The sequence below is a fragment of the Trachemys scripta genome, chromosome 6 (assembly GCF_013100865.1).
Source record: "Trachemys scripta elegans isolate TJP31775 chromosome 6, CAS_Tse_1.0, whole genome shotgun sequence".
Taxonomy (NCBI): domain Eukaryota; kingdom Metazoa; phylum Chordata; order Testudines; family Emydidae; genus Trachemys; species Trachemys scripta.
This window is the reverse complement of record NC_048303.1, coordinates 42,823,206-42,895,294: the sequence shown is the minus strand read 5'-3', so window position 1 is coordinate 42,895,294 and position 72,089 is coordinate 42,823,206. Positions and strand designations below refer to the sequence as shown.

General features: G+C 42.4%; 1 protein-coding gene, 1 long non-coding RNA gene and 1 other non-coding gene across 5 annotated transcripts; 1 reads left to right on the top strand and 2 right to left on the bottom strand.

The window, feature by feature from the left end:
* Positions 1–11,930: 11,930 nt before the first annotated feature.
* Positions 11,931–54,167, top strand: AGGF1 (angiogenic factor with G-patch and FHA domains 1). Its single transcript, XM_034774471.1, has 14 exons — positions 11,931–12,341; positions 13,855–13,957; positions 15,463–15,668; positions 19,400–19,546; positions 21,773–21,958; positions 36,527–36,884; positions 40,220–40,331; positions 41,625–41,676; positions 45,425–45,526; positions 46,139–46,304; positions 46,810–46,889; positions 48,302–48,429; positions 50,945–51,044; positions 53,010–54,167. Exons 1-14 carry the CDS (start codon positions 12,159–12,161, stop codon positions 53,208–53,210), a joined length of 2,124 nt encoding a protein of 707 aa, XP_034630362.1. The 5' UTR covers positions 11,931–12,158; the 3' UTR covers positions 53,211–54,167.
* On the bottom strand, positions 23,523–66,954 carry LOC117879351. Of its 3 annotated transcripts, none has more exons than XR_004646242.1 (6): positions 66,871–66,954; positions 64,722–64,822; positions 60,124–60,239; positions 56,250–56,358; positions 29,373–29,455; positions 23,523–28,497 (listed from the first exon to the last, which is right to left on the bottom strand). It is a non-coding gene; the product is annotated as an uncharacterized LOC117879351 (long non-coding RNA). The 3 variants fall into 3 exon arrangements; XR_004646244.1 differs by having other exon boundaries at positions 56,259–56,358; XR_004646243.1 differs by lacking the exon at positions 64,722–64,822.
* Positions 63,343–63,481, bottom strand: LOC117879712. Its single transcript, XR_004646367.1, has one exon. It is a non-coding gene; the product is annotated as a small nucleolar RNA SNORA47 (small nucleolar RNA).
* Positions 66,955–72,089: the final 5,135 nt, after the last annotated feature.

Genomic DNA, 72,089 nt, shown 5'->3' with positions numbered 1-72,089 from the left:
TGGTCTCACCAGTGTCGAATAGAGTGGAATAATCACTTCCCTCAATCTGCTGGCAATGCTCCTACTAATGCAGCCCAATATGCCATTAGCCTTCTTGATAGCAAGGGCACACTATTGACTCATATCCATCTTCTTGTCCACTGTAATCCCCAGGTCCTTTTCTACAGCCTGTAGCAGTGCATGGGATTCTTCCATCCAGGGCCGGCTCTGGCTTTTTTGCCACCCCAGGCAAAAAAGCCGCCGGCCGCCCCGCCCCCCATGGGGGGGGCGAGGGAGGAGGGCAGCCGGAGCCCCGGGGGGAGGGCGGTGAGCCCCGGCGGGGGCTACGCTCTCTCCCCGGCGGCTGGGGGGAGAGCGCCGGGGGGGAGGGCGGCCGGAGCCCTGGGGGGAGGGCGGCGAGCCCCGGCCGGGGCTCCGCTCTCCCCCCGGGCGGCCAGAGCGCAGGGGGCAGGGCGGCAAGAGGGCGGCGAGCCCCAGCCAGGGCTCGCCGCTCTCCCCCCAGCGGCTGGGGGGAGGGCGCCGGGGGGGAGGGCGGCCAGAGCGCCGGGGGGAGGGCGGCGAGCCCGGCCGTGGCCCCGCTCTCCCCGGGGGCCGGAGCGCCGCGCTGCCCCCCTCCAGGTGCCGCCCCAAGCACAAGCTTGGTGGGCTGGTGCCTGGAGCCGGCCCTGCTTCCATCCTAAGTGCAGGATTCTGCATTTGTCCTTGTTGAACCTCATCAGATTTCTTTTGGCCCAATCCTCCAATTGTCTAGCTATAATAGCAAATAAGTATTTCATTAACAACTACCTCTTGTTGGCCTGGAGACACCCTCTTAACACAACAGATCCTATCCTTATAGAAAGCAATGAGGCTGTAGACACCATGTCACACATCACCAGCAAGAGCTCCTTGAGCATTTCTGTTTCACTGGGTCTGGGAGGAAGACAACTATGGGATGAAGAGGGAAAGAGCCTGAGTGTCAGTCATCCAACCAGAGAAAGAGTGAAAGCTATTATCTACAGCCAACATTTACTTAGTTGAGCATATTCTCCAGTTAGATCTTAAATTGCCTTGGGACAGTGACCATAAAGTTCTTCTGTATAAGGTTGAATACACTGTGGTGCAACTTTTATTAAAAGTTTATGCCCGTGCAGGGCACCTTGTTCTGAATTACCTAGTGAGCCAATCACAGTAGAAGAGACTCTAGCTATGCCAGACCATGAAGAAATTCTAGCAATTTATTCATCCTTCCCAGGTGATTACCAAGGCTGGAAGGCTTCAATAAGGCACAACCTATATAATGCAGAAAATGCTTGCACAAACTGCTGGAGGAACCCACAAAACCCCCAAGTGTGGGAGAACATAATTCACTTGTTTACTAAAAAAGGAATTTATACTTCTAGAAAAGTTAGTTTTTTGTAACCTGAACTGAACAGAAAACAGTAGAAACAGTTTGAAATGAATTCTTGTTAAATTGACATTGCTTGAATGACTGTAGAAGTAAAAGACAGATAAGGTGGGTGAAGTATTATCTTTTATTGGACCAACTTCTGTTGGTGGGAGACACAAGCTTTCGAGTTTACACAGAGCTCTTTTTCAGGTCTGGGAAATGTACTCAGAGTGTCACAGCTAAATACAAGATGGAACATTCTGAAGGCTCCCTTATCATATGGAGGATTGTCAGGAACAATAAGCCCTTGCCAAGTGAATACATTAGCTTCATCAACCTGGATATTACGGAAGTTTTTCATTCCACATTTGTGGATTTCTTCAAGCGCCTTCATCAGCCTCCTGCTGGCCACCATGAAGAAAAAATTCAGCCATTCTATCCATGATGCCAAAACAGAACCATGAAAATTTTGTAACAAACCAGTGCCATCTACTGGACACCAATGGAAGCAGCTGAAAAAAGCTGAACCATCATCAAATTTAGAGCACATTTGGCCATCATCTAACAAAATACTAGGGGCACCTCTCCCTCCAACCACATCTATCCCCTGAAGAGGATATTTAAAAAACCCAAGAGGACATGAAAAACTCTAGAAGAGCACACCTCTGCAATTGCATGTCATTGCAACCTGTCCCAGAACTTGGGGAAAAAATGGGTGGGGATGGCTTCAGTCTCCAGAAGCTGCTTCACTTGCCAAGTATCTGGACAAGGGAGACAGAACTATCATTTCAGAAAAAGCAGATAAAAAATGATGAACCTTAAAAGCAATTATGTGAGCAGTACCGTCCTTCACAGCATGCCACAGCACCTGAGTAAAAGAGGAGAAGGGGGAGGTTTTAGATGGTGGAGTTTTTTTCAATATTAAAGTATGCTTTGAAGTTTGGTATGGACTCTTTAGGCTCTAGAAGTCCCACAAAGAAGTTATGGGATTCAGCTAAAGATATAGTGAAAGTGCTCTGCTGTAACTAAAGTCCAGGTTGCAAGTAATGTAGAAAAGGACTGAGAGCAGGCAGTAGGCCCTGTGGACTTCCCTAGGCTGAGGAGAGGCCCTGACCACTGAACTACTGGAGCCCACAACCTTTGTTGGAAAATTCCTTTATGTTGTCATTCCACATTTTATTTTTTTCAAGACAATAAGCAAAGCCCTGAGGCAAGGGCTATAAAATGACTTGGACTGACTGGTTATTTCCCCACACTGGTGAGCCAGCCCACTCGCCTACATGTGGTCAAGAAGATGCCCATGACTGAAGGACTATTCTAATGTTGGCTACCAATGGGTTACTGTTTGACTGGCAGGTAAAAGACTTCAGATGCTATAATGCTGAAAGGGGCTGATTCCTAGAAGGAGCCTGACTGAAGGAACAGGCCTCTATCACAAGTACACGCCCAGGGAGCCCTGACAGGTCCTCCAGGATTGGCATGTTTTGTACCCCAAGTACAGTCACAGAGAGTGCTGCACTCTTAGGCCTTGTCTACAAAGGGAAGCTTTTTGATATATCTTTAGGTTTTTTTACCATGAGCTGCCTTATGTCCAACACCACAAATTGTTTTTTTATTTATCTGGTAACTTATCCCACTTTAAACAATCAGCTTTAGAAGTGATAACTATTTTGGAATGAATTATATAGCTGTAAGGTTTGTGTGGATGCATCATCATTTAAAATTAACTATGCCACTTCAGGCGTCTTCCCACTGCTATCCCACTCACCATTGCTTTCACACTGGATTGGCCTGTCTGACTGCCTGTGTGCCTTCGAAAATTACAGGGTCATCTAGACTGGACATAATCTGTCTGTTTAAAAAATGCTAGCATACACCCATGCTTGGCCATTTGTAATTCAAGGTCATGTCAAGTTCACCTGCCAAGTTCATTATAGCAATCACATCCACACAAATGGTCCCATCCAGAAGTCTTAGATTTCCTTGCTCTTTAGGGAGAGGAGCATGTCCAGTTCCATCTTTCCAAGAGTCACTGGAATGCAAACATTTATGTGTACATATTGCAACAAGTGCTGGAAACTCCCAGGATATAGCCCAGTGTGATGCCAGAGCTAAAGAACTCTGGCAGAATTACAAAAACATTAAAGACAAAAACAAGATCTCCAGTAACACTCCCAGTGCATGTATTTACTATGGGGAGCTAAACCAGATTAATGCCAAAGAGGCCACCATAGAATCCCGGTACAGTAGACGTTTGTTTGCAGCAACACCTTATAAGAGCAACTGCCACTTACGAGCAACATTTCCCCTGGGAACACTTTCCCTTCCATGAATTGTCCACTTCAGAACAGCAACATAGCTGCCACATAAGAGCAACATTTGTGATGTCATGACATCACATCCTCCGCTTACTTGCATCATTTTTTTGTGGCAGAAACAGACAAAATGCCAAGAAGTCTCTCACTGAAAGAAAAAGTACAGATAGTCCAAGACTGTCAAATGCCAGGGGCTACTCAAAACCAACGTGCAGTCAAGTGGGAGTTGCACAGATTGGCTGTATGCAGAATGTGGAAGCAGCAGGATAAGCTTTTGGCTAAATACAAAGACGGACAGTTTAATAGCTGCCGTAAGCGCAGGCGTGAAGGAAAAGTCCCTGATGTCGACCAGGCTCTCTTACCCCTTCAGCTTGCTGCTTTACTTAGATTGAACGATTGAACTTAGATTGAATGGTTTACCAGATGGAAGAAACACTTCAATGTTGCTTACAAAAAAAGAGCCTGGCAAAAAACAGTCGGTGGACAAACCAGCAGCTGAGCAGTGACAGTGTGAAAAACTTCCTCATTCTTGAAAAGTTTCTCCCGTTTGACATCAGCAATGCTGACAAAACAGCACTTTATCTGAAAGGGCTCTGTGATTAGAGGACATGTAGAAAAAAATGAAAAGCTAAAAGGAGGGAAAGCTTCAAAGGGCAGGAAACTGTGCTTGTCTGTGCCAACATGGATGGGTGTGACAAATACCCACTGTCCATGATCGGGAAGTCAAAATGACCCACATGCTTTCTGAAGGATTTCAGTAAACTTCCCCTCAATTTTGTCAGCTCAGCGAATGCCTGGATGATGGGGTGAGATTTTCATCAACTGGCTGAAAAAATGGGATTGTCAGCTTTGCTTGCAGAGTCATAAAATATGACTTTTACCTGGATAACTGCTCTGCACACCTATGGATTGAGGTGTGATTAAAAACATGAAGGGACATTACCGATCAAAAAAATCATAAATTGGATTATTGTAGCTCTTGATGCAGACCCCAATGCAGAAGTTCAGACTATCCTGAAAACTTTAAATTTGCTAGCTTGTGTTCATCTTGTTGCTGAGGCATAGCAAGATGTAAAAGCCAACAACAATTTCCAACTATCTCAGGAAAGACAAATGTGTTGTGCCGGTGGAAAGTGTGCAAGACGAGAATATTGAAGAGTTTGACGAACCCCTAAACGATGTTCCATTTCCAGTCAACATGGAAAAAGAGGACTTAGTAGCTGCTGTGGCTATGAGTGAGGATTTGCTCACATTCGGAGAGCTAACTGTTGAGAAATTATTGAGCGCGGCAGCAAGCATAGGCACCAACTCTGCGGGTGCTCAGGGGCTCAAGCACCCATGGAGAAAAAATAGGGGGTGCTCAGCACCCATGGGGCTGGCCGGAGCTGCTGCTCTAGGGGCCCTGGCCCTGTACCCCCAATCAGCTGTTGAGCAGGGCTGGCACCCCTCAACTGTTGAGCGGTGACACTGCAGTTGTATGAATCTGATATAATTATGACATAATTATGATGCATTTTGTACAAGATGGGGCATGTGAGGTGTCATTGGAAAAGTTATGATTTGCTGAATAGGATTATCCTATTTGTATGCATGCATCGTTTTTGTATCTGAAGTTATGAATATTGACTAGGGATCTGTATTTCAAATGGGCTTACTCTGAAAAACGCCCACAGCCAATCTTTCAGGTACAATAGCGAAGAAGAAAGTCAGATGGGGCTGATGGGCCATCAGCAAAGACAATGGACTGTGGAAGAGCTTAACCTTCCTGTGGGCATTTTGGCCAGCCTATAAGCAATGGCAGCTATAACACTGCAAGGGCATGTGACCAGACCACGTGTCTCTGGACTCCAACTTGGGATGTCAGTCTTTTTCCACAAACTGGCCTGGGAACCAAGTTTTGAAACAAAGAGTTCCTGCCCTGTGCTAAAGCTATATAAGGCAGGGAGTGACATCATCTGTGGTTCTTTACTCCCCACACAAGAAGACTCCTGGAAACACCTGAGAAACAAAGACTGAAGTGGGGGAAGTGCTGGAACCAAGCTAAAGGGATTTCTAGCCTATGTATGAAAGACCTGGGAATTCCAAGCTATAAAGCAAGTGCAACTTGTCCCTTAAGAATCTGCAGCCTGCTCGTATCATCAGCCAGGGTGAGAATTTGCTAATTCATATCCTTTCAAGTATCTTAGACTTTGTTTGTGTTTTTGTTTATTTATTAGGTAATCTGCTTTGATCTGTTTGCTATCACTTTTAATCACTTAGAAATCTATCTTTTGTAGTTAATAAACTTGTTTTTGCTTTATCTAAACCAGTGAGTTGGAGTGAAGTGTGTGGGAAATTGTAGCTCAAGGGGCAAAGGCTGTTGCATATACCTCTCCACATTGGGGGAGGAGGGAGAAGAACTCTATGAGCTTACACTGTACAGTTCCCTGTGCAGTGCAAGATGGTATAATTTTGGGTTTATGCTCCAGAGGGGGTATGTGTCTGGAGAGCTGAGAGTTACCTTGGCTTTAGCCTTTCTACTGTTGGCTTGTGCAGTGGTTAGTCAGAGAGCCTGCATGTAACTGTATCTGGGTGTGTCCCTACCTGTATGAATGCTTGTGGAAGTGTAAGACCGGGAGTGGTCTGCAGCTTGTCACAACAGCACAGTGAGAGAGGGAGCTGGTTGTAGAGATGCATAGCTCCCGAATCGCCAGTCCACAGGCGCGGCAAANCTCCGTGCACGACGCCCCCGCCGCCACAAGGGGCAGTGCGGGGATTGACCTTGTTAATCAGGAAAATATGGATATCACTCTCCCCGGAGAGGTCCTCCTCATGCCGTCCCAGATTCAGGGCCCGCTGCCGGAGAGCATGGTGGGCCTTGTCCTACCCCGCTCGTCCGCCAGCAAGCAGGGCCTGTTTGTGGTGCCTGGGGTGGTGGATTCGGACTATGGTGGAATTATCCATGTTCAACTGTGGAGTCATCTCCCGAAACGGCTGTTTCAGGGAGATGCCTGGGCGCAACTCATACTTGTGCCCTACTCCCTTCCGGCAGGGGGAAGAAACGTTCCCCGAACCGGAGGCTTCGGGTCCACCGACCAGCGCACTATTCACCCACAAGTGGCAGCAGTTGTTAAAGACATTGGAGCACCCCAACCCAAACGCATTTACTGCCTCAACGATCAGCCGTTCGAGGGTGTCATCGACTCTGGGGCAGACATTACCGTCATTGCCGCTGCGCAGTGGCCCGCCCATTGGCCCACAGAGCAGGCTCCGGCAGTTTGGGGTGTGGGCGGGGCACAGGACTCACAACGAAGTGCCCGATGGTTGGAGGTCAGGGCGCCCCAAGGCATCCGCCGCGCCCGTATCCGGCCTATCATTCTCCCCGTCCACCTCAACCTGTGGGGCCGTGATTTATTGACACAGTTTACTGCCACTATCCATATCAATGATTAGGCATACGGCCCTCCCCCTCCGTTGGCTCACTGACGAACCCGTATGGGTTGCGCAGTGGCCGCTTCCTTTAGAAAAGCTGGAGGCCCTCCAGCACTTGGTTAATGACCAGCTGCAGGCAGGACGTTTGGAGGAGTCCACTAGCCCCTTTAATACCCCCGTGTTTGTGATTAAAAAGAAATCTGGCAAGTGGCGCCTCCTGCAGGACCTTCGCGCCATTAACAAAATTATACAGCCTATGGGTCCCCTGCAGTGTGGTACCCCTAATCCCAACCTTATTCCCTGTGATTACCGGTTATTTGTAATAGATTTAAAGGATTGTTTTTTTACCATCCCCTTGCACCCTGAGGACCGGGTGCGCTTTGCCTTAACTGTTCCGGTTTTGAATCACTCCCAGCCCACTCCACGCTATCAGTGGAATGTGCTCCCTCAAGGCATGTTGAATAGCCCCACCTTGTGTCAGCATTTTGTTGCGCAGGCCCTACGGCCCTTCCGCGCAGCACACCCAGATGCCTTAATTTACCACTACATGGATGACATCCTGGTGGCTCACCCCGTCCTCCCTGATGACTGGCTGGACGAACTGCGCCACCAGCTTGCAGCGTGTGGCCTGGTTGTGGCACCGGACAAGATCCAGCGTCAGCCACCCTTTTTGTATCTTGGTCACCGCATGCTTCAGTCATATGCCCGTCCAGTTTATCCCGAGTTGGTATTGCCCAACCCTCTTACGTTTGTACAGCTTCAACAGTTATTGGGGTCCCTTAATTGGATTCGTCCTTTTTGCCCTCTGACTACCTCCATGCTGTCCCCTCTTTTTTCTGGCCTTCGGCAGGGCTGTCTCCCCGGAGATATCATTTCCGTTTCCCAGGAACAGCGCCAAGCGGTCACCCTCATTAACCAGACCCTGGCCCAGGTGTGGGTCGACCGCCGAGAAAGGGAACAGCCCCTTTTTGCCATTTTGCTTCCCACACTCTCACAACCGACAGCTGTCCTCGCCCAGGAGGGGGCGGCAGCGCGTCTTCGTTTAATTGAATGGATTCATTTGACCCACTCCCCTCCGCATACTATTCAGACACTCCCTCAACAGGCCGCAGAGCTGATTTTTAAAGTGCGAGAACGGTCCCGCACCCTCTTGGGTTGGGACCCCGTTGCCATTATTGTCCCCATCCCAGCTAAAGACTGGGAACGCACTGTCTCTTGCAGTGCCACCCTCCAATTGTCTCTTGCTGACTATGTCGGGGAAGTTAAATATCACATTCCCCCTGACCCCCGTCTTTCGTTCCTACAACAACGTTGCCTTCACCTCCGGCCGTCTTTGTCAACCGTCCCCATTAAGGATGCACTTACCCTTTTTACGGACGGCGGCCCAACACGAGGTGCGGTCAGCTGGCAGGTGCAAGGCACTTGGCAAGTCCGCTTTACCCTGCCTCAGCGCTCCCCACAGCGCGCAGAGTTGGCTGCTGTCATCCTGGCCTGCCAATGCTTCCAGAATGACCCTTTTAATTTGATTACTGACAGTCTTTATGTTACTAATGTTCTTAAGTCTCTTCCAGGTTCCTATGTGTCGCCCTCCTGTGATGACAATTTGTTGGCCCTTTTTCTTACCCTGCAACAGCTCCTTTCCTCCCGCTCTAGCCCACTGTTTGTGGCACACATTCGCAGTCACACCACACTACCGGGCCTATTAACAGAAGGCAACACGGTGGCCGACCAGGCGGTCAAATCGGTGGCCTCAATTTTTTCCTCCCCAATCGAAAGCCACGCCTTTTTTCATCAGTCCGCCAAGGCCCTTGCCAAGCAGTTCACTCTCCCATTGCATCAGGCGCAGGCCATTGTTCGCCAGTGTGACCTTTGCGCTTCTCTCTCCAATAGCCCGGAGTTGGGGGTCAACCCTCGTGGAACCTCGGCCAACCAGCTCTGGCAAATGGATGTTACACATTTCCCTCCCTTTGCCCCCTGGCAGTATCTTCACGTGTGTGTAGATACCTTTTCCCATTATGTGTGGGTCACCCCCCAGAAGGGTGAGGCCTCTCGTCATGTTATTAATCACATGATTCGCGCTATGGCAATCATGGGTCACCCGTCCCATCTTAAGACCGACAACGGCCCCGCCTACTGTAGCTCGGCCTTTGCCTCCTTCTGTACCACGTGGGACATTGTCCACACGTTTGGTATCCCGTATAACCCCACAGGCCAGGCCATTGTGGAACGGGCCAATCGTGAGCTCAAACAAGCCCTGGTCCGCCAAAAACAGAAAGGGGGGATTCCCGTAGGCCTTCCTCCCCGCCAGGAATGGCTGGCTGCAGTGCTTTTTACCCTGAATCATTTGAATTTGACTGACAACTACTCTGCAGCAGAATGTCATTTTCGCAGCTACCAGGCCTTGCCCCGCCCCTTTGTTAAATATCGCAAGGCCCCAGACCCTCAGTGGCATGGCCCAGTGCCCCTTATAACGTGGGGACGAGGGCATGCTGCCGTTTCTCTTCCTACAGGTCCGTTGTGGGTCCCGGCGCGTAACGTCCGCCCGTGGCACGGCGATGGCCTGGCACCAGGGACTATCGAACCCCATTCCACAGTTCAACCTACATCTGCAGGATCCCGAGCGTCCTCGCCAGCGCCCCCCGCGGGGGCCCCCGCAGCGCATAACCTGGGGACAGGTTAAAGCCCTTTCACTGCAGGCCGAGCAGCTGCGAGTGCAGCAGCAGCTGGAACCTACCGCAGAAAATTACCTTGTGACATTGTTAGCTTGCCTTAATGCTAATTCACTCCTTATTTTGTGTGTATTGGGAAGTTTCCTGTTGGCCCCTGGCTGCCAAGGCGAACCCCAGATAGAGCAGCGGCTGCAGTTTAACACCTGGGTCCACCTGGCAGAAGTATTAAATCAATCTGATTTCTGCCTGGCCGTTGCCCCGGAAATGCAAGGTCTGTTAAGTACCTGCCTTGTTCCTGTCTGCAAACCGCCCAGCAACATCTGGGGTGTGAGACAGTAAAAGAAATGTGCTGTTTTAAGCTTGCTGATAATAGTTTTGTATGCAATAGCAAATTGATATGCTAAAATGCTATGCTTAAGTCATCCGCCAAGACGTTTTTCTTCCTTGGTAGGATTATATTTAGTTATAGCCACCCTTAGAGTGGATGAAGACCCTTTTATAGTATGGGGTCCTAGTTTTGATGTTTGATGTTTTACTTTGTTGCTTTGTTTAATGTTTACCCAAACTAGTGACATTGTGTATGCTACCCTGCAAGAGTGTTTTGTTTAAACACCGCATTTATAAAATAAAACAGGGGGAGATGTAGAGATGCATAGCTCCCGAATCGCCAGTCCACAGGCGCGGCAAACTGCTCCCATGGCTACGAGGCAGGAGTGACCTTCAATCCAGCGTTTGTGTTTGGGAAACTTATTTGGCTGATTTGATTGTACCCTCGCAGCTGGTGTTCACGCGCTCAAGAGATGGGTTCGTTATCTTATGTGCATGTATACTGCCTGGCTCTTCTATGCGCAAGAATGTAACCACTAAGAAAAGTTGTAAACAAAGTAAGGAGAGAAATAAAAACCCCAGGAAAAGTTTTCCTGGGAGGCTTTTTGCAAGAGGCTTGAAAAGCTCTCTAGCTACCACAGACCTGGCGTTCTGTTTCCTTTCCTGAGTTGTCACCACAGCTGGTGGGTCAGAGGGTTCAGTGGTACCCCACTTCCAGACAGCACCCCAGGGGGAACCCATCACAGGGGTCTCAGGGGAGAGGGGAGAGCAGAGGTGGGAAAAGGTGGAGTGGATGTTTTTGTTTTAAAAGTTATTTCAGAAATATTCTGTTTACAATGTTTGCATGTGTTTAGTATAAATATCTGGTTACTAATAAATTGTGTAGCACTCTTTGAATCTGACTGGAAGTATTATTAATAATACCTTCCATTCAGGGTTTTGAATACACTAGCTCTTGGATTCGACTGTGTGATGCTTTAAGAATCCCTCTAAGACAATGCTCTGACTTACACATCAGCAAGGAATTACACCAGTTTGCAGGAAAGGGGAGTGAAATAGTAGTTTAAAATTTAATCCAGCTCTATCACTCATAGTAGTACATGTACGTCAACTTTTTTGGAAACACCAGTTTCTGTACCATATTCAGATTTCGATTTATAAGATACAAGCAGGATAAAATCTAACCTAAAACAGACCCAATCTCTGTCCGGTTTGACTCAAATTCAGCGCGTGCTCAGAGCAATGACGGCCACAGACTGCTCAGCAGAGTCTTCCAGCTCACTGTGATTAATGGGACTGGGGTCGCTATTCAGCGTTTCTGCAGCTGTCATTACAGACACACTTTCCCCCCCACGCCCCGTCCGCCCAGAGGCAGGCCACTCTCTCAAGCGGGGCTGAAGAGCCCCCGCCCAGAGCAATCAGGCTGCCCAGGATCAGGCTCTCCTACCCGCCGGCTACTTGTCCTGAACCCCTTGTAGCCAGTAACAGAGGGTCCTGTGGCACCTTTAAGACTAACAGAAGTATTGGGAGCATAAGCTTTCGGGGGTAAGAACCTCACTTCTTCAGATGCAAGACTTGTCCTGAACCCCTTGTAGCCAGTTACTCCCCACCCCACCCCGCCTGTGAGGCACCACCGCGTGCTGCCCTCCAACAGCGTCACTAATGCGGAGTCCCTCCCGCCAATGGCGGTGCCCAGTGCACCGAACTCCGAGCACCCCCTGAACGAACACCAAAGAAGGCCGCCATAAACCTCCCTATTTATATACCTAGGCGCACTGCGCAGGCGCATAGCTGAGCCCCAGCACCCTCGGTCGCTTCCTGTTGCCCTGGGATCATTTCCGGGTCACTCGCCGCTGCCCCGCCCCTTGGTGCTAGTGTAGTGCGCTGCGCACTGCCGCAGCCTCTAGTTCCCGCCGGAAACTTTTCTTCAGAAGCGTTATTAGCCGGGCGCCAGGGAGTCCCTGGGGCGGAGCCATGGCGGGAGGCCGCCGCTGCCGCTTTGTCTCCTGGCTCTGGCTGCGCCTCTGTTCCGGCCGCTGAGGGTCCCTGGGAACTAGAGCCCCGGGCATGGCCTCCCCGCCGCTCCCGGAGCCGGGCGCCGAGCTGCGGGCTCTGCAGGGGAAGGTGGAGGTGCTGGAGGCGGAGCTGGGGTCCTGCCGGAGCCAGCTGGAGCAGGTGCAGAGACTGCTGCGCCACACGGAGCGGCTCTACCGGGAGGCCCAGGAGAGCAACGAGGCGCTGCAGACACAGGTACCGACCCCGTCCTACGCCGCTGCGGGTGTGTCCCCTCCCCGAGTCTCCCCCTGTCACCCGGACACGCCCTCCCCTCACCGCTGTGGTTTGCTCCCCTTCCCCCCACCAGACAGCCCCCTTCCCACACTGGCGCTGCCCTTTCCTTAGCAGCCAGACACCTCATCAATTCCTGAGTTTTCAGGGTTTTCTCTCAGAGATCCGGGTCTGCAAGCCCAGCCCCTTGTTCCCTCTGGCTCTTGACAGGCTTTGGGCCCTGTTAGCCCATCATGTTGCTGAGCTGTTTTCCTCAGCTGCAGCACCAGGCAATCATAAGCTCTAAAATTCTTCAGTCCAGGGAAAGTCCCACAGGGATATTTGATCTAATTTAAAAAGAACAGGAGTACTTGTGGCACCTTCAAGACTAACAAATTTATTAGAGCATAATCTTTCGTGGACTACAGCCCACTTCTTCGGATGCATATAGAGTGGAACATATATTGAGGCGATATATATACACACATACAGAGAACATGAACAGGTGGGAGTTGTCTTACCAACTCTGAGAGGCCAATTAAGTAAGAGAAAAAAACTTTTGAAGTGATAATCAAGATAGCCCAGTACAGACAGTTTGATAAGAAGTGTGAGAATACTTACAAGGGGAGATAGAAGTGCCCAGCATTGGAACTTAGTTCCAGCATTTTTGAAACCACCAACTACAAGTATGTTCTATATAGTATTCAGACTTACAAACCTGGTTCCTTAATCAAAAGGGAAGATTACACTAGGGAGAGGCAAGAGAAGGAAAAAGATGGACGACAGCCTGGTAAAGATTTGGGACAGTATGGGTCATAGAGGTTTTATAGCCTTTACACATTTTAAGACACATCACTAACTGTGGTATACTAAGGGCTGGTCCACACTAACCCCCCACTTCGAACTAAGATACGCAACTTCAGCTACGTTATTCACGTAGCTGAAGTCGAACTATCTTAGTTTGAACTTACCGCGGGTCCACACACGGCAGGCAGGCTCCCCCGTCGACTCCGCGTACTCCTCTCACTGAGCAGGAGTACAGGCGTCGACAGCGAGCACTTCCAGGATCGATTTATCGTGTCTAGACAAGACGCGATAAATCGATCCCAGAAGATCGATTGCTTACCGCAGGCCCCGGAGGTAAGTATAGACGTACCGGGAATGATAAACATTATCCTTTAGGGTCCCATGAAAAATGGGTGTTTTAATTTTAAACTTGTATCCTACAAACAATTAGGGGTTAGGTCCCTTCCTTCACATTTCCTTCTTTAATCAGTATAACTTTAATATGACTGGAATGTCATCTTTTGTTATGACACCCACTGGTCTTATATATGGGAGTCTCAAGAAACTAAAATCAGTTATGGTATCTATGGTAGACGTAAATAGTTGTTTTTCTACAATATCTGCAAGAAAATAGAGCAGTATAGTTTTCTGAGATGGATAATTATAATGGCTTTGATTTAATATTTTTTATAATGCATGCTTTTTCTTGCAGGTTGAAGAGCTCAGTAAGGAAGTCCATGATAGGAAGAAAAGAGAAAGAGATACATCTAGTGTAGAAGTGCAGACTGAAGACTATGATTCTTGGCAACAATCAGGTAGCCAGTGGAAATTGCACTAGAAAGAGATCCTTAACACTTTCATTAATTAGTTAAATTAGTTCTCTGACTTAACTAACCCTGTAAATATTGTTCTCCATTTCTTATTCATTTGAAGCTTATTTTATATGCACATGTAGCTCCCCTTGCTCTCCTGCATCAAACACAACTTCTTGTCATTGCCTTTAAGGCCTTTCACAGTTAAGCCCTGCCATTTTCTGTAGAAATCCAACTGCTGACCTCGGCTTTGTACTGCTGGTGATGTAGCTTTGATTGTCCACTTGTCTGCTTCTCCTTCAAGCAATCATGCTGCCCTGTATGCATGCAAAAAAAGTCTTCATCCAGATTTGGAAAGCTACCTGTGAGGAACTGGGAATATGATTCAACAATTTTTGAACTCTGTGTGAGATTATGCACCCCAGGTGTCTGTGTCAGATTGCAAACTCTGTTTTGACTGTGCACCCTTCTGTCCTTCTCCAAGGTCTGTTTGCCTCCATGTTGGGTTGGCATTCAAAAGGCTGGTGACAGAAGAATTACAGTAGAGGGGAGTTGACCATTAAATACACAAAAGTTGTTAATTTGCTAAAAGACTGGTCCCTGCGCTGAAGAACTAGTTTAATGGGGGGAGGTCTCGTTGGTAAGCCACCTGATGGGCCTGTGCTTACGTGAGGAAGCTGGCAAGGGGGCCCCTGAACATGGGGCTGAAGGTTTTAAAAGGGTAGAAACTGGTCTGCTCAAGGGTCCATTTTGTCAAGTCCAGGAAGGAAAAGTCACCCAGCATATAGAAGCCTCATGAGGAAGGAGGGTCCTATCTGCTTTCCAGAGTCTGGATGGCGCAAGGGACTCAGACCACAGCCTAAAAACCCAAGGGGATCCAGAGCAGAGAGGCTTGGTTTCCCTTCAGAGCAGTCCTAGTCAGTGATTGGGAAGGGGCACTTGCTAGGATCCCATCCTCTTATCCTCTCTTAAATATCTCTCTAAAAACAACTTCTGCTGCATTGCATTTAAATCACTACTGTCTGGCGTTGATTAGGCAAATGTTGAGTTGCCCTTTAAGCTTTTACTAAACACAGTTCATTTTATTGTTATTTCATCATTCTAGTCCATTCTGTTTCATCCACTTATTATGTGCTGTCTGATTTCTAGATTGTGAGCTTCCAGGGCAAGGAGCTCAGCTCTTTTTGTTTGGTTTGGTTTTGTTTGGTTTGACTTGTCTGTGCAGTGCCTCGCTCAATGATATGCTGATCTTTAATGGAGGCTCCTAGGCACTAGCATAATAGAAGAATAAATAACAATGACTTGTGCATATGCTTCAGCACTTGCATAAGTACATTTAAGCAAGTTTTCATTTGCTCAGCAAAAGTGGGGTAAACAAAAAATGGTCCATGCTACCTGGAAATTGACTCTGTTGGCCTACCTGTGAAAAGTGACTCACGTGCATTAGGGTCCTCAGGCTAACTTGTGTAAAATGTTACTTTGCTAATTTATGCAATTTTTTTCTACAGATTATTACAATTATCAGAATTATTGTAACAACATTGATGCTCAAGACAACACATCTGAACTATCAGTGCAGCAGAACCATGAGAGTGAAGATCCCAATCCTAATTCTACAGAGCAGTCTCAGGCAGGTGGTGATATTCATTCACACATTGGTAGCACAGAACTTGTTGAATGTGGACAAGGGGATAACTTAATCGAGAATTTACAGGTAATAGAACTGTGTGTTTTGAAATACTTTTGGAGTCCTTAATCTGTCAACATGTCTATGATTTTGAAAGTCTTGCTTCAGTTCCGATATTACTATATGAGATAGCTGTTTCAGTGATCCAGTACTGAAGATTGTTTACAAACTTTTCTCCTTTGTGCAATAAAACTAGGGTCCCAGTTCTTTGATCAGGTCCACCAGTGTGGATCTGGGTGCAGGATCGGGGCTAGGTTGTAAAGGTGTATGCACATTTTAAAGCAAGAAAATTTAAGATACATAGAATTTAGATTAGGAGCTATAATTGCAGCATGTTTTTACACAGGGAACATCCTTCTAATCTGCATTATGTGGAACCATAAATACACAACAGCATTTATAATTTGGTTTTGTTTTTTTAAAAAGCAGTCACATAACTTTGCATCCTCTAGGGATAGTAGTCCACTGATTTGTCCATCTCTGTAAAGCTGGAACCAAATGGGATTTTTTTTCTTTTAAGGAGCAATTTAAAGGAAGTGTGCATGTGTGTGTGCATGTGGTGGCGTGGGCCTGGCCTGGCATGGCCTGGAAGTATGAAAAGTAGCCCAGCCAGAAGTGTTTGCAAAACGTGTGCAGGTAGGTTGGAGGTGCAGCTGGAGAGGTATGCAGAAGTGGACAAGGAAATTGAGATTGCAGCCAGAGGTACTGCATTGGAGGTGAGTGTGGGAAGAAGCTCCAGATGTGTGGTGAAAGAGAAAGTGTAGCAACCTGAAAGGGAAAAAAGGGATGCTTTTAGATGAGTTGAAGATAAATGGAATTAATGGATCAAAACAATGGTAAGGCTCTGACAATGAGTAGGAACTGCAAAGGAGAAGGCTTTTGTACCATTAGTTGTGAAATTGTGGGAAAAGCCTGGGAGAGAGGGTCAATACCAGAAGACTGGGGGGGGGGGGGGGGGGGGAGTAGCAGAGGAGAGAGAAACATATAAGGTCTGAGGTATCTTATCTAAAGCCATGTCTACACTTACAAGCATGCAGCGACACAACTGTACCAATACAGCTGTGCCACTGTAAGATCGTTTGTGTAGCCGCATTATGCCAACGGGAGAGAGCTCTGCTGTCGACATAATAAAACCAGCTCAATGAGCAGCGGTAGCTATGTCGGTGGGAAACATAGCTTATGCTGGCAAAACTTGTGTAACTCAGTGTGTGGTCTAGTATCAGAGGGGTAGCCGTGTTAGTCTGAATCTGTAAAAAGCAACAGAGGGTCCTGTGGCACCTTTGAGACTAACAGAAGTATTGGGAGCATAAGCTTTCGTGGGTAAGAACCTCACTTCTTCAGATGCAAGTAATGGAAATCTCTAGAGGCAGGTATATATCAGTGTGGAGATAACGAGGTTAGTTCAATCAGGGAGGGTGAGTTGCTCTGCTAGCAGTTGAGGTGTGAACACCAAGGGAGGAGAAACTGTTTCTGTAGTTGGATAGCCATTCACAGTCTTTGTTTAATCCTGATCTGATGGTGTCAAATTTGCAAATGAACTGGAGCTCAGCAGTTTCTCTTTGGAGTCTGGTCCTGAAGTTTTTTTGCTGTAAGATGGCAACCTTTACATCTGCTATTGTGTGGCCAGGGAGGTTGAAGTGTTCTCCTACAGGTTTTTGTATATTGCCATTCCTGATATCTGACTTGTGTCCATTTATCCTCTTGCGTAGTGACTGTCCAGTTTGGCCAATGTACATAGCAGAGGGGCATTGCTGGCATATGATGGCATATATAACATTAGTGGACGTGCAGGTGAATGAGCCGGTGATGTTGTAGCTGATCTGGTTAGGTCCAGTGCTGGTGTTGCTGGTGTAGATATGTGGGCAGAGTTGGCATCGAGGTTTGTTGCATGGGTTGGTTCCTGAGTTAGAGTTGTTATGGTGCGGTGCGTGGTTGCTGGTGAGGATATGCTTAAGGTTGGCAGGTTGTCTGTGGGCGAGGACTGGCCTGCCTCCCAAGGTCTGTGAAAGTGAGGGATCATTGTCCAGGATGGGTTGTAGATCACTGATGATGCGTTGGAGAGGTTTAAGCTGAGGACTGTAGGTGATGGCCAGTGGAGTTCTGTTGGTTTCTCTTCTGGGCCTGTCTTGTAGCAGGAGGCTTCTGGGTACACGTCTGGCTCTGTTGATTTGTTTCTTTATTTCCTTGTGTGGGTATCGTAGTTTTGAGAATGCTTGGTGAAGATCTTGTAGGTGTTGGTCTCTGTCTGAGGGGTTGGAGCAGATGCGATTGTACCTCAGTGCTTGGCTGTAGACGATGGATCGTGTGGTGTGACCGGGGTGGAAGCTGGAGGCATGAAGGTAGGCGTAGCGGTCGGTGGGTTTTCGGTATAGGGTGGTGTTAATGTGGCCATCGCTTATTTGTACGGTGGTGTCCAGGAAGTGGACCTCCCGTGTAGAGTTTAAAGTTTTGCCGACATAAGTGCTAGTGTAGACATGGCCAAAGAATTGATGCTGTGCTTCTCACTATAGTATCTGGAGTAGGCTGCAACTAGTATACACAGTTTAAAACCAAAGCAGTTAGTTTTTAAATGGATCCTGAAATGAATGGGGAGCAGGGGGGAGTTTGAGAACAGGTGTGTGATGTGGCTATACTTCTTTTGTATGCTTGAGAAGGCAGACAGTAGCATCATGTGCATGCTGGAAACTGGAGAGCTAGAATTTGGAAAGGTTCTAGAGAAAGGAGCTTCATCAGTCAATGGGAGAGGGGATGAAAACATGAATAGGGGATCTCAGCAGAGGTGGACTCAAGCCAGTGACATTGATATTTGTTATAGAGTTTATGGTCACTTTCTATTAAGGGTACATTTATAAATAGTTAATAAATGATCTATGAATGTTTTAATAAGTGATAGATACTAGTACAACAGAAGGTATTCTAGATGGTTATATGCAACCCAATAACATGGATATCAATCTCCAACACATACTACTCGTGTCTATAACATACTTAATAAATTAGTAATAGATGTTATAACCTTTTATAAACTAATAAATGTACCCTTCATATAGTGTATGGCTGGATTTATAAATTACTCAGATAGCATGGTGATGAGCACATAAATGCATAGGTAGGCCTATATGGGCATAGTTGCAGTGCTCATAAGTATTATGTCGATTACAGTATTGGATTGAAAGTACTTACGCTTAAATCTTTTATCAACAGAATAGATATAACATGGGCATTGGCAGTGCCAGCTCTCCCACTTCCCTATGCTGTCAGTTTGCCTTACCCCCCTATGTAGGTGGACAATATATAGGGATAAGAAAGGAGTTCACTCTATGCCTGTCAGTCCTCCACCTCTCAAAGTATCTCCGTTGTGGTGCTGGTTTTGCAATCTAGTACTTAAACACTGAACTGAGAACCAAAATTTATTTTATAAAGGTCACTGTGGAGCCAACAGATGGTAATTTTTCTTCACTATTGTCAGTGACCTAAGTCACTTTTGTATTGATTAATGAAAAATGAAAGGCTTTGGGTGAAGTCCTGGCCCCATTGACGTTAGTGGAAGTATTGCCATTGATGTCAGTGCAGACAGCATTTCAGCCTCTTTTCTCCACTAACAATCCCCTGAGCCATCCATATCCCTAAGGCACTAGATTTTGATCAGCATTTTAAAGAAATATCCATTTTAATAAAATGAAGTGTGTTACAATGGAAGAATAAAAGTTGACCTTTCCTGTAGCAGGCAACTTACTTTTTTTATTATCTGATCTTAGGAACCAGAAGATACTTCGTTAGCAGAAGGTACATTAGCAGAAAGCTTGAGAGCTGCTGCAGAAGCTGCTGTATCACAGACTGGGTTTATTTATGATGAGAATACTGGATTGTATTATGACCATAGCACTGGATTCTACTATAATTCGGTAGGTTTCTTTTTCAAAATCATTGATGTTTTGCATATATGGATCTGTACCATTTGCCTGATATAACAAAAGTTGGAGTAATAAAGATTAATGGAATCAACAGAGAACTAAGACCCAAGCTGATTTTATAATTTAAAGTAAATATTGATAGAGTGTGCTATCCCCATGTCAACTTGATAATTATTTATAAAGTTGCCAGTGATTTCAGGTAGAAATAAGCACTAGTTTCAGAAATGTACTTTCTATAAAGATTGTTTTCATGCAAATATCCTGAGAAATAATTTGAAAACAAAAGGAAAACTTCATATCCAAGCACGTTTTTTCTAAACAGAGTGACAAAACTGGAGTAACACTATTGTTTTCAGTGGTTTAACTCTAGACTGAAACCAGTGCAACAGAGGTCAGACACTGCTGAATGTTTGTTTTTCATGGGACATCAAGCTGTTTAATTGGTTCAGTCTGAGGGAAAAAAATCACAAAAATGTGTCCCTTGATGTGAACAATATAAATCATGTTTACGGTGTTTTAAGGAATTCTTAATAGCGTTTTCCATAATTTTTGCATTATTAAGTTGATGGTGTTCCGGTTTCTGTGAACCAATTGAAATTCACTGTAGTTCAAAGATCAGTGCAAACACTTACTCTCAAATTGTCAGGTTCCTCACACATTCAATTGCAGTGTTTTGTGCAGTCATCCAATTCACATATGCTGTTTAAAAGTGCAGTTGCTGAATGATAAATGTCAGTGTGAATAGCAAATATAGGCCTTTATCTAGTTCCTTGCAGACCCTGTGTACTGTTAACATTTTTGTACTATTAACAAAGATGTCTCTTATTAAGGAGAAAATTATTTTTGCAGCAAATCATTTTACAATAGCAAAGCTTCTGTTGGAGTCTTTATTTTACAAATTAGACTTAGAAACTTGAGTTTAAAAATAAGTCAAATTTTGAACAAAACAGATTGTAGTAGCCTGCCCTGAGTGATTGAGATTTCTCTGCTACCAAAAGCATATTCAGAGAAAGTGTTGGAAACCATTCCATTTAGCTGGATGCTCTTATGCTTAATAGAAAATAATTTTGGGAGTAAATAAAAAAGAATATTAAGACTGTCTACACTACAAATTACTTAAGTATAACTTGCATCACTCAGGGGTGTGAATAATCCACACCCCTGAGCGACATAAATTATACTGACCTAAGTGTGGAGGCAGGAGTTATTAAGCCGACAGAGAGCTTAGAGCGTCTTCACCAGAAACGCTGGAGCGGCGCAGCTGTGCCACTGTAAATAATGTAGTGTAGACATAGCACAAGACCTCAGGCAAAGTGGATCAAAATACTTGGAGTTATGCAGCTTCAGCAATATAGATGAGTCTTCATTTACAAATGTGGATGTCTTTTTCTTTTGTAAGGCGTCTATTTTGCTATGAATGCAAGAGCATAAATGTTAATCTTAATGGAAGTTCTATACTGAAGGAAGACTAGACTCTTGAATTTGCAACACTGCATGGGCAAACTCAGTCATATGCTTTGAAAATGTATGTAATGCTCATGAAAAGTGCTATACTGACAGCACTAGAAAGTGAAGGACAGCTACAGAACAGACATTGGTTTTACAAGCTTTCCAACACACTCACCATTTTGGCTCAACCCTGCACCATCGCCTGTTTTACTCTCTTTTTTTAGGGATGCTTATTCCTAATGTTTTATTTTCAGTATTGTTAATGTGTTGTTGATGCTCCAGTCCTGCAAACATTTGAAGCTAGTTGGGCTACTCACAGAAGTAACGTTAAGCCTGTGTATAAATGTTTGCAGGATTGGGATCATAGGATCCAGCCTCATTTTGCATCACAGTTACTTGGAGGGATAGCTCAGTGGTTTGAGCATTGGCCTGCTAAACCCAGGGTTGTGAGTTCAGTCCTTTGGTGGGCCACTTTAGGGATCTGGGGCAAAATCAGTACTTGGTCCTGCTAGTGAAGGCAGGGGGCTGGAGGACTCGATGACCTTTCAAGGTCCCTTCCAGTTCTATGAGATAGGTATAGGTATATCTCCAAATTAGTGTTTGTATTTTCTTGTCTAATGACTGTTGCTATGGTAATATGTAATAGTATTTAGCACATTGTTACATTTACGTGAACTTCACGCACAGTTCTTTATTAATTTGCTGTTTCGCTAGGCAGTACATAAATCAGATTAAAGGATGCATTGTGTTTTATTTTTCCTTTTAAAGGAAAATCAACTTTATTATGATCCAACCACTGGAATTTATTACTATTGTGATGTTGAAAGTGGCCGATATCAGTTTCATTCACGAGTGGATCTGCAGTCTTACCAGACTTCAACCACTCAGACTAAGGATAAAAAAGGGAAAAAGAAAAGAAAAGATCCAGAGTGGATTACTGCAAATGAATATAAGGTAATTTATTTCAGATTTGCAAATATTTATCAAATGCAAAAATTATTTTTCTGTGATGCAACTTGTGATTAACAAATGTGTGTGCATTTTGTGAACCGAAGGAATGATATGTATCCAAAATGTGACCAATGCATCTCTAAAAGTTAAGAATTAATACTAGAAAGTGTTAAAATAATTTTCTGATTGAAGGGGCTAAAGGGGGGGCCTTAAGTCAGCATGTCTTTGTTTTTCTCAGTTTGAACTGTAATTGCAGCACAAAGTATATACAACACTTTAAACTCACACAAGTCATAACTCTGCAGTAGATAAGTACAACAAGGTAAATTGAGGAAGGGAGTAGCAGATTTAGTTTGAATATAATTGCTTTTATATCAGAACACTAATGTTACCTTAATGTGTTTGTTTTTAAATTCCTTTTTTGTGTATAAAAATATAGGAAAACTTTAAGAAAAATCAATGTGAATATCTTTATCCCACAAGCCCATTCCATTGACATCTTCTTGAATCTATAGTCATTTGGATCCAATATGATATTCATAGAATTATTTTAATTAATATTCTTTCCCACCCTTCTATTCAGATACCATTTGTTCAGGCCATCTTTTTGTCATCTACTGTGTCAACTGAACTATTGTGATACACACCTTAATATGTAAATGGACACTGAAATCAATGTGTATTTTAAGAAAAGTTTAGCGCCTCTTTTACTACATTTTGTCTCCCAAATGCTAAAACAGTTTACTGTGTACTACATTATAAGTAGACATTTCGATCTTGTACTTAGACATACTATCATCTTCAAGTGGTACAAGTTGTGGTACAAGTTCTGTTGCCATTGAGGCTTATAGCAGAATTAAAGAAACATCTTCCTAATGTATATCAATATTTGCTATATCAAATGATTGTTGCAGAGGAACACCATTTGAATTGTAAATCAAGTTTTTTTTTCTACTACTAATTTAATTATACATGTCAGTCAGTGAGAGAGGTTTGGGCTTGTTTGGTATTGGAACTTGGATCAGTGCGAGGTTCAGTGTTTGAAAGGCAGAGTTGTGGGCCATCTACTTGGAGCTGTTTCTATACTTTGTCTTCCTTCAATGCTTTAAGTCTGGAAAACCCAACTTTGCCTGGGTATGATGAAGCAAAAGGTAGAAAGAGTAGAGAGCTCTGGGAATTTCTATGTAATTGAAAGCCAGAAGTTTGAGAGAGAGAAAAAGTTCCAAAATTGTCCTCCTGTCTGCTGTGGCATTTCAGCTCAATTTGCTATACTTCTACCTCCCCTGAAAGATGGCTTTAACCTACAGAAATGAGCAGATCATGAGTCCAGGCAAATGAGCTGCAGTCGTCTTGGAAGTAGTAGTAACTGAATAGTGCTTTCAGTCCCATCACATGTTCAACAACGGCAACTTGTAGCTCATCATAATTAGGCTTGAAAGGATTAGATTTTTATCAGTAAATGTCAGTTTTACCATATATACACACATGCCAATGAAAAATATTTCCATCATTAATAATTGAAATTTACAGATAGGCAAAGTAAGAAAATTGCTGCTTGAAAACTTATTAGAGTTTGGTTTAAGGCTATTTACTTTGTATATTTTGACATGATGCTGACAACTCATGTTTTAATGGTTATAAAGCTTGAATATCAACATCTGTCATTAAATACTGTTTGGACTCCCCATAATTTTCCACAAGTGTGAACATTTAAATAGCTAAAAGTAAAAGCTTAAAATAAACAGATATTAGCCATTGAATTATAAAAAAAAATAAAAATAAGTTCTGCCAAGCATAATTGCCACCTCACAATCCTAGAGGAAATCTGAAAATGTGGGAAATGTTGTAGTTTCCACTTGCAAATCAAGAGGCCCACATGTCCTGATTCTGAATAGAATTTGTTAATTTGTCTGATAGGAGGATTTATTCTTCATTTGCATAGATGCATTTAGTGAATTCAGATGGTTGAAAACTTTAACCAAGTAAGCAAACAGTGCCAGCCAAAGGTAGTCACGAAGGTGGGTAACTAGATCAGACTTTGCATCAGTTAAGATGATTTTAACCTCTTCACATAACTCAAAAAGGCGAAGTACTCTTTCTCTTGATAACTACCTTTGGTTTGGAGTAGTAAGTGGTGATTATTGTCATGCTGTCTGGAGTGGCTCACAACCATGAGTGCCAACCTTGGGGCAGACTCAAAAAGCAGGGCAGAAACCCGAAACTGGTTATATGCTCTATAATTAGATTTCACCAACCCAATAACAAGATGAACTCAATTTGCTCAATATAACAGTCTTACTATGGAGTCACAGACAGTTCCTTGGGCATTCCAGTCTATCTGGCCACCCATGCAAGCTGGGCTCTGTGATAGGTGGTCACTTTACACCAAAAAGTGCAACAATATTCAGGTTACTCCCAGTCCCAAAGGACCAGTCACTTATCCCAGGTCATTTGTACTCAGATCTCAAACCAAATACCACACCTGTAGCCAATCCTGTAATAAATTAACTAAAGATTTATAAACTAAGGAAAGAAATTTAGTTATTTACAAGGTTAAAACAGGAAACACATGCACACACAAATTAGTTACAGTCTTAGATTTAAAAAGGTAATATAAACTCCTATAGTAAGCATATCTATATGTCCTTTAGGGCTGACCCATGCTAAACTCTGTGGGGATCTTTTGTTTATGTTTAGGAGTCTTTTCACCTCAAAGTCCAGACACCACAAAAATCCAGTTTCTCCTTGTCAGAGATTTTTATCCGCTTCACTCCACAATCCAAGCTGATGGGATAAGTTCATGTGTAGGTCTCCCCTTCATGGAGGGAGTAAGGAATGCAATCAACAAGTCTTTGTCCTTTGATGCTACACAGTGCCTCATTTGCCTTCAGTGGACCGTCTTGTGTCCAGGACAAGCACTTTACCTTAATTAATGCTGCTTTTCCTGTTTGGTGAGTTACACAATTAGAGGTTTACAATGCAAATACTCAGTATAACTTTATATCATGGGATACAGATATTATAAGTAGGATTAATACATTAAACATCCTACAAACATTCCGTAAAGTCTAAACACGAATTACATTCATATAACACTAATAGCTATTTTAACTATACTAATCCACAGGTAAGCCAGACTGATTTCCACCTATGCATTTGTCAGTGTACACTGGGGCACTGTGCCTTTGGCATGAGTTGGCATCTAGTCTGCCAACATCACAATGATTAGATCCTATTTCCTGACAGAACTGAAAATAAATGTGCATTAAGTGGCCGTGCTTTTATAAAATTGATTATCCTACACGGCTTACTGCATAACTGACTTCAAGGCTAAGGCATTTTCTTAGCAGCCGAAGCTTCTCTGTTTGTAATGCAGTGTGTCCATTTGGCACTGGTGGCTACTTACTGAATGAATGTGAGTGATAAAACTACTAAGCTTTTCCCATCATGGATCAAGCACTGCAAATCCCAAGTCATCAAATAATATTATCTAGCACAGTGGCTCTCAACCTTTCCAGACTACTGTACTCCTTTCAAGAGTCTGAATTGTCTTGCAGACACCCAAGTTACACCTCATTTAAAAATTACTTGCTTACAAAATCAGACATAAAAATACAAAAGTGTCACAGCACATTTTTACTGAAAAATTGCCTTCTCATTTTTACCATATGATTATAAAATAAATCAATTGGAATATAAATATTGTATTTACATTTGCGTATAGTATAGAGAGCAATACATACAAATGATGGTATGAAATGTTAGATTGAACTGACTTGGCTAGTGCTTTTTATGTAGCCTGTTGTAAAACTAGGCAAATACCAAGATGAGTTGATGTACCCCCTGGAAGACCTCTGCGTACCCCCAGGGGTACATGTACCCCTGGTTGAAAACCACTGATCTAGCATTTCAGATTTGTTGCTCGGTGTATGTTGAAAGGGGTTGACAAAAAAATTCTTCAGAAGTGACTCAGTGCACAAAACTGACATAGACAAGCAGTTGTACAGCTCTAGCAATATCTGTTGTCTTGAGTCAATACAATGCAATCCAACTTATCTGAATATATTTCAGCACTTGATGGTTCACACCACTGAGTTCTGAAATTCTGCAACTCACTGTGTTGTTTGAAAGTGGAATGGCACCATCCTGCAGAGCTGAGCTTTCCCCAGACATAATGGAACAAATCTTTGCAACTGGCAAAATCAGTGTGTCTGTCTGTGGTGTGAGGCTTCGTATGACACAGCATAAGATGGTTTAAGATGCTTTGCAGGCAGTGTAGCATGCTTGCTTCTTATAGTGCTTTTTGGCTGCTTTAATGCTTTGAGTCTTCCTTTGAAAAAGTCAGGTGGCTACCCTCTAGTCCATGATGTCTCATCTCAATTTGCAAGGCTTCAAGCTGCCATTAGCCAGTACATCACCACAGACAATGCTTTGTGGATGAGGTTCATTTGCAGTGCCAATAAATGTAAATCCCATTTCCAAGTAACTTTCTTCATATTTCCAAACTTTTTGTTTATTCGAAGATGAAGCACTAGTACAATCACCATCTCTTTTCATGCCACAAAAACTGATCCATTTTATGTACTGTACAAGGCAGCTATTTCTAATGATTAAGCACTAGAAGAACTGCAAAACTGGATGTTCCAAATGCCTGAAGGAGAGGAAGGGTATAAGCCTCAGGTCTCTGGCCCCCAACTACTTACAATACCAGGTGGCAACCCCAGAAAATAGGTTCCATTGTCTGTTTGCAGTTACTTCCCTGAGCTAAATCCAAAGATAGAGTACTTAACACCATCCACAAGACACTCAGGCCTAAAGTTATAAAAATGGCCTCCAGTTCTGTGGGTGCTGTTATTTACACCTGTAGTAGCATGCACTTAGTAATGATCTGATTGCACCTGTAGGTTACTTAGCCAGGCATCTTAAGGGCACAGACTTCAGGTTCCTGGGTCTACTCCTCCAGTTACCTACATCATGTGGTGGCAACACCAGGGTTCAGCACAGTGCCTCCCCTTTCTCAACCTTAGGTCTGGCAATGCACTGGGCCTCTGGGCTTGGAGAGCTGCAGAGGTGCCCACATTGGTAATCCCTGGAATTGTGGGGGGAAGGGTGGACGTAGCTTCTTGTACAATAACGGGCTCTTAATAGTAACTCCAGCCACTCCCTGCTCCACTTCAGCCTCTGGGAAGTAGCAGCATTAAGGCTATAGGCTGTGGAGGGAAATACCTATCATGGCTAGTGCTCTGGACAGGGATTCTGGGAGGAGGGGGGTTGAGGAAAGGGCTCCGGACCTACCCCCATGGAAGCCATACACCCTTAACCTGTAGGCTCAGTGCTTTGAGCTCTCCTGAGGGGTTGGAACCTTTAATGGCATTACAACCACATGCACTAGATTGCATTGCCATTCACTCAAGTTTGGCCTGGCTGCCCTTCCGTACTCCACCTGGTAGCAGTGATCCAAAGGCATGTCATGCTCAGTAGTTACATAGAAACATTTCAGTTGTTTGGGAGAATTGTTATTAAAATAGAAACATTTTGTATCAGAAAGCAGGGGAAAGCTACCTTGGGGGGGGGGGGGGGGGGGAAGTGGAGTGGCAGAATTTTATTCAGTTAATGATGGATCGGATAATTTTTCATGGCAAACTTAGAGTTAATTCGTTTGGAACAGGCGCTTAAAATGGTGTTGCTTTGTTATAAGGGTCAGATCCGTATTGCCTAAAATATAGTGTAAAAAATAATGGCCCTAAAGTGTTTTACTTTGTCAGTAAGTACATCTACAATTAAATTCTGCATCATTATCTAGAATGTACCATACATTTCTACCAGAAACAGCTGTTTATTATTTACATTCTCTCCTTTCTTTGTGAGAAAAATTTTTTGTCACAAATAACTTGGAGGGTACTCTAGCTGAAGCAACTAAGGTATTTGCCTTGCTCTTCCTCAGACTCCCTCCAGTTTTCTGTTTGAGAGACAAGGTGGAGAAGGATAAGACTACATTTTTTAGGCATCCTGCGGTTTTGAGACCTGTCCAAAGTATGCACAAATTTACTGAATACAGTTGTGCTCCATCTTTATTAGAAGACCATCTCCATTAAGGAGCCCATTTTTGTCAGATCCCTTTGGTAGCTTCTTAATACAGGTTTCACAATATGATTAATCTCTAGTTTTCTTTCAGTGTAGGTGAAGATGCCTCTAGTTGACCCCCTTCACAGTGGAAGTAGTTCCATACCTAGAACAGTTGCCATGAGTAGAGTAGATTCCCACTCTGGAATATCAGAGGCAGCAGGCCATCCCAGTCTGAAAGCATGCATTGGGCAGTTAGCACCGTTGAAGAGCACAGTGAACTCTTAGGCTTGTGGGGGGGAAGCTAGCGAAGGGGGCATTTAAAAGTAGTTGCATTTTGTACAAAATGTCCAAATCAGTAGGAATGTGAAAGCATAACTCTACTGATGCCACTTCTCCCCCAGTATATTACAGATGCAGAGCTTAATTCCGCTAATGACAATCTGCAAGATTGAAAAGTCAGAACGGTGAACGCTTGTCTGTTGGCAAAAAAAAGAGTAGACCACTTAAAGTTAGTTCTGAGTGATAAGATGTTTCACATATCTAACAATATTTACAAGAATGAAGCACCATACAAGTTGTTAAGGGAACCCTCTACTTTAGCTAGCAAAAGCATATCAACACATCTTGGTGCTTTTCCACATTGCCCTTGTCTTCTTCCACTTCTGCTATGTAATCATATTCCATATGGCCTCTTGGATTGAATTAATTTGATTTTTAGTAAGATATTTTATATATGAAATCTTGTTAGCAAATTAAATCTTGTATGGAGATTGGATGATATAGTCAAAAGGCAAGAGGGTAAACATCCACAATTTATGATGTGGTCTATGCTAGATGCTTTTTAACTATGTACCTTGATCAAGCAGGCAAATCAGTTTACAACTTGATTGGGCAACAAGATATGCATTAACATGAAAAAAATCCAAAGTAAATAAGATAGGCAGTGCACTATTTTCTTAAATGTAATTGTTGTATCTTTGAGCACAATAATTAAAAAGAAATGGTGTTTCCAAAGTTAACAGCAATTACTTTTTGCTGTCTTGTAAATACAAGCAAATGGCAAAACATAAATAGAAAATGAAGTGTAAAAATAGTCTGTTATAGTCACAATTTATATTGAAAATAGTCACTGAAAGGCTTTTTGAGCATTTTTATATAACTAGATAAATTTTTATTATTGTGGTGTTCTTAAGCATCTTATCTAGTTGAGTTGCAATACTTCCATTTTCAGTGATCATCTTATTATATAAAGAAATATATTGAGTAATAAGAAAATTACCAGCTTATGTAGAAATTATGACAACACTTGTTATATAAATACTAAGGAAGATTTTCCTGTTGTAAAACTTACCTTATTAACTACAGCTGCTGCTGTCCGAAGTCATTAGTTCATGTTGATAAGGTAATGTTTCTTGGCAACATTGTATGTCTAGTCTGTTTTTGAGGCACAAGATAGTCAATTTATAGTAATTATTTTAGCATTTTAAAGATGTCTTTTTAATCTGAAAATGAACCAGGTTTGTTTGTAATGAGTAATGTTTTATGGTTCCAGTGTTGTATCTTATGCAGATAGCTTTGCTACTAAATCTTGCTTGAACCATTATCTTTGCCGGATACCTTACTTTAAATACTGTTTGAAAAAGTCATATCTCTTGTCCTGCACTCCAACTTTATGTATCAGTATACACAAATTTAGATCTACTCCCCATTCCTGTCACTCTAGAGATCAGAGAATATATATTGCATAGTCAAGGGATGCTGATTCATGTCTCTTCGTCTTATAAAGCATTCTTCTAAGAGAAAAGCAATTTAAATTTTCCCAGCTTTATACTGTAATCAGTCCTATCGCTTGATATCAGGAATCCTAAACAGTCCATTATAATTTCATTATGACAAAATATAAAGCATCCCCCAGGGTAGGTAATAGAAACTTAGAGGCTGCCTACAAATATTCATTGGACTAGTAATGTTGTTTTGAAAATGAAATTATTATTTCTGGTTATTTCACAGTGAGTTACCAATTACTTTAAAGTGCAGATTTATTCTGAAAAGTGACTGAAAAAAGCAACTTCTTACTCAGTAGACCAGGTCCATGTTTGCATTCATAGTCCTAGTTAGCCAGTAACCTAAAGAGATACGTTTTTATTACATTTTCTTTAAATTTCTCTCTTCCAGAGCCTATGTAGTTGAGAGAATGAGCTGGATTTTATTTTGGTTTGCACATCATTAACAGAATTGGTAACTTAAATTCTGAATGCAGAATCTTTATTTCTGGTGATACATACGTCAGATGGAACCTAGCTTGACTTGCAGACTCCAGGTTGAGTTTGCAGAGTTAGCAGATTTTAAAAAAATAAAGGAAGAGAAGGAATTTTTAATTGTACTGTTTAAAACTCCTGTACAAACAAATTAGATCTCAAAGGTTAATTGACAAACAATAAACGTGGAGCCCCATCCATCCTTTATAACAGTAACTTTTCAGAGTAGAAGTGCACTTTAGTTACTAGCTTATTAAATATAAACAAAATTGTTGATATAAATATTTTTGTATAAGTATTAAAAGAGAGAGTTCCAAATACAGAAAGTAAGGAAATTCAGAGTTGAGACAGTATAGGTTGAGTTATTCTAGGTATACGGTGACATACAGTACTAATACAGTAGGTTTTTTCCACAAAAGTAATCAATGAATTTTTACCAGTTTATTCCACTTAAACCATTTTTCTTCAGAGTTCAGTAGTTAATCTAAGAAAGGCAGTACATTGAGGAGTTTCTCTCATTTATTCTTCTCAACCACATTTCTTTTAATATTTGTTTTTGCAGCCACAGTGATGATACATTTATTGACTATAGTCTCAAAAAATCTAAACAGATATCCGTTTATTTTCAGCAACTCAGGACATTTTCCTAACACCATAGTAATGAGCAATATATTCCCAACATTTGAAATGATCCTTAAAGAGACATATAAGTGTAGGCACACAAAAGGTTAACTGTCATTTTAAAAAAAAAAAAATCCCACACTTTTTTTACATATTTTGGAGAAATAGAATTACATAATAGAAAGCCATAGAAGGCATCTACTAAAATATTGCACTTTTATTGCAAAAATATTAAAATATTTTTTTCCATCTTTAATATCATCTATAAAACAACGCTGTTAATTTTTGTATAAATAATGGAAATAAATGTATGCTAGTTCCTTTTAGATATACTTTTATAGGGATATTCATTCTTTTAGATCTCCACAGTCACTTATTAGACATTTTTTCTTTGCAGGCATGAAACTGAGAATTTTGCCCAAGAAATTTGTTTTTAATAGATAATCCTAATGTCTGTCTCTGATAGGACACAGAATCAGATAAACTTATGTTTTCCTTGATCAATAAGGGCTTGGTGCAATACATATTGAAGTCAATTGAAGTTTTTCTGTTAACTTCAGTGGGCATTGGATCAGGTTTCTATTTCTTCTGGCTGTGAGGGGCTGAAAAAGAATAATATTGGGGGAGGATCCTCTTGATACATGGAAAAAACGTTTAAAAGTAAGTGAATTTGGGAGAATAAAAAACAGAACCTTTAAAAACCAAACAAGGATTGAATAAATGATAAACATAGGCCTCTGATACTGTAACTAGAGCCGTGGGTTCCACACAGGTGCAAAGATGATGTCTCTGTGTGGCTCTATTTGCCAGATTGGGGCCTGAGAGACTACACAAAATTACTAATTTGAGGCCTGTTGGCTGCATCCAGTTTCTTAGGTAATTTGCTCATAAAAAACACATTAGTAGCTTTTATTTGATTGTCTGTGTCCAACATTTTTATCTTGATGCCATGCTGACTGTACAGTTCACTTCTCTAACAGAATTCAATAGGCTATCTCAAAACTAGACGCATCTTAGCGATCTCTCCAGGAGACAGCGTTTAATAGCAAGTATTTCCCATAGAACTCTTGAAACATGGTATTTTTTACAGTGTGCAGTTTACTATTTGCTGCTATTCATCCTGTCTTTAGGTACATCAGTTGACAGAAACCATGGCTAATCTGAAGATTTCTTCTTTTGAATTGGCAGCTTCTGGTGAAGGTAGAGTTGAGACACCAAACACGTTAGTCTGTGGATGTTTACCTTTAACCTTGATAGATTAAAAAAATTCTTAGTAGCTGGGTAGTTGCTGTTTAAATGTTTTTTTACCTGGAGGAAATAGGATTAAATTTATTGCACCTATTTGCCATAAATCAAATCCAGTTTTTAAATTATTTTCTAATTGAACTGAAATGTACAAATCCAGACATCTGCAGAAAACTTTGACAAGCCTTCTGTCTAAATTATAGTTGCCAAAAGAAATATTAAGCATCCTGTTACATCAATATATGGTGTCTTGACTAACCAAGAATCACCTTTGATGTTCTTACAGTAACAATCACATTTGTGCTGCTTGCTCTGTAAAGGTGCCTGCCAAAAGGACTGGGGTGGGGGTTTTGCCGCGCCCCCCCCCCTTTTTTTAACTTATGAATATTGAAGAGGGTCTGACTTTTTTTTTTTCCCCCCTTTACATTGGAAACTCGGGTTCTGGGTTGCTGAAAGACTGGAATAACTGGAGAGTTAGTGGAATGGTGGCATTAAACAAGTGGAAGCTTAGCTATATGATTCTCCATGCCCTGTCACCGGGCTGGGAATGAGCGTCTTATAAATCCTCCAGTAGAAAAATCAGAAGTCTGTCATTTATATTTCTCTGAATCTTAATGAATTGACATTTTGTCTCAGCTTTTTCAAAAAAAAGTACTGGTTCCTTCCTCTTAGCAGTGGTTATATTGAATGAAGTCTGATTATTAATCTAGTAGATGTGTTGATGCACATTTACAGAGATGTTCTGTTCTGCATTAATACTACAACTGATATATTATGAAAAGTCTTCTTCTGCACTGTTACTCTTTTGTACGTCGCTGCTTTTGCATTTTTTTCAGATGCCATATTTCCGTTAAGATGCCCTTGTGCTTTAAGAATGAATTGAAGAGTGTCTACAGGTTTAACATTACAGAGCACCAGGGCATGACTGAAGGAACAAAATGTGTTCCTTTTAAGAATGGAAAGGTGGAAGCTGCCACCCGTAAATAAATAAATAAAGCCCAGATCTTTACAGAAATGTTGGATTAACCAACAAAACCATAAATATCTCATGCATCCTTGATTCCTAACTTTATTTGTTGCTGTACCCAAAGCATGCCAGGAGCTTTATGAACAAGTATAAAGTCATGGGCCTTCCCCAAAGAACTCAGTCTGAGTGTCTGATCCTGCAAAGGGATTTACAAGCATGGATCCTTATGCCCACAGAGTTCCATTGTCTTCAATGCTTTGCTTCAGTAGTAGTCTACACATGCATAAGGAGCCAAGCTTGTAGCTCACTTTGCAGGATCAGGACTAAGTCTGTGGTTGTGAGGGCTTAGCATCATGCAGGATCAGGTCTCAAATAAGAACTTTCCAAGAGGGGTATTCAGTATATATCATGAATAACATTGCGTTTGTTTTTGTACATTTGAAACAACCAGTCAATAAATTCCTGACCCTGCTGCCATGAACTTCAGTAAGAGCAGAATTGGGCCAATAAATGGTAAATTAAAAATGTAACACTAAATTCTTTTTTGTTGGTTTAAAGGTGATCTGCAAATATCTACACTTAAATAAACAGGCTTTCTATTAAGTACTGAATGCCCCCACTTAAACAGCTGGATTGGGATGTTTCAGTACATTTCTGAAGCTGACTTTGCTTTTTTCTTTTACATGGCGTAATGTGCTGAAAGCCATCTATATTGATTTGGGGCAGTGAGTTCGCATGTAATACTACATTTTCCTCAGGAGGAGGGGGAGATTGCTTTTAGAAAATAATTTGTTTATGTATATTCACTTGCTTTTTTAAATTGAGTAGTCTGTTACTGCTGAAATCAGAATGTTGTATAAGTTTTTTATGTTTATATGGGCATTGATGCTTTAAAAAAAATATTGTTTAGGATGTATGTGTCATGCTTTTTCTGAACGTTTGAACTGCATACAAGAATTTAAAATGTGTATTGCAGTTTTCATCCAAGAGTATCTAATCTTACTGGCCAGGTTTTGAGCCAGGCAACTATCTATTTTCTAATATACAACATCTGAAGGGATGTTAAAACTTCACATATTTGCATAAATACTAAAGTTATGATCTAATTGACCAAAGAAGCTTCTAACATAATTCTCTTTCAGGCACTTGTGACCTGTGTAACCTCTTCACCAACCAGGTTGCCACATTGCTAATTACAATTTTAAATAAATGACAATGGCTCTGACCCTAATGACCCTCTCATCCAGTGCCTCCCTGGCTATTGGAGCCAGCCATGGCCACTTGAAGCCCAAGCATCCCCAGGGATGGCTGCATGGAAGAGATACAATCTGAGCTGTATAATCTTTTGTGCCTTGTTTATGTGGGGCTGGAGCAGGAATGATTTGCATCCATTCTTACCTTCTCCACCCAAGGAGGCAGAGACGGTGTTGCTGAGGCAATCAAGTGACTCCCTCTTTGGGCTGGTCTACACTATACAGGTTAACATAAGGCAGCTTATGTCGACCTAATTATGTCAGTGCCTACACTACAGCCTTCCTCCAACCGATGTAAGTGCCCTACTACACCGACATAGTAACTCCACTTCCACAAGTGGTGTAAGGCTTATGTTGGTGTAGTTAGGGTGACACAATGTCTGTGTAGGCACTGTGCTCCTTACATTGGCTGTCTTGTCAATTTCACAGCAAGAGTCAAGAAATTGACAAGAAAGCAGGCAGCTAGAGCCCAGCTGTCCTCTGCTCCCCTGGAGAAATGGGCGGCTTCGGACCCCGCTCTCTTCCAGGAGATGGGCAGCCTTGTCAATTTCACAGCTTGGTGAGCCCTGGGTGGTGCAGAGGCGAGAAGGCCCGGGTGGCTTCACCTGGGGAGCGCGGGGTGGGTGTGTGAGAGAACGCTCACTACCGACCCAGGGAGGGTAGCGTGGACATGCATTGCGGTGGCTGTAGGTCGACTTAGGTTTGTAATGTAGACGTACCCTTTGACGCAGAAGAGGGAAGATTTGTGCTCTGAGACACATATCCCCTCCCTTCCTATGCAGTTCTAAGTGATGAAGTGTGGTGGTCCTTTGGTTGGAACAGTCTACGGTTCTTCTAGAATTGCTATTTAATGTGCATTGAGCGGAAAAGCTCTTTGAAAATGTTTTCAAGTTCCAAAACAGCTAAATGTGTATGTAGACTTAAATGTTCTTTGCTGCCTAGTGGGTTAAGGCCAAGGCTGGGAGGCAGGAATTCTTGTGTTCTAATGACAGTTCTGCCATTGACCAGCCTTGTGGCCTTGAGCAAGTTCCTTTACCTTTCTATTCCTGTTTCCACATTTATAAAATGAAAATACTTAACTTCTTTCACAGAGTTTACATTAAGATTAATTCATGTTTATATAAAATAATCTTTTAAAAAAATACTTGAAAGGCACTTTTCCATTGTTTACCTGCTCTGTTTCAAGAGTATTGGATTTATTGCAAAACATCTATTCTGAGTTCAGGGTTCCAAATAAGTAAATAATTCGGGATCTTAAATGTTTTTCATTTACTTGACAAAGCTTTTCTGTTCACTTAAAAGTGTCAGGGTTGGTAGATTCAGAATTATGACTAAACCTTTTCCAGAGTATTTAAGAAAAACTGATGTAATTCTTTGTGTTGATTTAATATTTTGTCTTGAGAAATTTTTGATGGTCTTGTGAAGGAAAATCAAATGAATGCCATAAGCCAAACACTGATGGACAAACATGCAATAAAGCCGCGTGTGTATGTGTAATAGAGAAAAGTCTTTCAATAAGGAAATAGATTTTCAGTATGAATCTTCTGTGGCATTATAATGGGAACTTGAAATATTAAACTACCTCTGCAGTGCCTTGTAATGAAAGGCTTTGTTAAAGATGCAAGTTTGAAAGAAGAAAGAAAGGAAGGTCGATCAGCGAACATAGCAGGGAGTTCCAGACATAGGGAGCAGTGTGAAAAAAGAGAAGACAGAAATAGAGGAAGAGATGAAGAACAATTGAGGAAGCTTGGAAGGAGCATAGGAATTGAGTGAGGGGGAAAGAGAAATTAGGAGAGATGAAAGCAGAGCAGACGTATTTGGGAAGGATTTACACAGGTTTTTGAGAGTGAGAACAAGGATCCTGAAGCTTGTTGTGAAGAAAGAGACTGTCAGTGAAGGGATTAGAAGAAGAGAGTGATAGTTACAATATCAGGAATTGAAGATAGCCATAACCTCTTGGAGACACTTGAAATGGGTGAAAGGTGTCATCCGGAACCCCTCTCTTGCATGCACACACAAGTTTCTTGATTTAATAATCTCTTGACACTAGTTATAACATCTAGTGAAGGATTTAAATCTGTGTTATTTATAGATTAAAAGAATTCAGTCCCTAAAGACAATGTTTAATTCCTCAAGTTTGGTTTCTATAAATCCTCTCCAGGATTTGGACAAAGAAGAGCAGAAATCACCCAGAAGTCTGAATTGCCTTTCCACCACTAATGAGCAAATAAGTTCTACTGAAGAGGAGGAGTCTCCAAATGCAAGAAAGAAGGCTAAAGTGGACATTGATGTAAGAAACAGACTAACAGCCAAAGAATCAATTATTACAGATGGTATAAATTCACACCTTAACAGAAAAATACAAGATACTGCTGCATTTATGGATGACAGTAAAATAATAGAGACAGAGAGTGAGCCAGAAGAAGGTGAAATTACTGACTCTGAATGTGAGGAGTATAGTACTGAAGATGAAGTAACAAGTGAAGAGAGTGTAAATTCAGAAGACTCTGAAAATGAAGGTGAATTATTATGGCTTTTATATACAGTATTTTCTGTATTTTTTTCAGAAGTCAGTAAATAAATAAGAGCAAACTATAAGAAAATGAGTGACTCATAAAAATAAAACTGAAAAGGGATGACTTGAGGTAGTTTAATTTTAAAAACTGCAGTCGTCAGTGAAATATAAAAGCTTATGCCAATATTTATTGTGTTCTTTCCACTCTTTCTTTCCACTATTGTTAGGACTAAAAACAAATATGAATTTTGTTCTTGTAAAAGCTGTCATATGAGTATATCTTTGTTATTTTGTGATGTTAACATGATACTCTTTCTCTGCTTACATAGACTGAATATCGTTTGTATAGAGAAAATTGTAACAGGAGCTTTTAGACAGGGACGCAATGCCGTAATACATACACACTAGAGTGTAACCTATATATACTAAAATTAAGATCACAGTCCTATGCTTATAGTAATTTATGGGATCAATTCTCCAATTAGTGCATAGAATTTCAGTTATTGATAAACGTTCTCCAGATAAATACCATAGAATCCACTGAGGGTGAAGCTCATCTATGCTGCAGAGGACGAGCACAATCCCTCCAGATCACTTTAAGTCCTACTTTAGACATGTTCGAGTGGCTGTGGATGGAGTAGGTGTACAGGGAGGCCTCTATGCCCTTTTAAAGGGCATATGTCTACACCAGTGGTTCCCAAACTGGGGTTCGCGAAATGTTACAGGGGGTTCTTGAAGAAAAAAAAATTCCCTAATGGTGGACAGAGCTGTCCCTAGGGACTCCGGGCAGCACAGGGCCAGCAGCCTGTGGACTTCCAAGCGCTAAGCAGATAAAGTAAGCATGTCAATCAGACTGAGGAGATTTAAACTTCAAGACTCCTTATAAGAAATAGAAAGAGAGGTGGATATTTTTTGCTGTTTTTAAAACGAAATAGGCAGCTAGTATTGTTTTTAAAATTATTATGAAGAACAAGTTTAAGCTTTGTTGTAATGTGCGTTGTTTGCCTGGACTGCTCAAGACCTGAATGCTTGTATAAGAGGAACTCTTTGAGTTGGCTTCTTAAATACCTTCATGCTGTTTCACATCTGATACTCCTTGATGAAACATAGGAGCCTTGTTTTATAACAGGCTTATTCAAAGTGATACAAGCTACGAAAGTGAGATCTTGGAAAAGTGTTGCCATTTTCATAATGTAAAAAAAATACTGTAATGATAAATAATAAAAAACAATTTTATATTTCCAAGATCACTGCTTTTATAATTTATACGCAGGTAAAGGAGAAAATCCCTGGAAATATTCATTTTTAGGAGGGTGTTCATGAGACGACATTTTAGTGAAAGGGGTTCACAGGTTGTTAAAGTTTGGGAACCACTGGTCTACACTATGAGCTAGATGAGTGATTCCCAGCTTGCATACTCATACATGCATTAGCTCTCATCAGAGCTAGTAAGCTAAAAATAGTACAAATGTAATTGCAGAGGCATGGGCAGCAGCAGCAGTATGGGTTAACCACCCCAAGTACATACCCAAAGAGTTCAGGTGGATTTGTGCCCAGGGCTGCTAGCCCTGACTGCTCCTGCCCATGCTACTGTGGCTGCACTACTGTTTTTAGTGTGCTAGTTCAGATGAGAGAGAGAGTGTGTGTGTGTGTGTGACCTGAGAATCACATCCCGAGCTCATAGTAGTTATTGCCAAAATGTCTTCATTGTTGGCTCTGGATAGGATAGAGGTTGGCAGAAGGACTGTACTGTGGAAGAGGTCACAAGATCTACCTTTATGTAGATCCTCTGACCCATAAACGTTACCGAAAAGTGCATGGAGGGGCTGCAGTTGTTTTTCCAACCCACAGATTTGAGTAGTAGCTGCAAGGGCCCTGTGCTGCAACCCCATGACCTGGTTACAGTTATGAAATTTTATCTGTAACATCCCCTTTCTTCACTCACATAGAGCCAGGTTTTTCAGGCTTTATGTAGATAAAGTGAACTCCACCCTAACTGGTTTAGAACTCTAGTAGTAGTATTTAATCATGAATCCCATGTAACTGGTATGATATATTACAGTTGCATTTAAGATCATTGACTTCAGAGGTAAGTTTTGGGTTTCAGTAAACGTCCGAATTACATGCATGGTAATCTCTGACCATCAGGAGCTTTTGGTATAAATAAAGGCATCCTTAGAACATACTAGTCTGAAAAGTGGTTGCAAAAATAGCATCTTGGTAATTCGGTGGTTCTTACCTTGTAACACCTTGATTAATTTTTCTCCTTTTACTCATTAGAAAAATGCTTTTCTAACATCAACTCTGCAAACTCAATTTAGGATCTGAAAGTCAAGCTGTGTTCTTTCTGGCTTGTGCATCAACACCAGAGTAATAAAGAAACTGCAGGCTGATTTGTCTTTGCATCTGTGCAACCCAGTACACCTTTACCCTGATATCACGCTGTCCTCGGGAGCCAAAAAAAAGTACTGCGTTATAGGTGAAACCGCATTATATCGAACTTGCTTTGATCCGCCGGAGTGTGCAGGCTCCCCCCCGAGCCCGGGGCACTGATTTACCGTGTTATATCCTAATTCATTTTATATTGGGTCGCGTTATATCGGGGTAGAGGTGTATTTTCAAATTGTGCCCTTAATTACACCTGCTCAACTTCATTAAAGGCAATGCTGTTGCACATGTATATCTGAAGACACTTAATTTACCCAAGCAATTGGAATTCAGTGAACAATTCTCTTCATGCACAAGAAGGAACAGAATACTACTCATTCTCTCAACTGCGATAGCTCTATAGTGCTAAAAAGTACTCAAAACTAAACTTTAGTTACTAAAGTAATCAGATATAACTCTGAATACCAATAAGGAGCACATTTGTTGACTAAGATTATATTTTAGATAGTTCCTTTTCAGAGTAGAACTACATTTTAAACACAATATTAATTTGTTTATCTCTAATCAACTATCCCTAATGACCCATAAATAAACAGCATGTCAATAACTTCTACAAAGCTACTTTTTATGCTGGTTGAAGTAAATATGCACTTCAATACATACAAGTAATCCAAGTAGCCCATTCCAACACATTGAGAAAAAACATTTCTGACCATTTGGACTGGAAATGGACAAATAAGCCTTTTGAAGAATAGCTTAATCAAAGTTGTTCTTTCAGAACTGCTTGTATATTTCATTTGTTAAGATTGACGCAGGATTGTGCCAGACAACACCAATTAATTGCAGTTGAGGTGTGGCTAAATCCTTTCCAAGCATCTGAAAAGTTAAAGGACTGTGATATCATAGTTGTGGGTTTTGCTTTTTACTAATACTTATTTTTTATAAATATAGATGAAGAGAGAATTTGGCCTCCATGTATCAGAGTAATTGTAATTAGATCACCAGTACTGCAGACTGGATCACTTTATATCATCACAGCTGTGAAAGCTGCTACAATTGGAAGGTAAAATTGACTGGAATCTGTGCAGTCCTGGCTCATGTCTGACATTGAAAATTTGTGTGAGTCACTAGGTTTGTGTTAATCTTCTTTTACATTAGCAATTCTGAAGTTTTGGTATAGTAGTAACTAGTAGATTGCAAATGAGTGCAGTGTGATTGGCTGCAGTGATTTCAGTGAAAGCTATTATCACCTCCCAAAAGGTGATAATGACTTTGAGGCCACTAAGTGCCTCTTTCACAAGTAAAAATATATAATTCTGAAATTCAGAGTGAAGCATATCAGATATTTATGATAGAACCCTGGTCTCACATATTCACATTCCAGTAAAGTTGACTCAACTCTTCATCTCTGAAATTCATAAATTGAGTTTGAGTTTATTTTGCCATGGGTGTCTTTTGGATGAGATCTTCAAAAAGTCCTGTCTGCTCCTTGTGGATATCAGAGTTCTCTTGGATGTATTTATGCAAGAGTAGTGATTATGTAAGAGCAGTGGTATTTGCCAAAATGTCTCCTCCCTTTCAGCTGTGTAGTATGCTGCATGCTGTTGGCATTTCAATGGTGGGATATGTGTATAGGATTTGATTCCACAGGCTCAGTAAATGGACATTGTAGTATACAACTTTGTGGAGATTGTAATAGATGGAAATTCCCCCAACTCTCAACCTGCATTGTGAGGTCCTTTACTATCTGTACAGCCACGCATCCGTTACTACAGCAGGCTCCTAGATTGTGATGACTGTCCACTACACAGGAATTTTGGCCAAGGGATCCATGTCGTTTATAGTTCCACTAGTCATATCCCGTGTGATGCTAAAAATGCATACCTGTGCCCTAAACACTACAGTAGAGACCCACTGAAGAGCACAAAGGATGCAGGATTTCCCTATGTGGTCTCTCCATAACCAAAACCATTTTCTTACAGGCCTTGTCTGCTTGTGTGGAATCAGCCTTTTTTCCCTGATAAGTTTAAAGATTCAGCTTAATATGTACATTGTCTGCTGCATGGGTTAGTATTTATAGATGTAACAAGGCACATAACATAATTCTCCACATCATATATTGCATCACAATAGCTTTGTCTGTAAAGTTTCTTAATAGTTCAGAAAGGAAACTTGATATTGCAATTTGTACGAAGTGTGCTTTGTCACTGATTATATTAAAAAACTTTTTCTTTAAGAAATTATAACACAACCAAATTAGTGTGAAGTATCTTAAATCTCTCTGGTACCATGATGTAAGTTACATAATTATGTAAGACAGAAATCAAGTTAACTAACTATTTACCTGTTTTTACAGGGAGAAAGATATGCAACATACCCTCCAGATTCCTGAAGTTGGAGTCAGTAAGGTAATTCTTAAATTCTTGTTTTTGTATTCTGATAGCTCAAGAAATTTAAAAGTACACTGTCATAAATATAGGCCAAAATTTTAGTGTGTGTTTGAGTCTTGCAAGAGTCTTGCTATTAAAAAGTTTTTTTTTTTAATGAACTTGTCCTTAAGTAGAGGAATGTTTTTAGTAATTTCCTTGCAGTTTTGGAAACAGTGCAGCACTGTCCCAATGGAAAGGAAACAAAATAAAACTGACGAAAACCAGCAATTTAATTTCAGTGTCCAAGTGCAGTGACATGAAAAACTTAAAAATTCACAATATAATTTTTTTTTAATTCTTTGCGTTTAAATAGCTTGTGATAGTAACACAGGAAGCAATTTATTAAATACAATTTTAATCTTGAGTTTCCCAGTTATTCAAAATGTTTAAAACCTATTACAGCGGTGGGTATGGAATATTCTGGAAAACTAATTAGGACTCTTTGCTGGTCATATCAATATTAAAATCCCCAGAGATGAGTTGAGATCACTAGTTGTTTTGTGTGTTCATCTGATTTATCTTCTAGGTAATTATGATGTAAAATGAGCTCTCGAGGGGAGAGGAAATTTAGTAGCATTCTCTTCTTTGATACAGGGCAATGGAAAAATATTTTTTCCAATTAAGAGATTACCAGAGGCTCATATGACTATATTTTGTTATATATTTATTTTTATTTCACTAACTACTTCAGTAAAAAAGTACAGACCTTAAATTTAGCAGTCTTCATCAAGAAAAGCAGTACGAAGTGAGCACATTTAGGATATATAAACACCCTTTACACCTGTAAACTATTGTAAATAGGCTTCAGACAGAACCAGATAACTAGGGCCCTACCAAATTCACAGCCATGAAAAATGCGTCACAGACTGTGAAATCTGGTCTTTTGTGTGTGTGTTTACCCTATTCTATACAGATTTCATGGGGCAGTCCAGCATTTCTCAAACTGGGGGACCTGACTGAAAAGGAAGTTGCAGGGGAATCAAAAGATTATTTTAGAGAAGTCACGATATTGCCACCCTCACTTCTCCGCTGCCTTCAGAGCTGGGCAGCCAGTGAGCGTTGGCTGTTGGCCAGGCGCCAACCTCTGAAGGCAGCACCCTTCTTCCCCTCCTCCCCTCCCCAGCAGCAGGGCAGAAGTGAGGGTGCCAATACCATGCCACCCTTACCTCTGCCCTGCTGCCTTCAGAGCTGGGTGGCTGGAGAGTGGTGGCTGCTGCTGCAGGCAGAAGTAAGGGTGGCAATATCATACTATGCCATCCTTACTTCTGTGTTGCTGTTGGCATTGGCACTGCCTTCGGAGCTGAGCTCCCAGCCAGCAGCTGCTGCTCTCAAGCTGCCCAGCTCTGAAGGCAGTGCCGCCGCCACCAGCAGCAGTGCAGAAGTAAGAGTAGCAGTACTGCAACCCCCTACAATAACCTTGTGATCCCCCCACAACTCCTTTTTGGGTCAGGACCCAAATTACAGGACCTACAATTACAACACCATGAAATTTCAGATTCAAATAGCTGAAATAATTTACATTTAAGATTTTTAAAATCCTGTGACAGTGACATTTACTGAAATGGACCATGAATTTGGTAGGGCCCTACAGATAAGCTATTTAAACAAACCAGTTATCCTTTGCTTCTAGTACCTGAAACACAGCTTACTGAATCTGTTCCCTGACCATCACTCCAGTTAATCAACCATACCATTTATCAGGATGCCAATTAAGTGGTTTCTACTGAAAACCGTGAAATTCCTTTTTCTCCTATTAGTATCATAGGGCTGGAAGGCACCTCCTGGGTCATCGAGTCCAATCCCTTACCTATTGCAGGCAATCTCATCATATAATCCTGTTCATAATTATATCAAGCTCCATCTTAAAACTAGTTAGATTGTTTGCCCCCATTACTCCTATTAGAAGGCAGTTCCAGAACCTCATTCCTCTGATGGTTAAATGATTGGTGACCATTAATGAACTTTTGGGAAGGTATTGTTTGAATCAAGAGTATATAGCAACTCAATACAGAAATGCCATCCCTTCCTATTTTTTGTAATCCTAATTTTTTCATGTAATTATAAAATTACTAAATAAGTTTAAATCTACAAATTTTGCAAGCTGAATTATGCACACTTTATTTATATATAGAAAAGTGTAGGTCTGTCACTCATCGCCACTTGGGTTTGACCAACACAGTAAAAAGCGCCACAGGGTAGCATTCTTCACCACCACCCAGTGGCATATATGCAGACACTGCAGTCAGGGTCTGATAGGAGGCATGCCACAGTGATTTAGAATCGTTTGGGGCACTGGTGGATTCATGGACCAAGCCACAGGTTGCATGTTGCACTCTAGCTGCCCTATGTGGACCTAGAGAGTGCCAGCAGGCTCCACATTGGGCAACTGCAGTGCAAAACACAGCTTGTGGCTTGAGCAGTGAATCCTGCAGCCCAAACTCCACTGACAATCATCACAGCTTGCATCCTATCAGATCCTACCTGCATATTCTGCTGGGGAGAGAAGGAGGTGGTGGTAGAGGAGGAGAGAGGGAACATTACAGAGGAGGAGGATCATCTGGGAAGGAGCTCCAGGCCCAGGACTGGCCAAGGTAATTAAGGGCTTTAGGTGATATTGGAGGGCAGCTTTCCTAGGGCCAATCCTACCATTCTCCCTGTTTGGGATTGTGGGGTCGGGGCACAACAAGAGAGGTCCCAGGGCCCCCTCTTGGCCATAGACTGGGAGGGGACAGGGGAGAGGGATCCTGGTTTCAGAGGGGAGGGGGCAAAGGTGGTGGTTTCTGCAGGGAGGGGAGGAGGAGGATAGAAGAAGAGAGGCCCCAGTTACTCTAACGTGGACAGAATTGCATCTGAAATTCACTGCAAGTGTTCAAATGCTACCCAAGGCCCTCTACCTGTATTTGGCTTTGGTACTTGCTGCTGGTCCAAACAACCTCCCTAATTTTTTTTCATAAACATCCCTAAAATTCTCAGAACAAGGTTGTCATTTCTGTCAAGAGCTGTCATTTCTCTGTAACACCGTAATTTGTTTTTTAACTCCCCTCCTAGTGTGAATAACCAAATTCACCAATTTGTGGGCAGTTGAGTTGTTTTAAAACAACTCATCATGCAAGAATCTCAAACTGCTTTAATATTGCAACACCCATGAGGTCAGGGCTTATTCTCATTTTACATGAAGAAACTAAGGCAGGGAGAAGTTATGTGACTTTCCAATGGAACCATAGAAAGTTAGTGGCAGTAAGCTGTTTTCTTCCACCTGCAACACTTGGCAGCATTTTGTTGCTGTCTGAATTGCTTTCACGTTCACATCTTTTTTAAAAAAAGATTAAAATAAGATCATCAAAAAGCTCCAAGGTTAGCACCTTTAAAATAAACTTAAGTTGAATTGTGGTTTATCCTATTCATAGAATCTAGAGACAGAAAAGATCTATGAGGTCATCTTCGTCAATCTCTCTGCCATTATAGGATTGTTCCCTATTGTAAATCTGTACAGCCCAATCAACAAATACAGTTGTACTGATAATATGGAATTTAGCATGCTAGAAATACTAGGTTTTGTTCATGTACTCCTCAATTTGGTCAAGTCAGAAAGCCTGCAACAGTGTGACTTAACTTACAATACCAGATGTATGTTAACAGACCACTAAAATACATCCTGGAATATTAAGATAATATGTAAACTAAATGATATGCAGTGAAAACATTTTATTTCATTATATTTTTCTAGTTTCATGCAGAAGTATATTTTGACCATGAATTGCAAAATTATGTTCTTGTGGATCAAGGCAGTCAGAATGGAACTGTTGTTAACGGAAATCAGATTCTACAGGTGAGCATTGCAACTTACTGTGATTAGGAAACTAGGTACATATATTGCATTATAGAAAAGCAGATCAGTCACATGGTCATTTTAAATGAAATTCTGACTTATAAATCACCACTGATGATTTTGCTGAGTGGTTTTTCTTCCATGCATTGATCATTTCTTTGCTTCTACTCAGTTTTTAGGTGTACCTATGATAAATTTTCATATTTATTTTGGATTAGGAATTATGAGAATCTGTTCCAGTAAAAAATGTAGTTAGATTACCGAGATACCAATTTAAATATACTGAATAACTCCCATATAAACAGCAACAGAGGGTCCTGTGGCACCTTTGAGACTAACAGAAGTACTGGGAGCATAAGCTTTCGTGGGTAAGAACCTCACTTCTTCCTTCTTCAGAGGAAGAAGTGAGGTTCTTACCCATGAAAGCTTATGCTCCCAGTACTTCTGTTAGTCTCAAAGGTGCCACAGGACCCTCTGTTGCTTTTTACAGATTCAGACTAACACGACTACCCCTCTGATACTTGACTTCCCATATAAACAATATTCATGGGATACATGTAATGGTGCATTTTATCAGTTATTCTAATAAATGGTGTAATTTTATTTCTATAGCCTAAAACAAAATGTGACCCATATGTTCTGGAACATGGGGATGAAGTAAAGATCGGAGAAACTGTATTATCCTTCCACATACATCCTGGCAGTGACACCTGTGATGGATGTGAACCAGGACAGGTCAGAGCACATCTTCGCCTTGATAAGAAAAAGGAATTTTCTGGTAAGTGATGATATTGTTGGATATGGTATTGACAGTAGCTTTTACATTACAAAATTAATTGAGTGTAAAATAGTAACCCTTTTCCCTGAACCAGGTAGTTCTATTTCAAATAGTTATAAAAAAGAAAACGGTCTGCTGTCAACTGGGTATATTTCTGTACTATATGGCGTGTGCTGTATTTTCCTCTCAATACATATACATAAATATGTTAAAAGATTTGGGTTATTTAGTAGCATTGTGTTCTTGAAGTTAACTTGTAACAGAAATACAACATTCTGATCATATTGCTGCTACTATCAATTTTTGTTTAGGATCTAGGAACACACAAAACAGAAAGGAAACTGAAATCTATTATATCCAGTAATTATACTCAGTTGTATTGATCATTTTAGCAATTGTAAAACAGTAGTTAGAACAAAATTTTCTATAATATTAATTCTGTCTATACTTCAAAACAGTATTACTTAATTATCCAATTAAAACTGGTCTTGTGGTCTCCTTTTAGGTCCAGCACTGAGCAAAGAAGAGAGAGAATTAGTTAGAAGAAAAGCATTAAAAAAAATACGGGTAAAATATGGTTTACAGGTAAGTTCACAATAAGTGTTTATGAAGTGCTCGAAATCTGTGGAGTTTATATTTATTCTGTGATTCCTAGTTTAAGCCATAGATTTTAATAGGGAAAGTTTTCAAATATGCAACTTATTTAAAGTATTCTCGTTTAATGAGAAATTCTAGTCTTACACACGCTAATTATAGCTGCCATTTTACAAATATCTTTCAAAGAGGAAGAGAAGTAGGTAGGGGGAGATGGAAGTTCTCTCATAAAGGCTCAGGGAAAAAATGACCAGTTGTAGTGATTTGAGAATAAAGCCAGATGGCTATTCCTTTGAAGATAAGAGATCTTGTGATTTTCTTACTACAAGCTGGGAAAGGGGCAGTGCAGTTCAGCACAAACTAGAGGTGGAAGGAGAGAGCCTGAGGAATAAGAAGGGAGAAAAAGGAAAAGCAATGGAGAAGAAATTGGGAGGAGAGACAGGATTTAAGGAAAAAAAATTACTCTTATTTCCACCATCCCATAAAGAAATACTCGGAGTGTTCTGAAGCTTAGTTGAAGATTCTTTGAGTCTCACTTAAGCAGTTTATTGTAAAAGTTGCCATATGTTTTTCATTTGTTTTATTTTTTCCATGCTATAGTACAAATTTTTTCGGGGGAGGGGGGCATAATACTGTTTCAATCAATAGTGTAGCATATGTATCCATACATATCTATATACTTTAAAATGTGGTGCATATATTGTTCACACGTTGTGAATATGTAGTGTGTGTGTGTGTATATGCACATACTATATTTGTGTTCATGTATTTACATACACTGGTTGTATTATGTGTATATGCATATGTGTCCAATTTTAAGGATATTTTAGAACCTAACCTTAACATGGAGTCATGACCAGCCCCTCTGTAGTGCACATTCATGTGGGAAATAGGATGTCTTCAGGGTCCCTTTACTTTGGCAGCTAATCAAACGTCACCAGCACAGAATCTGTACAAGTACAGAATCTCTCGTTCATTCTGTAGTAATTGACATTAATGGGCAGCAAGATTCCTGGGACACTACTTAGAGATATAAAATTGCAATACATGAAATTCCCAATGGTTTGTCAATATGGTTTTGTGCTTAATATGAGGAAATTGACTCTTTGTCAGGAGATCACATGCATTTAATTACGCCAGTAACGTGGTACTGTAGAGAGATTATATGGTTTTAATTAGACTGGCATAAAACTGATGTACTTGCTAATAACACATTATCATGTGGTAGTGACATGGAACTACTGAAGGAGAATTTTATAGTATTTGGTCATGAGGTTTTGAATTAATAAAATATGGTGAAGCTATTCTAGTTGTTTGGGAAAAAGAAAAACATATTTACAAAAAAGAGCATTTAAAGCCTGTCACTAATCTCTTTCCACAATGGAATTTTTGTGTTTGTAAAGAATACAGACTATGAAGACAACAAAGCAGTAAAAAATCCAAATTACAAAGATAGAGCAGGAAAACGCAGGGAGACCATTGGAAGTGAGGGGACATTTCAAAGGGACGATACTCCAGCTTCAGTTCATGTGTAAGTGTGTAAAATCTTATTCTGTGTTCTGCTAATGCATAGCAAACCTTTTGTGCACGTTTATAGGTGGTGATAAAGTGAATTTATAATGACAGGTTTCAGAGTAACAGCCGTGTTAGTCTGTATCCGCAAAAAGAAGAACAGGAGTACTTGTGGCACCTTAGAGATTTGTTAGTCTCTAAGGTGCCACAAGTACTCCTGTTCTTTTTGTGAATTTATAATGGTAACCTGATTTGATATCATTTGGGCTAATGTACAGTGTGAGAGCGCTCAAGTTACTGCACTGACTCCCAAATTCACATTAGGCCACCATTAACCCACACACACAAACTTTAATCTAGCATTAAGTTTGCTCAAGTGCATTTCTTATCAACACAATAAATTAAAGTCAAGGAAATAACCAGTTACGTTAGTATCCACAGCAACCTCAGTTCCTATGCCTTACAACTAGGGCCCTACCAAAATCATGGTCTGTTTTGGGCAATTTCACGGTCATAGGATTTTAAAAATAATTTCATGATTTCTGCTATTTAAATCTGAAATTTCATGGTGTTATAAATGTAGGGATCCTGACCCAAAAAGGAGTTGGGATCGCAAGGTTATTGTAAAGGGGGTTGCGGTCCTGCCACCCTTACATCTGCGCTGCTGCTGGCAGCTGCACTGCTTTCAAAGCTGGAGGGGGTGACTGGTGGCCAGGAACCCAGCTCTGAAGGCAGAGCCGCCACCAGCAGCAGCGTAGAAGTAAGGATGGCATGGTATGATATTGTCATCCTTACTTCTGCGCTGTGCTGTCGGGGCGCTGCCTTCACAGCTGGGCACCCAGCCAACAGCCGCTGCTCTCCAGCTGCCCAGCTCTGAAGGCAGCGCAGAAGTAAGGGTAGCAATACCGTAACCTCCCTAAAATAACCTTGAGATACACCCCCTACCCCTGCAACTCCCTTTTGGGTCAGAACCTCCAATTTGAGAAATACTGGTCTCCCCTGTGAGAGCCGTATAGAATAGGGTAAAAGCACACACAAAACAGATTTCATGGGGGAAGACCAGATTTCATGGCCATGAATTTGGTAGGGCTCTACTTATAACCCATTGTAACATCCACATTTACTCAGATTCTTCACCTCCAACATACAGTCACGCACAATGCATACAACCATTTGTTCTAAATCAGAGGTTCTCAACCTTTTTCTTTGAGCCCCCCCTCCCCAACATGCTATAAAAACTCAATGGCCAACCTCTGCCATAACTGGTTTTCTGTATATAAAAGACAGGACCGATGATCAGGGGTAGCAAGTAGGGCAATTGCCTGGGGCTCCATGCCACAGGGCCCCCCCACAAAGCTACATTAGTCAGGCTTCAACTTCAGCCCCGGGTGGCAGGGCTCAGGTTCCTGGGTATCAGCCCCATGCGGTGAGGCTATGGCTTTCTGCCCTGGGCCCCAGCGAGTCTAATGCTGGCCCTGCTTGGAGACCCTCTGAAACCTGCTCAAGGCCCCCTAGGGGATCCCAGACTCCTGATTTGAGAACCACTGTTCTAAATCACATTGTTTCACATGCTTAACTATGACAAGTCATAATCTCACCAAGATTATCATTAAGAGTGGGTTTTAGAGGAATTGAATGTATGCATTCGTGGGGGGCTGTATGTTGGAAATTAAAAGAAGTTTGTTCTGGCAAATAAGCCTTTAAGAATTATGAATTTTGGGTAGTAAGGCAGGTGAATTGACATTGCTCTAGATATTAATGTAGCCTTACCTGATATCCCTGATTTTAATTATGATTGCACTGGTAGAATATACACTTGAGCCAACCCTAATTCTGAGGCAACAAAGGTGTTTTTGTTTGTTAGTAGACATTTCCTATTTAAAGAGGAGATTAATGATAAACTTGGGGCATAGGGAAGACAAGGATAGTAAAAGTTGTCAAATGGGAGAACTTGCAGATAGGGCACTTGGGATTGGTGGGCAGAGGAGGGTTTTGCTGGTGGTTTGGGATGGGGAAACAAGGGGCTCAGGACATATAGGGTTTGTAGTGATATTGGGTGTCAAGCTGCCAGGGACTCAGACCGTACAGTGAGGCTCTGTGGAGGCAATTTATTTGGAGAACAAGAATTACTACTGATAACTTTTTTACAGTTCTGTTCATGGAAAATATAGCTAGCCAAGATTGGAACAGTCCCTTCACTTAAAATGGCAATTTTCGCAAAGGTGACCAACTCGATTTCACAAAGCTAGTGTATACTAAAAAAGTCACTTCATTTCTTGAAACAGATTTTATCAATCCCAACAAAAATTCAATAAAGTTTAACTTTTGCATTGTGTTCAGCATAGTCTGGAGGCAGACATGAACATGTTCAGCCCCCTCATGCTTGCATGTTAGGTAATGGCAAGTGCAATTGCCTAGTTTTCAGGAGCAGCAGTTGTGCACGCATTTGAAAAATAGACCCCAAATACTAGGAATAGAGTTAAAATTCTGTTTTGTCTTCCTCATATTTTAGCTAACTTTCCTTTCCTTTAAAGTGAAATCAGTGATAGCAACAAGGGTCGCAAAATGCTGGAGAAGATGGGATGGAAAAAAGGAGAAGGGCTAGGCAAGGATGGTGGTGGAATGAAGAATCCGGTAGGTTTCTGTGACTTTTGCTTTACAGGTTACACAGAAATATAAAAATGCATTTGCACTGTAAATGCTAGTTTCACTGTAAATCATGAGGAACTTACAGGATTTTGAAGTACTGGATGTGGAGCACTTCAGCAGGGCAGTTACTCACTTTTAAATTATTAATCTAGTATTTAGAAATTATATATCAATAGTTGTGGTGTTTCATTGGAAAATGTTAGTGGTGTATACATTGTTAGGGAATTGAGGTTGGGGCTGGGGTACAGATTATGTCTAGATAGCTAATCAGTAGTTCAGTTATCTTAATGCTTCACACAAAGCCTAGAGGAAGACAGAACTAATTTCCCTTTTGTTCTCCCTTTTATAGGGAGCATACAAATATTTTAAAAGACAGACTTTGGGTAAGACCCTCTGCTGTGCCCCACAGTGGTGTAGCACAGAACTTGCAACCAACGGAGGAGTAGAAAAGGGCTAAGGGTACATCTACACTACAGCGGGGAGTCGATTTAAGATACGCAAATTCAGCTACGTGAATAGCGTAGCTGAATTCGACATATTGCAGCCGACTTACCCCGTTGTGAGGACGGCGGCAAAATCGACTTCTGCCGCTTTTTGTCGGCGGCGCTTACTACCACCTCCACTGGTGGAGTTAGAGCGCCGATTTGGGGATCGATTGTCGCGTCCCAATGGGACGCGATAAATCGATCCCCGAGAGGTCGATTTCTACCCGCCGATTCAGGCGGGTAGTATAGACCAGACCTAAGGTGGCTTTAAGCCACTTTGTACCCTTCCAGGTTTGGCCTGCCATGGAAGCCAGTGTGGCCTCCTCGCCACACCTCCCACCAAAAAAGTGTAACCTAGAGAGCTGTGGGAGTTCTGTTTAAGTTCCGGTTGCCTAAGGGCAACCGAGCTGTCCAGAATCTCCGCAGTGCTGTGTTGCAGCACCTCCCCCATGCACCCCTTCTGCACCCACCAGCACAGCCGCTGTGTCAGTTTGTGAAGATGAAAGGATCCTTGTGGGGCAGCAGAATGCAGATGGGGGAATAGAATACGGGGTTTGGATTTTAGAGTGGTAGGTGCTATATTATGGAGTGAGAATCTGGCACTTGCATGGAAAAGGTAGAGGGTGGACTGTGCCTCACAGATTTAAAAATTACACTAGTTGCATACATGCTAAAACATCCTCTTACGTTTGTTTAGATTGTTCAGTATCTAAAAAGTTCAGGGTTTGGGTTTTTTGTTTTTTCCCTGCAGATCACCTCTAAAATGAACTGGATGAGTAGCAGGCTTTTATCAACATGAAATCAGTGTTCATGATTTGGGTATTTTACTGTTAGTCAAACATAGCAGATTACTTAATGTTGCAGAGCTTGATAGGTGTCCAGTAATCACAGGGGAAAGCTGGTACGGTGTACTGGCAAGAGCCGGTACTGTGCCGGACTGGACTGGACTGGCTTCTCTGACGGGGATTTAAAGGGCCCAGGGTTCCAGCCGCGGCAGGGAGCCCTGGGCCCTTTAAATCACCGCCGGCACTCCGGCAGTCAGGCTCGGGTGGGGATTTAAAGGGCCTGGTGCTCCTGCAACTGCAGGAAGCCCTGGGCCCTTTAAATCGCCACCGGAGCCCTGATGCCGCTACCCCAGGGCAGTGGTGGCAGGGCTCCGGCGGTGATTTAAAGGGCCCGGGGCTCCCCACAGCAGCCGGAGCACCAGGCCCTTTAAATCACCCCCGAGCTCCCAGCCGCCTCTGCAGCTGGTAGCTCCGGGGTGATTTAAAGTCCCTGGGGCTCCCAGCCACAGCTGGAGCCCCAGGGCTTTTAAATCTTGAAAGACCCCGCCTCTTCTGGTTGAGGCCACACCCCTGCTCAGGACTCCAGTGTACCGGTATGTCCTTTGTTACTTTCACCTTTGACAGTAATGTTGAAGTATTTGAAATATGGAATCCATAACACTTTTCAATGTGTTTGACAGATCCAGCTTCAGATACACAAGATGCATGCAGGCTTGGGTACAAGTAGACCAGCTTCAGTTGAAGATGTTCAGATCATCAAAAGCAAGAACAAAAAGAACTGGGATAAAGCAAGAGAGAGGTTTGCTGAAAGCTTCCAGGAAGCTAAAATGCAGAAAGATGCACCCAAAGTTATGCCTTGGGTTAGAGGGACTGCAGAATGAAAATACTCAGGCCCAGAGCAGGATAATTCATGTATATAAAAAGCGGCTGAGAGTTTATTTTTTGCTAAATTAAAAGTTGGGTGATAAGTAATATACAGCTGTGAAGAATCTCAAGATTTAGAGCTGTATATTAAGATTAACTATAGTCTTATTTGGTTTACACTAGTGTTCACACTTTTTTTTTTAAACACACTTAAATAAGTAGTGAAAATCAGACTGATGCAGGTTTTGTTTAGAAGGATGTTAAAATGGAAGTACTTGAAGGTGATGCTCATTAAGGGAAGGAATTTTCTTTAAATATTTATTTTTTAATACAATAGCCCACTGCAATTAAAACTATTTTGATTTGCTTTTAAACTTTTTCCAAACTTACGAAGATTTTTTTAATGTTCTAACAAGCAAAAAACCCACAAAACAATGCAAGAGGTTTTTAAATGTTGCCTTTTCCTCTCTTGTGAGCATTTGGTCCGAATTGCTGTGAAACTTAGCAAGAGGCACATTACAACTAAATTCATACAATTCAGTACTGATCACATGCATCTCAATTTACTCTTCATATATGAAATTAAATTCCTGATATTTTTAACAATCCATGTCTACTTTGTATTTCTAAATACTGTGTTCCATGAAATAAATGACCACTGTTAGTAAAAGAATAATATTCAGAGGACAGTTTGTAGTAAAGTCTTATTTTCTTCTGTGAAGAATTTGTGTGGTGAATCTAACATACCATTTAGAAGGGGTATGCTCAGAAACCCGCTATCTAGGAGTATTAAAATATTTATTAGCCTCTTCAGGCTGGCTGTTCTGATACACCCATTGCTGGCAATGGAGTTTATGCCGGGGGGGAGGGGAAAATCAGACTTTCCGTGCATAAGGATTGCAAATCTGAAACTGAAAACTTGATATTTATTGAATGTTCTTAAACACAATAAATGAAATATTGTCAAATTTAAATTGTGTGATTCTTGACATTAACTTATGAGTATATTGGATGTGGGGGTTCTCTTTAAAATTAGGACACTTTCCTAATCTCTCTTCAGGTTAAAATATCCTCATATTGCTGTCACAGTAAAGGAGACCAGTAAGCAGACATAACATCCACCTAGTTTACCACGGCTAAACTGTCCAACAGCAAGCAGACTGCTGAAGCTAGAACAGCTGCTAGTCATTCTTCTTAACATTTCTTATCAGAGTCACCAGAGTGTAATAAGAAACAATGCTTTGATTACTATTTAATGTTGTAGTTTAAAGCCTTTGTTTAATAATCTGAAAGCAGCTACTGAAAAATGCCTTGCCCAGAAGTAGTATTTTAAAGAGTTGTGTACAAGTGCTTAGAATGGCTATAGCAACACTGTTCAATTCTGTATTAAACTATCTTCGAAGAAATCAAAATATTAACATTAGTCTTTGTACACAATATTATTATATAAATGTACAGGTAAATTGAAGACATCACAATTACCAATATAGTTTAGTGCTAACATTTTCCTGTAAGACTATATTCCATAACAAATTAAGAGTCATTTCTGAAGGTGTAGCTCTAGAAGTGACACTTGTATTCCAAGGCATTCTGAAGCTTTTGTTACAGTTAAGGGGGAAGCTTAGCCCAAGTACCTTTTAAAAAACAAAAACAAAAAAAAAAAAACTGGAAAAGTGCAACAAGATACTTTGTAAAAAAAAATGAGATTTTGATCTTACATGAGGAAAGTACTTTCCTTGCAAATATAAATGTATGCTTGCTCATGCATATGCAATAAGAATCTGGTGAATCTGCACCACCACCACTAAGGAATTAGACACTTTCTCTGCTGCTAGCAAATATTTACTTTTCAGATTAGTGGTTCAAGCATATAATCATGTTAAATGAGTTATGTTCACAAACAGGTATGCTTGTCCACTACACAGGCCCCTTGAAAATTTTTCCTTTGGTATCTGATCCTACAGTTGTCCTCTGTCAAAGCTGAGATGAACACAGCACTGCCTTTTATTTGCCTGTTTCTGCTACCCTTAGGCCTTCTGGCATTAGCTAACATTTTCTCTCACCCCTGCCCACAGAGGATGGGGAGGAAGGCAGCATATGTGAAGCCTCATAGCTTAGTAAAGGGAAGGGAACTATAGTGGGTGGAATGGACAATTGAAAGACAATGCAACATTCTTGCAAATCAAGAGTCTTGATAGAAGTATGTGATTTAATAGCAAGTTCTGGTTACCATTGCAAAGACTAGTCAGATTTACTGTGAAATGACAGTAGTGTAACTTAAGTATTCAGTTACAATAGAAGCGTTTGTTTTCCCTCTTGGATTGTCTTTCCAAAAGTTTGTTAGAACCTGAATCTTAAGTATTAATTACTACAGTTTTAAGAACTGCTGCACTACCAATATTTTGTAGATACTTAATAGGTATCCCACAGTTTGCTTTGAATGTACAAGTCAAATTCTTCAGAGGGTTCAAATTGACTAAAAGCTATTTGAGTTAAATGTAATTTTACAGAGTAATAGCTTTCTCTCCACTCCCCCTCTGGGTGAAGAGTTGTGTGTAAAGATACACAACATTAGATATGTTTTCATTGTCGTAACTGTCCGTTTTTTCTATAAATGATTGTCAGTTTAAAGTACTGAATGAATTCTCACAGAAAAATAGTCATACGTGGGTGAGTATTTTTCATTAAGCGATCATCACACTGCATGCAACCTTTGTCCTCAAAGGAAACTTGCACAACACCTTCAGAAGACAAGCTTTGGAACTTAATAATTCTGCTAGATATTACCATGGACTAATCCAACACACTGGCTTTATGGCTCATTACGACAATCTGTAACATCCTAGAGCCTGCTAACCCTTAATTGCCTACTCCATGTTAAGTTGTCTCCTACAGCAGGCGTGCTTTTCCTTCCTCCCCTGCCCCATCTGCTTAATAGTCCCAACTTGTATTTAGCTCAGACACTGATTACCTTCCCCAGACCTGAAGAAGAGCACTGTTAAGCTCAAAAGCTTATCCCTCCCACCACCAGAAGCGGGTCCAATAAAAGCTATTACCTGACCCACCTTGTCTCCATCACTTTAAAGATAGTTTTCAAAAATGTCAGTTGTTTATAAAAGTCAATGTAGGTTTGACAGATTCCAGAGTCTGAGTTTTCATAAGAACCTGTTGGAGGAAAAACAGTATTACTCTAACAAGCCATCACTTTCATATTTGGAGAGGAGCAATAGCAGATAGGCTCTGTTTAAATAACCACCTTTGGCTATTTCTAAGTGGGTCTTGACCAGGGGTAGATGTATGTGTGGAGGTTCACAGTGGGGTACAGTACATCTAGATATTTACCTAATTTTACAACAGGCTACATAAAAAGCATTAGTGAAGTCAGTAAACTAAAATTTCATATAGAAATGACTTGTTTATATTGCTCAGTATGAGGGCTGTTGATTAATCACCGTTAACTCACATGATTAACTCAAGATTAATCATGATGAAAAAAATTAGTCTTGATCAGTTTAATTGCAGTTAAACAATAGAATACCAATTGAAATATATTCAATATTTTTGTATGTTTCTACATTTTCAAATATTGGATTTCAAAGTATACAATGCTTTATTTTTTTAAATATTGCACTGTAAAAATGACATCGTATTTTTCAATTTACCTCATACATACTATAGTGCAATCTCAATCATGAAAGTGCAACTTACAAATGCAGATTTTTTGTTACATATCTGCACTCAAAAACAACAATGTAAAACTTTAGAGCCTACAAGTCCACTCAGTCCTACTTCTTGTTCAGCCAATCCCTCAGACAAACAAGTTTGTTTACATTTGCAGGAGATAATGCTGCCCACTTCTTGTTTACAGGGTCACCTGAAAGTGAGAACAGGCATTCTCATGGCACAGTTGTAGCCAGCATCACAAGATGTTTATGTGCCAGATGCACTAAAGATTGATGTGTCCCTTTATGCTTCAAACACCGTTCCAGAAGACATGCGTCCATGCTGACGACAGGTTCTGCTCAATAACAATCCAAAGCAGTGCAGACCAATGCATGTTCATTTTCAACATCTGAGTCAGATGCCACCAGCAGAAGGTTGATTTTCTTTTTTGGTGGTTCAGTTCTGTAGTTTCCGCATCGGAGTGTTGCTCTTTTAAGACTTCTGAAAGCATGCTCCACACCTCATCCCTCTCAGATTTTGGGTCAAGTGGTGTAGCTATTTTTATAAATCTCACGCTGTTCCCTTTTTTTTTTTTTGGTTTGTCAAATCTGGAGTGAAAATGTTTTTAAAACAAACGTGCTGGGTCATCATCCGAGACTCCTATAACATGAAATATATGGCAGAATGTGGGTAAACTGAGCAGGAGACATACAATTCTCCCCCAAGGAGTTCAATCACAAATTTAATAAATGCATTATTTTTTCTAACGAGAGTCATCAGCATGGAAGCATGTCCTCTGGAATGGTGGCCGAAGCATGAAGGGGCATATGAATGTTTAGCATATCTGGCATGTAAATACATTGCAATGCTAACACCTGTACTCACTTTCAGGTGACATTGTAAATAAGTTGAGCCCGCCTCAATCCCCACACCAGGGGCACCGATCAAGGGACTCAAGGCGTACCTCGCTGGTGGAATGGCGCAGACCCTCTGAGGCATGTGCCACCCAGCAAGAACTTGGGGACCGACCTTGACGGTCTCCAAGGGCATGGTAGTGATCCCGGGACCAATCAAACACCAGAGATTACCGATTGCTGGGCCATCATCACCCGTCTCCAAGAAGGAGATCGCCCTACTCAGGATGATCCTCCCAGTCCTGTTTGACATCCTGGTACCAGTCGAGTCGCTTGAGGCGTGGATTGCCAGGTATCAGACGCAGATCTGCTGAACTCTGTCCGTCCCCAAGAGCCCAACCAAGACAATCTCGCTCAGACAGGTCGGCTTCAGGATGCAACGACCAGCACTGGTCAGACAAGAGCCACCGCTCACCCTGATCCTGGTCGCCCGGTACCGACCACTCTGTTGGTAGCTCCGGCTCAGAGTGAGGTTCCCTGACTGCCGGACAAGCCCCAGTACCGGCGGTGCCAACTACATTATCAGCACCGAAACCTGCCCCATGGCCCCAAGCGCAGTGGCCAGCGCCATGGTACCCATGGAACCCCTGGGGGTTCACCCAACCTTCCCAGGCTGCCTGATCGGTGTGAGAAGCCTCGGAGAGGCCAGCGGCCTCAGTATCCCGTCCCCCTCTGGTGCTCGAGGCTTCAGGGGGTCAGACCTTGCAGGTCCAGGAAGACCCAGGGGAGCAAGCTGCTAGACCACCAATGGACATGGAGGTTCCCGCAGCATTGGCATCAGCCTTGTCTGGTGCCGATGAGGATATCACGGGGCCCCCTCACTTGGTTCCTCAGGATGACACCAGAGCACACCAGGAACTTTTGAAGAGGTTTGCTTCTAACCTGGTGCCTCAGGCAGAGGAATTGGAAGAGCCCTGGGACTCTGTTTGATGTTCTATGTTCTTCGGCTCCCACCAGGGTGGTCCTACCCCTTCATGAAGAGGTCTCCAAAATCACTAATGCCCTGTGCCAGACCCCCTCTCTAAAAAGGGCCAAACATAAGTACTTCATGCCAACCAAAGGGCGTGAGTACCTATACTCCCTCCCAGCCCCCAATTCTCTTGTGGTTGAGGTGGTGAACCACAAGAGGAGGCAGAGACAACCCAGGGCCACCCCCACAAATAAAGACTCAAGGAAGCTGGATCTTTTTGGGCAAAAGGTATTTTCACCTTCCAGCCTTCAGCTGAGAGTAACCAACCACCAAGCCCTCCTTGGCCAATATGACTTCAATATGCAGCAAGCCCTGGCCAAGTTCAAAGGGTCGCTCCCTGAGGCTTCCAAGAAGGAATTCCGAGCGATCCTTTTTGAGGGCACGACTGCTGCCCGCACCATGGCTTCCGCTATCTCCATGCAGCGAGTCTCTTGGCTGCTCCTCTCTGGGTTGTCCACCGAGGCCCAGAAGTCATTGCAGGACCTGCCCTTCAGTGGCGGGGCCTTATTTGTGGAGCAAACAGACAGCAAGTTGCATGGCCTCATGGACTCTCGCAGCAGCCTGAAAACCCTGGGTCTCTACGTCCCAGCCCTGGCGCGTAAGCAGTTCAAACCACAGCAGCATCAGGGCCAGGGGAGCCAGCCTCAGCAGGACCAACCCCATAAATGAGCCACGGGCTACAAGCGCCGCCCAAACCACCCACCTCCATCCTCTGCCCAGTCGAGCTTGACCCTTAATAAGCAGAGGGCCAAACGGTCATTTTGAGGGTGGGCCCAAGGGTGACCTACCAGACTATTCCCCGGATCCATCTTTCCCAGTGTTCTCCAACCACCTTTCCCCTTTCCTCCCAGCTTGGACCACTGTAACTTCAGACTGCTGGGTCCTCACCACAGTTGAACAGGGTTAGACCCTCCAGTTCCTTTCTACCCCTCTTCCCACCCACCTTCCCTGTCCCTCTTCAGGGACCCCTCTCACAAGAGTCTCCTTGCATAGGAGGTAAAAGGGTTACTACAGCTGGGTGCAGTGGAAGAAGTTCCTCTCGAGTACAGGAACAAGGGGTTCTATTCCTGGTACTTTTTAATCCCAAAAACCAAGGGCTGTCTACAGCCCATCCTGGACCTGCGAGACCTCAACAAGTATCTACAGAAGCTAAACTTCCACATGGTCTCTCTGGCTTCTATCACCACCTCCCTGGATCCGGGAGATTGGTATGCCGCCCTCGACTTGAAGGATGCATACTTCTACATAGCGGTCTTTCAAGGACACAGACGCTTCCTCTGGTTTATGATGGGGCCCCATCACTACCAGTTTATGGTCCACTCATTCGGCCTGGCAACAGCACCAAGATTGTTTATCAAATGCATGTTGGTGGTAGTGGCTTACCTCAGGGTATCCAGTTCTACCTGTACCTCAACGACTGGCTCATCAAGGGCAGTTCCAGGTCTTAAGTCCGAAGGGATGTTGCAGTGCTTCAAGCCATGTGCCGCTCTCTGGGCCTACTGGTGAACAACAAAATGTCGACATTAGTGCCAGTGCAGAGGACAGAGTTCATCGGAACGGTCCTTGACTCTACCTATGCTAGAGCGTTCCTGCCGCTGGAAAGGTTCCACACGATAGCAAACCTCGTCATGGAAGTCTCCATGTTCCCTCTCACTACAGCCAGGATCTGTCTGCGCCTGCTGGGCCACATGCACTTACACTGTCCGCCATGGCAGGCTCCAGATACAGCCCCTGCAACAATGGCTGGCGACTGTCTATTCCCAGTCCTGAGACCCCCTGGAGAAGATTGTTACCATTCCCCAGGCGATACTTACTTCGCTGATGGTGGACTGACCGCAGGACGGTCCTGGAAGGGGTTCCATTAGACAACCCTCCTCACTCCATCGCGTTGGTGTTGGACACCTCAGACCTCGGCTGGGGGGCACATCTCAGCAACCTCCAGGCACAGTGGATGTGGTCCCTAGAGGAGGTACAGTTACACATAAACCTCAAAGAGCTCCGAGCAGTCCAGATGGCATGCGGAGTCTTCTTGCCCCACCTGTCGGGCAAGGTGGTATGAGTCCTGATGAACAACACAGCCTCAATGTTCTACATCAACAGGCAAGGGGAAGCATCAGCCATAAAATCCACCTGGAAGCTTGTCACCTTCCCGGCGTCAGGAATACACTGGCAGACCAGCTCAGCAGAGACTTCTCCTCTCTCCCCGAGTGGACACTCTATCCAGAGGTAGCCTTCATGATCTTCCAAAGGTGAGGAACTCCCCAAGTGGACCTGTTCACTACCAGACAGAACAGGAAATGGCACCGGTTTTGTTCTCGACAGTCTGAGCAAGGGTTCCCTCCCTGATGCCTTCCTGTCATGGTCAGGGAGCCTGCTGTGTGCATTTCCTCCAATTCCACTCATCATCAGGACCCTGATCGAGAGACCATGCGCAGGTTATCATGATTGCCACAGCGTGGCCTTGCCAGAATTGGTTCGGCATGCTCATGAGCCTGTCAGTGGCCCCTCCCTGGCCCCTGCCCAACTGACTGGACCTGCTGTCACAGGACCAGTTAGCTCTTATACCCCAACCTCGCGTCCCTCCACCTCTCGCATGGATGCTGTGTGGCTGAACCTGGAGGAGCAGACCTGTTCGGAAGGAGTCCAACAGGTCCTCCTGGAAAGTAGGAAGCCCGCAACTAGACTGACTTACCTGGCCAAGTGGACAAGGTTTTCCCACTGGGTGTCTGAATGGGGCATCTCTCCCTCATGTTCCTCCAAACGGGCTGTCCTGGACTACCTGCTCCATTTGAGGAACCAGGGCCTGGCACACACTTCCATTAGAATGCATCTTGTGGCCATCTCTGCTTTTCACCCGCTGATCCAAGGACAGATGGTGTTCTTCCATGACATGACTGTCAGATTCTTAAGAGGACTGGAGAGACTCTTCCCGCAGGTGCGGGCTCCCATCCGACAGTGGGATCTTAACTTGGTCCTCTCTAGGCTCACTGGCCTGCCCTTTGAACCACTGGGTTCCTGCTCCCATCGGTCATGGAAGGTCACATTCCTGGTGGCAGTGATGTTAGCGAGATGGGTCTTGTAAATTAAAGCCTTGACCTTCTACAAAGATAAGGTTCAGTTGCAGCCCCACCCAGCCTTCCTGCCAAAGGTGGTCTCCACCTTCCATGTGAACTAGGACATCTTCCTCCCGGTGTTCATGTACAGGGCGTCCAGAGGGCCTTGGCTTTTTACTTAGAACGTACCAAGCCTTTCCATAAATTGACTCAACTGTTCATTGCTACAGCCAATAGGATGACTGGTCATCCAGTGTCTTTGCAGAGGATTTCCAATTGGATCACCTCATGCATAAGGACCTGTTACAACCTGGTGGGGGTTCCGCTGCCGCCGATTGTCAGAGCCCACTTGACGAGAGATCAGACGTCTTTGGCAGCCTTCCTGGCACACATCCATGTAGAGCTGTAACGTGGTCCTCTGTCCACACATTTACCACTCATTATACTATCACTTAGCAGGCCAGGGATGACGCTAGGTTCGGCAGAGCTGTGTTGCAATCTACACTCAGTGAACTCCTACTCACCTTCAGGGTTACTGCTTTGGAGTCACCTAATCTGAAATGGACATGAGCAAGCACTTGAAGAAGAAAAGACAGTTACTTTTTCCGTAACTAGTGTTCTTCGAGATGTGTTGCTCGTGTCCATTCCATGACCCGCCCTCCTTCCCCACTGTCCGAGTTTCATGCAAGAAGGAACTGAGGGTGGAGGGAGCCGGTGGCGCCTCTTATGCGGCACCATGCGGGCGCCACTCTAGGGGGCATCAGAGCCACACCCCTACGGATACTGCTGAGGGGAAAACTTCCAGCACCGGTGCACGTGGCGCGCTAGAGTGACCAGACAGCAAGTGTGAAAAATCGTGATGGGGGTGGGGGAATAATAGTTATTTTTTGTACATAATTCTTAAGTTCAACTTTCATGATAAAGAGATTGCACTACAATACTTGTATTAGGTGAATTGAAAAATATTTGTTTTTTACAGTGCAAATATTTGTAATCAAAATATAAAATGAGCACTGTACACTTTGTATTCTGTATTGTAATTGAAAATGTTGAAAACATCCAAAATTAAGTAAATGATATTCTTATTGTTTAACGGCTCGATTAAAAAAAAATTGTGATTAATCACTTGACAGCCCTACTCTGTATACTATACACTGAAATGTAAGAACAATATTTATATTCTAATTGATTTATTTTATAACTATGGTAAAAATGAGTCATCAATTTTTCAGTACTAGTGTGCTGTGACACTTTTCTATTTGTCTGTTTTGTAAGTAAGTAGTTTAAGTGAGGTGAAACTTGGGGTACACAAGACAAATCAGACTCCTGAAAGGGAGAAGTTGAGAGCCACCAGTTTAAACAGGCTACTGTATCAAGTTTCCTATTCAGCGCTTATGAGTCATAACTCACTGAATTGAATGAGAGTGTGGCTTAAGTAGAGTGCTAAATAGGGTTCTTGGCTAGAGAATCTACTCCCTTAAACTTATCACTATAAGGAACATTTTCCAAACAAATTAAGTTAATATTAAACAGTCATCTGGCTATGCAAGCCATATATGCAAAGGCAGTACTGTTTCCCCTAAAGTTGGGAGAGGAACATGGGTTGCTTTTGCACCATTTTAATCTTGGAGGCTATAACCAGTAAGAACCAGTACAGGATATAACTGCCTTACCTTCTCAGTCCTCCACAAATATTGATGGTCTCTCTCATCTTAACAAGACCCATACCATTTCACCATCATCAGTTACATAGATGTTATTTTTCCCCAGCACCAGGCATGAAAACTGATGAGTAAGAATACCGAGCACCAATAAATTTCACTGGAAGCATTACTTTGCACATCAATCAGAATGCTTTTTCTAAAGCCAACCACAAAATAGTGACAGAGTAACACGGAAGAATATGGAAATAGCTGAAAACAGCTATTAGACAAAACTAGGGCGGGGGAAATTAACAGCACTGCCATCATTCACTGAAACTCAGGACATCATCCTGTTCTGTGTATTTTTGGATCCATATTAGTATTTCAGAAAAGGCTCAGCAGTGTCATATACTTGCAGAGCATTTTTCCAAGACACACACACAACACTGAATACATAGGGATTTGTATTCTGGCAGCTGCCCCAATCAGCTGTATCACATACACATTACCGACTGACCTTAATGGCTGAAAAGTAGAGAATACTACCAGGATGAGATGTGGGACTAGAGCATCTGTTTAAGAGAGGATGAACTATGATTGCAGAAAGTTGCAGACCAATATATTTTCTATTATAAGAATATGTATACATGATATCCTCACGTTGCCAAACAGACAGGATCATGCAATCAAAATTTCTGCACTTTTGCTCCCCTATGGTCAACATTTTTGGTGCAAATACATGCTGGGACAGACAGAACCTAACTCTTCAAACACAGAAGGCTCAGCAAAGCAGCTAGATAGAGGGCTGTGAAGGGTGCTGATTTATATAATAAATAAAATAATGGTTTAGAACCATTATGTCGTACATAGATTGCCTATATAACTACACGTTCTAATGCTCTGTTATCTTCGCCTTCCCTCCAATTGTTTGAATACTCACTTGTTGCATCTTGTTTTCAATTAAAGTGTAAGGAGCTAGGACCTGTCATCTAATAACTTTGTACAACACCTGACACAATTGTACTTCAATCCTGATGGACCTTTGGGCACGGTCATAATATAAATAAATAATGGAGAGCTCAGTGGTTTGAGCATTGGCCTGCTAAACCCAGGGTTGTGAGTTCAATCCTTGAAGGGCACTTAAGGATCTGGGGCAAAAATCAGTACTTGGCCCTGCTATTAAAGGCAGGGGGGTGGACTCTATGACTTTTTGGGGTCCTTTCCACTTCTATGAGATAAGTATATCTCCATATATATTTTTTTATGAAATGTTAGCAAAAGATACCTTTTTGCCCAGACATACTGTCTCTTGGAATGTTTCATTTTAATGCAGTACTTAGGGTGCATTTCTTGGCTTTTCTGTAGCTTTTTAGGCTTCTTCAGCCACTGTAAAAACCAAATTGTATAAGGTAAATAAATAGCATTTTGGCTCTTCGAACAAACAAGAACAATAGGATGCAAGTCTAATAGTGAATAAAAAGGAAGTTTGAGTATATATATATATATATATATTAAAAAAAAAAAAAGTAACTCAAAAACGGTTTTCAATTCTGCACTGATGAAGCCAATTGGAAAACTCCCATCAATTTTCACTGGAGCAGAAACAGACCCTAAATTTTCATTTATTTATTCCAACAAGGCAGCTGTGATTAGTGCTGGCATTCTACAGTTGAGATGACCCAAACCAGTTCTAACAAACACCAGTACATTTCCAGCAAAGAATTATTAGCACAAAGGGCTAAAACTGTGGTCAATGGGCATTTATACAGACGGGCCACATCTCACAATTTTATCATCAGTCCCATGACATTTTGAATTTTTAGAGCTCCAGCTTCTGAGGTCAGGTAAGATTACATTAGAACAGGGATGGGCAAAATACAGCCCATAGGCCGGGTCTGGCCCGTCTAACATTTCTGTGCGGCCCTCCATGACTAACATTTCTGTCTAGCCTCCTCTGCCCCCTCACGATCTCCGAGTCCGAGCCACTAAAAATCCCGTGGCAGAGCGGGGCGCTCAGGCAGGCTGCCTGCCTGCTGTGGCCCCACACCGCTCCTGGAAGCGGCCAGCTGCTGCTGCCACATCTCTGCGCACCCCAGTGGGGGGAGGCAGCTTCACGTGCCACCCCTGCCCCCAGCACCACCCTCATAGGTCCCATTGGCCGGAAACCAGAAACCGGCCAATGGGAGCTGTGGGGATGGTGCTTGTAGGCACGGGCAGCACACGGAGATGTGCCAGCAGCAGCTGGCCACAGCCACTTCCGGGAGCGGCATGGGGCCACGGCACGCAAGCAGCCTGCCTAAGCCCTGCTGCGCTGCCAGCTGGGAGCCACCTGTAGTAAGTGCCTCCTGACCAGAACCTGCACCTCACATCCCCTCCTGTACCCCAACCCCCTGCACCCAAACTCCCTCCCAGAAGCCGCTTCCCCTCCATTAATATAGTAGAAATGTGCAGCCTGTGACAACTTACCAACATTCGTGGAGTGGCCCCCCTGCGAAAATTATTGCCCACCCCTGTATTAGAATCTCAGCTTTCATTAATATATATATTTCTAGCCTTCACAATGCTGGATAAAAGCTTGAAGATGTGAATTCTAGAGGTCACATACCAAAAGGCATTGGGGGAGGGGGGAACAACTTATTTTTTTAAATCATGATTTTAAGCTAATCATGACTTCTGAATGCTTGGGGTGGGCAATGCTGCTCAGTGGCAACAGTTTTCCCAAATCTTGGTTGCAGTTTTCAAAGCTGACGAATTTAGCTTCACAATTCCCATTAACTTCAAAGGGAAGTGTGCAGCAAAATCCCCTAACCGCCTCTTGAAATTGATGAGTTATGGGGCTTTGAAAATTTCAGCTCTTAAATCCATTCTCTATATATTAAGATAGACTTGTAAACAATCCAACTGTTTGTTTTTCTTTAACATCTAAACTTAGGGGGTTTTGAGGGTTACTGGCACAAGTGGTCAGTTCAAAGCTGCTTTCTTGAACATAGCAGCGTTCCTATACAAATTTCATTTGCTCCATTCCCAAATAAAACAGGATCCAGCTGCAATCTGCAAATCAGAATCCCACCAAGTCACAGGGACCATCTGTTGGCAGAGCACAAGATCCTGAAATAAATGATCTACAGGAAGCATTTCCACTCCCTCTCAGATTGGTATATAGATTTATAGAGCTGCAGCCCCTTGCTTTCTGCACAGCCGATTTCACTTCACATTGTTCAAACTACTTAACACGTTGGTGCAAACCTAGCTAACAACAGAGTCAGTTCTAAGCAACTCGGAGCAGGCTTCAACCCGGACTTCAGAACGCCCTCCAAGCACAGCATAGCATAGCATTCTGCACGTTGTCCCATAGCGCTCCCCTTGCCCTCCCCACGACCCTGCAAACTCCCACCGACAGATCTAGAGAGCTGACCTACACCAGCAGCGTTTACCTAACAACAGGGGAGGAGAGACCTGGGAAACGGTCTGCGCTCTACAGCGGCCGCATGGAGACATTTTCTTCTGCTTGGCAAACTGACACGTCATGTGCTGTGCGCCTCTTAAAGGCGCAATGCTTAATTCCTGATTTGTGCTGACCACACAAGCACACCTAAAGGGGAACTCCCCACGTCATGTAAATACTTTGCAAACACTGTAAGGTCTCCAAACCAGCCAAGGCACATACACAGCAGGCATACGCTGAAAATCTCAAATATATTTATATTTAAAAATTGCTTCCTCCTTCATCTAGCTGACAAGACCTGGGTTTGTGGGTCTCTCCTTGCTTAGTTCCTGGAGTGACGTTTGCCAGGCCCCCAACTATTGCAGGAAAATCTGAGCATCACGAGCTCAGGTCTTGGCAGAAAAGTAGAGGAGGGTTTGGTTTTTAAACATGTAAAATGTTCTAAGAAAATGGGCTGGTAGTTTTTAAGTCTATGTCTACACATCCCAGCTGCGTTGGGGCCTGCAGTAGTTCATGCAGCTGTTTCAGAGCTGTCATTTGGACTGTTGTACTGATGAAGAAAAAGCTGACCCCTGACCCAGACTGGAGCCCCCTCCCACACCCTGAACCCTCATTTCTGGCCTCACCCCGGAGCACACACCCCCCGCCGCAGCCCAGAGCCCCTTCCCACACTTCAACACTCCACACTCCAAGCCCTTGCCCCAGCCTGGAGCCCCATCCCAAACTCCGAACCCCTCTGCCCCAGCCCAAAGCCCCCTCCTGCTCCCCAACCCCTTCATCCCCGGCCCCAATCCAGAGCCTGCACCCCCAGTCGGAGCCCTCACTCCCCTGCACCCTAACCACCTGCCCCAGCCCTGAGCCCCCTCCCGCACTCCAAACCCCTCATCCCTGGCCCCAGACGGAGCCCTCAGCCCCACCCACACCCCAACCCTCTGCCCCAGCCTGGTGAAAATGAGCAAGAGGAGAGGAAAGCGAGCGACGGAGGGAGGGGGGTTGGAGTGAGTGAAGATGGGGCCTCGGAGCAGAGCAAGGGTGTTTGGTTTTCTACAATCAGAAAGTTGGCAACCCTAGGGGAGATGCGGACAGGAGTAAGGGGGGGTTCGACCCTGAAAAGTTTGGGGACCACTGCTCAGGTGGTACTGTAGCATATGTGGGGGGTGGGAGAAAGGTAGGGTGAACTGCTCTCTCCAGACCTACAAGTGTGTGGGATGCCCTCCCTCACTTCCCCTATGGGAGCACTAGGATCCATGCAGTACCACTGGCAATGGAACAGTTTTTATAGTGGGGGTGCTGACAGCCATTGAACAAAACTATAAGCCTTGTATATGATGGAAACTACTTCAAGCCAGGGGGTGCTGCCACACAGCACCCCTAATTCTAGCAGCCCTGTGCAGTACTCCCTGGCGCTTTGTGGACTGGGAGAAGAAAGCAGTGTTCCCAACTCACAATTTTATTACAAGTCTTGCCATATTCGACGTTTTTCTAATACCCAGCTCCTGGATGCTTGTGATTAGGCGAGCATCTCTGCTTTAATGAAAAAGAAAGTTTTTAGCCCTCATGATTGAATAGCTTCAAACTGTGAACCACATGCATCCTGAAGGCTTGGAAACCAAACGACAAATAAAATGAGCCCCAGCTTTTATTTATTTTTTAATCTCATTTTTGAGGCCTGATCCATGATTTGTGAACACTTGGTGTTGGCAATACTGACTGAGAAAAATTCCAGGGAGGAGCCAGCCCAAAGAACAGAAGCAGCCTCACTAGGTGCTGCAGCAGGGACTGGCAATAGTAAGTGTCAGGCTGCTTTCCACAGCTTTCACTCGACATTCTTTCCCCCTGGCTGCCTGCTCCAAACCCCTTGCAGTCTCTTCACCTCAGCCTCACTCCACTTGACCTCCATGCTTATGTTTGTCTCCCTCCTCTTACCAAGTTAAATGGTGAATTCTCTATTTCTTGATGTCTTCAGTGCAAGACAGGATGCCTTTGTGGAAGACATGTTTCAGCGATACCCAAGTTACTGGGCTCAATACAGGAGTAACTGGGTGAAATTTAATGGCCTGTGATAAACAGGAGGTCAAATTAGATGATCTAATGGTGTGTTATGGCTTTAAAATCTATTAATCCCCTATCCTGATCTCTCATCCCCCACTTCAACATCCCCTCTCCGTTTCTTTGTCTTTCAGTTTAACTAATCTCTTTCCCCCCAAAAAAGGGGTTTTTTTTAAATAAAATTGTAGCACTAGCCTGACATTTGCCACCTTCACATTGTTCTGCTTGTGTGTTATAAACTTTCCCCCCTACCCCTGGTCTGTCTTGTCTCTTTAGATTGTAAATTCAACAGAACAATTTAGCATTTGTATGATGTCTAGCACAATGGAGCCCCATTCTCCGTGAGTATCTAGGCACTATCATAATACAAATAAAAGTAATAATAACAGTAATAATTTTCTGCCCTGTGACATTGGGCAAGTCACATAATCTTGCTGCCTTACGAAGATGTTTTATTTTGGCAGGGGGGGTGTATGTTTGTTTCTGTCGAGGGCCTTGAGATCCAGGTTCTCTGCAGTTTCCTGATAGGAATGTTGTGTGAAAATGGAGATTATGGTTGCATGCACTGTTTGATTGTTATGGACTTTTATTGTGGGGGCCTTTACAATGTAAAAATAAATTATTTTAGGGAAGGAAATGGTATGTGCAGTGGATTTGGTTTTGTGTTTTTTTTTCCAGGCCACAGATAGTTGGGTGAGCCAGTTCCCTTTCCGTCCCTTTAGGATTTAGGATTTGAGGAATTTATTAGGAAATGGAATGTACAGCTGATAGGTAGATTTTTTCTGAGAGGGTTGTTATTTAGTTGTATAAATATTTTTTTTTGAGAGCTTTCAACTGTCTTTATATGGCAACGATTTGGTTTTGGAATTTATCGTTTTTTGAGTTGTACAATATGCTTCATGAGGCAATTGTAGATTCTTTAGAATAGCTTTCGTTAGTCCACTTAGGTAGTGTTACAATATTTTTCTTTGTTTTATTTTTATTTTATCAAGTGTTTGGGGTCTTTTTAGCCTTTTCTAGACAACTTGAAGTCCTTGGGGAGCATGATGGGTTAATATATTCCACCGGTGTCATGGATTAACAAATTCCTGAATGGGGCTTTGATAGCTCTTCAGATGTTTCTAAGTATTCTCTGTATGGAGCACTCCTTAGGGCCTCTGCCACATCCTCAAATCCTAATTCATTTTTATCTCAGACTTCAGGCCAAATTCCCATTAATCTTGAATTGGAATTTGGCCTAAGTACTGAGTAAAAACTGAACAAGGAGTTCAGAATTTGGTTTAAGGATTGTAATCATTCTCTGCTATGGCAACTGCTTTTTTCCTCCAATATATTAGCTGGTCTCAAAACTAAGGTTAGCCATTTTGTACCTGAGAGAGTTTTCGCTTTCTCCCCAGCTGTGTATATCTGCGCAGGAGACTGAGGGAAGGTTCTAAAAAGATTTACACTTTAAAAATTGTGCTGAGATTTGATGTGTATGCTATTTTCTTCGGCAGTTCCATAGCTTGTGCTCAAAGCACTGGCTTTCCTCTAGATGCTGTCTGTGGAAAATTCTAAACCTCAATAGTCACCATTTAAAATTACATTTTAGATTTGAAGCTTAGTGAAATTGTTTTCACCATCAGAAATAATGATTAGAAGGCTTGATTCAATGTCATATATTGTAAGGTTTGGAAAATGATGAAATGTGTGCATATTTAGGAACACTGTCAGTTTCAATTCTCAGCACCCTTTCAGCCTTCTGTAATTGTTGACATAGTATTATTATTAGCTGCCGCAACTAATTTAGGTAAGCCCCTGTGAAGTGTACCTTTCTTTGTAAGAATGTGTTCTCCTTGAGACTTTAACTGTTGTATTATGTAATTTTGCTCTCTTTTTTAGTTTTTATTTGTTTTGTTTTGGAAGGGAAAAGATTATGCCACGTGAATGTGACAAAAATGGGTCACATATATGGGATTTGAAATTCTGGAAGCTAAAACAGCTTGCAGATTTGGTGCTCCAAAAAGCAGGAGCCAGCTCCTCAACTGTTATAATCAGCTCCAATGACTTCCATGAATACATGCTGATTTACACCTGTTGCAGATCTGGCCCCAAATGTTTATAGACCAATATTAGTAAATAAATAGTAAACTGAGCAGACGTTGAAATACACACACCTGCTAACTCTTCATACCACTGAAGAGATTAAAATATTTGTTCCCGGCATCAGAAGAACAACATGACCATAGACAAGAAAATCACCCCATCTCCTCCACACCCCCACCTCTTTGATTGTCTAAATCACTGTAATTAGCTAAAGAAGAACATTCTATTCTGACATGTTTAGAAGCCATGAAATGTGTGTGCACCTAAATGAAGCGTTTGCCCCCTGCTTGGATTCGGAGATTTTGGAATGTCAGCTGAGAGCTGTGATAATCATAATGATTTACCCAGTCACAGTCCAATTACAGAAATGTTTACAAGAGTCAGTATGGTGTCTGATTTTCAAAACACTACTAGTCTAAGATTGTGCAATTCTAATTTGAATGATTACATGTTTTAGTCTTTTAAATACAGTTAAAAATAGTCCAGAGCTTTAAAACAGATAAAGCCGACACCTGATTTTGATTGGCTTCATAAGAACATAAAAATGGGCATACTGGGTCAAACCAGTGTTCCACCTAGCCCTGTGTTCTGCAAGTGGCTAGTGCCAGATGCTTCAGAGGGAATGAACAGAACAGGGCAATTATTGAGTGATCCATCCCCTTTCATCCAGTCCCAGGTACTGGCAGTTGGAGATTTAGGGACACCAAGAGCATGTATCCCTGACCATCTTGGCTAATAGCCATTGATGGACCTATCCTCCAGGAACTTATCTAGTTCTTTTTTGAATCCAGTCTTTTTTGGCCTTCACAACATCTCCTGGCAACGAGTTCCACAGATTGACTGTGCATTGTGTGAAGAAGTACTTCCTTATGTTTATTTTAAACCTGCTGCCTATTAATTTCATTGGGTGATCACTAGTTCTTGTGTTATGTGAAGGGGTAAATAACACTTCCTTATTCATTTTCTCCACACCATTCATGAATTTATAGACCTCTATCATGCTCCTCTTTAGTTGCCTCTTTTCCAAGCTGAACAGTCCCAATCTTTTTAATCTCTTCTCATATGGAAGCTGTT

Bases quoted from the DNA above. Each gene is read 5' to 3' on its own strand.
- AGGF1 (XM_034774471.1), top strand. From the start codon at position 12,159: ATGGCCTCCCCGCCGCTCCCGGAGCCGGGCGCCGAGCTGCGGGCTCTG. The intron at 15,669-19,399 runs GTAATAGAACTG...ATCTGATCTTAG, and splicing joins ACTTAATCGAGAATTTACAG to GAACCAGAAGATACTTCGTT. The intron at 36,885-40,219 runs GTGAATTATTAT...TTATAAATATAG, and splicing joins AGAAGACTCTGAAAATGAAG to ATGAAGAGAGAATTTGGCCT.